This window comes from Eublepharis macularius, chromosome 14 (genome assembly GCF_028583425.1).
Source record: "Eublepharis macularius isolate TG4126 chromosome 14, MPM_Emac_v1.0, whole genome shotgun sequence".
In the NCBI taxonomy this organism is placed as follows: domain Eukaryota; kingdom Metazoa; phylum Chordata; class Lepidosauria; order Squamata; family Eublepharidae; genus Eublepharis; species Eublepharis macularius.
Window position 1 is genome coordinate 9,771,315 of NC_072803.1, and position 71,720 is coordinate 9,843,034.

The 71,720-nt window shown below is 43.6% G+C and overlaps 2 protein-coding genes across 2 annotated transcripts; one reads left to right on the forward strand and one right to left on the reverse strand.

Annotated features, from left to right (window-relative positions):
* Positions 1-329: 329 nt before the first annotated feature.
* On the forward strand, positions 330-35,703 carry ATP12A (ATPase H+/K+ transporting non-gastric alpha2 subunit). Its single transcript, XM_054997365.1, has 23 exons — positions 330-604; positions 3,208-3,354; positions 7,281-7,340; positions 9,048-9,251; positions 9,807-9,920; positions 10,646-10,780; positions 12,080-12,197; positions 12,998-13,266; positions 14,875-15,073; positions 15,400-15,509; positions 16,364-16,498; positions 17,841-18,033; positions 18,686-18,861; positions 19,449-19,585; positions 20,339-20,489; positions 24,477-24,645; positions 27,441-27,595; positions 28,334-28,457; positions 28,941-29,086; positions 30,611-30,744; positions 32,162-32,263; positions 33,746-33,837; positions 35,224-35,703. Exons 1-23 carry the CDS (start codon positions 596-598, stop codon positions 35,250-35,252), a joined length of 3,108 nt encoding a protein of 1,035 aa, XP_054853340.1. The 5' UTR covers positions 330-595; the 3' UTR covers positions 35,253-35,703.
* An 18,279-nt stretch (positions 35,704-53,982) lies between these two features.
* LOC129342738 (uncharacterized protein CXorf65 homolog) lies at positions 53,983-65,024 on the reverse strand. Its single transcript, XM_054998649.1, has 7 exons — positions 64,937-65,024; positions 64,656-64,693; positions 61,075-61,161; positions 59,882-59,998; positions 57,922-57,996; positions 55,053-55,154; positions 53,983-54,368 (listed from the first exon to the last, which is right to left on the reverse strand). The coding sequence occupies exons 2-7, from the start codon at positions 64,678-64,680 to the stop codon at positions 54,292-54,294; spliced, it is 483 nt and encodes a 160-aa protein (XP_054854624.1). The 5' UTR covers positions 64,681-64,693; positions 64,937-65,024; the 3' UTR covers positions 53,983-54,291.
* Positions 65,025-71,720: the final 6,696 nt, after the last annotated feature.

The following is a 71,720-nucleotide window of genomic DNA, read 5'->3' on the forward strand; positions in this document are numbered from 1 at the left end:
GATATCAGCACTTTTGGAAAAGAAACTGCTGAGGCGTGCGGAATTCCCTTTAAAAAAAGGGGGAGGGGGGCTAAAATGAAGACTTGATGGAAGTTCCTGTCTTGATCAAGACATACCTAAAAGCCAGGTTCTCTAGTGGTGGGTTTAAACATTGCAAAGCATAATTAGAAGCTATCTGACCTGGAACTTATATGCCCATTACTGTGGTATTTTTCCACCTACTGTTTAGTGAAGAGGAAGATGGGTTGGCCTCAGAGTGCAGGAGGTGTGGCCATGCAACATTCATAAGGGCCAGCAAGAGGCAGATTCTTCCCACAGGCTCTGGAAGGTGAACCAGTCCTACCTGAAGGATGCCTAGGTGTGGAGAAGATTCCAGCTAACATTGACTCTCCTGTTTGGAGAAGGCTGCAGCCTTTGCGAGCTCCTGTAGTCCTCCATCATTATTTTTGCTCATCATTATTTTTGCTCATAACTCCTTGGGTCTTGCTGATTGTATATTCTGTTTTACTTTTTTGGCCGAAGCATCCTTGGTACCTATTTATTTGCTTGCAAGAGATTTCTTCTTCCACCTGGCCAAAGGGGCAAGGAGTTTAGAATGGGAAAGGTGAGTGATCCTACATATACATTCCTACATAGGATTCCAGTAGTTTTGGCATAACTTTGATAGGGCTTACCTACGAGAAAATATGCATAGGATTAGAGTTGATATTGACGATTACCCAATCATCTGGGTTGTGTGATTTGAACAGCCTTTTCACAAAGATGCAGTAAGATAATAAATTCTTCCTCTCTTCATTTTTACTGATGATTTAAATTGTCATAAATGTATCAGAAGAGAGGAATATTTAACATGAAATAATTCATCCATTACAAAAACAAGAGTCCAAGATTAATTCATTTATTTTCAACATTCATACCCTGCCTTTCTGCCTCATCAAGGGCTACCAAGGTGGCTAATGATCTTTTCCGACAACTATAAAAATCATACAATCTAAGCTGAAATTTCAAACTAAAGGAACTACTATGATTTACGCAGTGACTAAATTACAAACTTTAGGTAATCAAGATAATTCAATAGCCTCAATTTAACCTCCAAGAATCTTCTAATAATGGGATATTTCTGACAGTCCACAAAACTGTTTATTGTCTATTGCTTTTCATCACCGAAACAGCATCAACAGTGTGCTGTGAGCTGTACCACATAAAACTGACTCAAGGCAAGCTCGGAGTGTTTGCATTTTTCCTTCAAGAGATGAGACCGTCAAAGTGAAAAGAGTTGGCAATTTACAATGGAATAAATTTAATAAACAGTCAAATAGTTGCCAAGGAATATCATTTGGAAATTAATTTCAAATGGCAGAAATAGGATGGCACTTCAGGTGCAAATAAGGATATTTAGCTGTTTTTTAGGGGGTTTTTTGAGGTGACAAAATGTTTTACTAGCAAAACTTAAACTGAATACTTGCAAACATTTTATTTTCATTTTGGTAGAAACTGTCATGTGTTAGCTCAGAACTGAGGGAGGTGGGCTGGAGCAAATGACATTTAGGGCTTGGTTGAAAAGAACTGATCTGACGAAAAACAATTGAATCCACAATTATTGTAATTTAAAGTGCCAAAGTATAGTTATTTAAGGACACACGTGCTCAGAGCTCAGCTCCTGTGTCAATAAGCCAGTTGCAACCAAGTGTGTCTCTTTTTGAAAACTGATTAGTAGAAGCCTCAAAGAATCTGGTAAGAAATTGGGTCAGCCAATAGCTGTCATTCTACAGAATGGCATGCAATTTATAGGACAATTATGAACTGCGAAGTTATGTATATAAAAGCTGACAAGCTCATGCCAAACAGGAAGTCTATCTTTGGAGCATAACCTAGTGATGAGATGGTGAGACAGAAAACAGCAGCTGGTCTAGGCATCCAAATGAAGGGGAATGGGTAGGGCAACCTCCATTATGAAGGGCAGCTTCCATTATGAAATACAGTCATCTGTATATCACCTTCAACAGTGAGAAAAGTTAATCGACCAGCGTCTGCTCTGAAAAAAAGAATTGGCTGACTGGGCAGCAGGCAGCCATGGATTGTGTTGATGTCACGTTTACATGGAAATAATATATATAGTGCTCGCTGCAGACATTTTCTTATTTAATGCAGAAAGACTGATTCCGCACATGTTGGATAATGCACTTTCAATGCACTTTATCAATCATTTGACGTGGAATTTTTGTTCCACACATGAAAAAATCCGTTCCACATGATCTATAAAGAGGATTGGAAGTGCATTATCCAATGTGTGCAGAATCACTTGTGATACATGATATTCAGAAAAGGATGGAAGGCAGACTCTGATTCGCTGAATTTTTCACCAGATTGGAGATCTGCCAAACTATCTTTATGCAACCGCAGTGTGTACTTGTGATGTGCATCTGACATGCCATTGACATCTTTGAATGGGGACTGAGGTTTCAGATGTGTTTGAATAAACTTACTGTTTACACAGAGCATGGATATCTGAAATTTTCACAGTGGCAACTGCTTTCAGTCACTGAGTCCCCCATTCTGAGATATGCTCAAGCATGCATGCTATACCGCTGACTGTGGGCCAAGCTACACATGACGAATGACACTTGAACAGTAAGTGTATTTCTCTCTGTTCACTTGCCCTCCACTCAATCCACTTGCCATTCAAGTGTCATTCGTCATGTGTAGCTTGGCCCTGAGTGTGTACTTAAGATTTTAGCATAGTATAGGAATCTTACATTTTGTCCATCTGTACTTCTTCCAGGTTTTGAAGTTCAAATTAGTTTGTTGGCAAAGTGGAATAGATGATTTAGCAATCCACCATTCTATCATTTTTGATTCAGAACACAAAAAAGGAAGCTTATGTGATCATAACATCCCTTCAAGGTTTCTTCTTTACAGCCTTTTTATCTATGTGCATACATACTTGTAGCTTGTAAAACATTAGCTTTAGCTCTCTGTAGGATTTTTATAAGGGGTGTGTGCATATATATGTGTGTGTGTGTGTGAGAGAGAGACAGACAGACAGAGATGACACAAGGCCAGTTAGGAACCCGTTTCAAATCTTTAGGGAATCCACAGAATAATTTCTCTATCCACCCCTTCTTATCCCTCCCCCCATATTTCTCCGTGCAAGAGGGCAAAGGAGTTTAGCTTTACAAAACTAAGCCAACCTAATTTCCATTTCAGAAAAAGCCTGACATTTACTCAGTTGAGATCGATGGAATAAAAGATCTGGAAAAAGAAGGAAAAGGAAATGAAAAAGAAAATTATAAGGATTTAAACGAGAAAAAGAAAAAAGGCAAGCCTGAAGACCTCAAGAAAGAGCTGGACCTTGTAAGTGCTTTCAGAAAACTGGAAACTGCTCCAAATACTTTCTTGTTTATTTATTTTCAATACAGTGTTAAGTAGAGAAGCTGAAACCAAAGTCCTCCCCTGCAGTTTTCTGGGAAAATTTGGGCCAGATAACAATGCCGAATTTTCAGTCTCGAGCAGAGATGATTTATCTATCATTAAATGATTTGTTTCCAACAACCAATAACACTTCTATTTTAGATGGTACAGCAGTCATACTGTTGTAGCGATTTTTCAGTCTTCAAAATACTTTATAAATACTAGCTAATTACATTTTAATTAAGTAAAAAATATTAGATGCATTTTATTAGGCTGCCTACCCACCACAGGTTCCTATACCATTAAGATTTTCAGCTGAGAGAAGATCCATTCAGGTATCATTTTACTCAGGGCTTTTTTTCTGGGAAAAGAGGTGGTGGAACCTAGTGGGTTGTCCTAGGAGAAAATGGTCACATGGCTGTTGGCCCCGCCCCCTGATCTCCAGACAGAGTGGAGTTTAGATTGCCCTTGCGGAGGGCAATCTAAACTCCCCTCTGTCTAGAGATCAGGGGGCGGGGCCAACAGCCATGTGACCATTTTCAAGAGGTTCTGGAACTCCGTTCCACCACGTTCCCGCTGAAAAAAAGCCCTGATTTTACTTCCTATGAAGTTGCATTGGACAACTGAAGAAAACTGGCCCACAGAATTAAGAATAAACCTTTGGGACATAGACCTGGAACAGGTGCAGTTCCTCTTCCTACCCAATCTGAAACTTTGTGGACTTTTGGACTGCAGGATACAGCAGAAAAGATTCGCTTGTCTTCTGACAATTGTCTACTCTGCACCGTGGCACTATGCAAGTTAACACAGAAAAATGACTATCAGTGCAATCCTATGAAGATTTACTCCCATCCTAGCCTATTGATCGAAATTGATTGATTGAAAATCAATCGATTGATTTGATTGAAATTGATTGATTGACATCAATAGGTTTAGACAGGAGTAACTCCTCATAGGGTTGCATTGATAGTCAAGGAATCATCTATTTTGGAACCAGTTTGATGTAGTGGTTAAGAGCAGCAGGACTCTAATCTGGAGAACCGGGTTTGATTCCCCACTCCTACACTTGAAGCCAGCTGAGTGACCTTGGGTCAGTCACAGCTCTCTCAGAGCTCTCTCAACCCCCCTTTCTTACAGGGTGATTGTCGTGAGGATAATAACACCACACTTTGTAAACCTCTTTGAGTGGGTATTGAGTTGTCCTGAAGGGCGGTATATAAATCGAATGTTGTTGTTGTTTATTTGTCTTTGAAAAAGCTTTGCAGCTTCCCCACTCGCTTTTTGCTACAAAGGTATTATTTATTGGTATGATTGTGGCATTTCATTCCAAATCCCAACAGCAAAGATTGAATCCAGAGAACAGTATGGAGCTGAAGGGAAAACTCAGAGATACGTCAAGTCCCTATTTCAACTCATGCAGCCTAGTGGCTGTAACTTGCAACCTCTTTCTTTTTTGGTATCAAGTTACATATAACATGTATATTTTGTTTTGCATTGTGACAGATTGTTCCTGCCATGTGACAGGTTGCAAGACAATGCAAATGCGGTCCCAGTATAATTGCAAGTGTAGACATGTGAGAATTTACATAGTTTCTGCTAGTACAAATTGATCGTGCCTTCAGAGCCACATCACAGTGTCAGTTCGGGTAGTTCTATTTTCAGCGGATTGCTCCTTCGGATTCAGTTGGAGGCATGTCTCGCTTACCTTAAAGTCCTCTTTAAACAGAGAAGGGGATTTTTCTCCTCACAGTAAAAAAAGGATAGTGGTGGAGAAATGTGGAGAGACACACCTAAAGATATACATTCTCCGAGTTCAAAGATTTTCCTATGCCTTTAAACTTCGAGGAGACTTTCCTCATGCCCTGCTTGGATGCGGGTAGTAGAAGACTGGACCGGTTCTTTGTTTTGACCCCTTGCTCCAGAAATCTGAGCACTCATACCTGCTCACTACTTTCAGCTACCTGGTTTCCACGGCAACAGGACGGCACACATGCACAGCCCTCGTGTACTGACAAGGATCTCTTTGGGAAGGCAGGTGTACTTTGAGGGTTTAGAGGATTTCCTACAGCATGTGCATTTTCAAGGGCCCACTTGTGTCTTCCTTCTTGCTTATTGTTGAGTCAGTTGTGTGTGTATAAAAACTACCCCCACACCTTGCACTGACCTGGATAGCCCAGCAAGCCAGATCTTGTCGGATCGTGGAAGCTAAGGTTTGCAGGGTCGGCCTTGGTTAGTAAGTGGATAGGAGACCTCCTAGGAACACCAGGGTTGCTATGCAGAGGCAGGCAATGGCAAACTACCTTTGACACACTCTTGCCTTGGAAACCCCAGCAAGGGGAGGGGTCACCATAAGTCAACGATGACTTGATGGCACTTTCCACCCCCCCCCCCCCTAATTTTAGTGACTGCTGAAAGGGTGATTTCATTTATATATATGAAATATAAAATAATGGGTATAACCCCCATTATTTTAATTCAAGCTTTTGGCCATGATTCTGCATCATTAAACACTACGAGCTCTAAGACAATAGTGAGTTACAAATGCTATCAGAATGGATTAACTGAGGGCCAAGCTACACATGACGAATGACACTTGAATGGCAAGTTATTTCTCCCTGTTCACTTGCCCTCCGCTCAATCCACTTGCCGTTCAAGTGTCATTCATCATGTGTAACTTGGCCCTAACACTTGTGATATTCCACAAGGAGTAGAACCCATCAGCTATATATCATGGCTAGCCAGGATCGGCTTCTGTTTTTGAAGTTCCAGGAAGTCAGCAAAAACAGGCAGTTTGGCTTGAGGATTACAGGCATGCTCTAATGTATATTAGAGGGGTATATGAAACATACGAGAAACTGCCTTTTACTGATCCGGAGGAGTTAGCCGTGTTAGTTTGTAGTAGCAAAATCGAAAAGAGTCCAGTAGCACCTTTAAGACTAACCAACTTTACTGTAGTATAAGCTTTCAAGAATCACAGTTCACACATCTGACGAAGAGAACTGTGATTCTCGAAACCTTATGCTACAGTAAAGTTGGTTAGTCTTAAAGGTGCTACTGGACTCTTTTCAGTTTTGCCTTTTACTGAGTATCACATCCATTCTGGGTGGCAGCAGTTTCTCAGGATTTCAGGCACAGGCCTTTTACAACTCTTCTCCCTGAGATGCAAAGCATGTGCTGAAGCACAGAGCAATGGTTCCTGCTCCCAGGAAAATCACAATTCGGATAAGTAAGATACCTCTTTTAACACCTGTGACAGATTGGGTTGTGTAAAAACACTAGAGGAAGATCAAGCTAGTTGCCTAGGAGCATGGTGCTTTCCAAGAAGAGATTGTACAAACATATGCTTTCGGCTGTACAGATAACAGAATATCTTCTCTGTCTGGTTAATCTGCTGGGTTCCTCCCAGCTCTGCAATTCCACAACCAGAGGTTTGAGGACCTCAAACTTCAGAAATGTAAACATATCCTTCAACACACACCAATTTCAAAGGGCCACCCGTTATTTTTATGCTCTTGGCGCAGCGCAGCTGGATAAGTATAGAAGGAGTTGCAAGTTCTTTCTTTCTTTATTATTTATTTATTTAATTCAATTTATATTCACCTCCCCCCCCCCCCCGCATCAGCAGGCTCATCCCATACTGAGCAAGTTTCTCAGTTTCACCTAAATTAAAATCTCGGTTGAATCTGGGCGAAAACACTGAGGAATTTTGAGGCATGCGGAAAAGTTTTGATCTGGGAAGTTTTCTCAGATAGGTTTCACGCATCTCTAAGTGGAACAGGAACCATCACCAAGATATTATAATATGCAAACACAGAACCAAGAGCAATTTGTCTGTTTTTCTTAAAATCTCTTTTTTCTTATTATTTTAGGATGACCACAAACTTAACGGTGAAGAGTTAGAAGAAAAATATGGTTCCAGCATTATCAAAGTAAGTTAAAAGACTACAGCAAACGTAGGTTTTTCTTTGCTTTGCATATGGGAATGCAAATAGTAGTTTGTGCTGCCACACCCGAAGCATAATCCTGATGATAAGCCTGGGAAATGGGTCAGTGGTTATCACCAGTCACCTGATGCTTAGTTCCTCGATATTAGAAACAATCAGGCCACACACCTGGTTGCACCAGATTTTCCGTATCGCTGGAGCCTTGAACCTGCCAATTCCATACAAGTGCATGGTGCTGATGTATTCTGGAAGGCTGAAGATTGAAACATTTAACTGACAGCTGCTACTGACTTCCTGCTCTGACATTGGTCTGAAGTAGAGCAGCAAGATTTGCGTCTAGTGGTACCTTAGAGACCAACAGTATTGGTCTCAAATTCTTAGAGACCAACAAGACAATTTTGTTGACCTCTGAGGTGCTGCTAGAATCAAATCTTGCTGTCCAGACACCGGAATTGTTGCTTCTAATCACAGCTCTATGTACCCAAAAGCAGTTCATAAGTGCAGGGAGGCAGAGTTTGCTACATACCAATAGGATTATCCTGACTCTTTAAAAAAACTAAAACGTTTTGATAGATACCTGCCATACAAGTCAGTCAAGGCTGGAAACAGAACAGAAAAAGTTCACTTTGATAGAATAGCCTTGGGTACGAGGCTATATCTTAGAAAACCAGGCAACAATTTATGAAGAAGGAATCCATGTACAAGCTAGTGTCAATATTTGCACAAACAGGAGAAATGATTGCCTGTCTACAGGGCTTTTTTCTGGGAAAAGAGGTGGTGGAACTCAGTGGTGGAACTCAGGACTGCACAATGATGTCACTTTGGGTCAGCTGGAACAAGGGGGGAGTTTTTTAAAGTTTAAATTGCCCTTGGTGAAAATGGTCACATGGTCAGTGACCCCACCCCCTGATCTCAGCGGTGCGGAGGGCAATCTAAACTCCCCTCTGTCTGGAGATCGGGGGCCGGGGCCACCAACCATGTGCCTATTTTCAAGAGGTGCTGGAACTCCATTCCACCGCGTTCCAGCTGAAAAAAAGCCCTGCCTGTCTACAGTCTGAAAAACCCAAAGGTGTGTGTATAGTAATAAGAGTTGCAAGAATGTTGCTGTTAACAGAGCTGTGGGCAAATGAAAAGTCAAAGCAGATTATTTGCAGCGAGCAATGGCTGATCCCCTTTCTCTTCCTTGGCCAATATATATATAGTATTCCTTAGGAGTTGGAAATGGGCAACAAGTTTCCCGAAATAAGACTGGATGTCAAAACTAAAGCATAAAGAACAAGTCTAATGCAAGTCAGCCGCTATGCCCAATCTTTAAAATGCTCTTTCAGACTGTGCCCTAATGATGTAAGTAAGGCTTGCCTTGATGTAGTACTTTCTGAGACTGAGATGAGGACCATAGTATAGTTCAGGGATTGCACAAATTTGAATTTTGGTTCTGGTTAATTAAATTCAAGCTCTATTGACACAGTGCTTCTGCAGTGAGAAACACACATACAACAGACCCTTTGATCAGTTGTTCCGGCTGAATTTAAATCTGCGGTTAACTGCTGCGAGTCTTCAGGATGGGGCGGGCCATCCATTTAAAATAAATAAAAAAGTCAACCCCACCGTCAGCATCCAAAATTCACTTTTGAACCTAACGCGGCTTGGTGAGGATTTTTCACTCGAGTAACCCTCTTCGTCTCCTTGTAGGGCCTTACAAGTGCAAGAGCTGCAGAGATTCTGGCCCGAGATGGCCCCAACGCACTCACACCACCCAAATCGACGCCTGAAATCATCAAGTTTCTCAAGCAGATGATTGGAGGGTTTTCCATCCTGTTGTGGATCGGAGCTATTCTCTGCTGGATCGCCTTCGGAATTCTATTTGCTCAGCAAAAACCTGGAGCCTTTAACCAGGTCAGCAGCATCACGTTTTATGGTTTCTGCGTTTTTCACGGGTAGATCTAGCATGGGGGGGGATTAAAAAGGCAAACCCATGCTTTGGTGTTTCTGCTCCAGAGTGTCTATTTTAAAGTCTCACTTGAACGCCAATAGAAAAAGGGCAAGTGTCCAGTAGCACCTATAAGACTAACAAAATTTGTGGTAGGGTATGAGCTTTCGTGAGTCCCAGTTCACCTTTTCAGACCAGAGTGGTTTTACATCTTTTTCAAAACCACAAAATCACGAGGATTGAAGCATCTCATGACGCCAGACAGAGCCCAAGCCTCATGTTCTTCTAGTAGTTCCATCACCTTTGTGTCCCATATTTCCCTTGGTCTGGTTAGAAGACATAACATTCTTGCCTATAACTTTTAGCTCATTTATGGCTATGCTGCAAGCACAGCCTCTCTCCTCCTTGCTATCTAATCAAACTCATTCTTTCTTGAGTCAGTTGTGTAACTATTGTACTCCAGGTGAGAAATTATAAGTGTTGGATTTTTAACTAACTTTGATCATCTTCTTGCCCTTTAGCTCTACCTGGGTGTGGTCCTTGCATTGGTTGTTATCCTTACTGGAATGTTCGCTTATTACCAAGAAGCTAAAAGCACTAACATAATGGCCAGTTTCAGTAAAATGATACCACAGGTTAGTAACCAATATTTCAGTGGGAGTAAGAATCAGGTGATTATTTTAAAGGGCATTGGAGATTATGTCCTGTAGTGAAGGAGGGGAAATGGGTTTACTCAACACTGTGTTTATTTTATCAGATTTTATCAGACTCCTGTTGCTTTCAGAGACACCTGAAGGCAATGGTGGGCTGTGGGTAAAATATAATGTGGTGGACCCATTGCTTTTGAGCAGGAGCATCAATTGCCTCTGCTGCTCTTATTTATGTACTGTATTTATCCCCAATGGAGACCCAAGGTAGGTCTCCACCATTTTATCCCCACAAGAACCCTGTGAGGTAGTGTGTGGCTGGCCCAAGGTCACCGGAAAACTTCATGGCTGAGTGTGGATTTGAACCTGATTCTCCTGGACCCTAGTCCAACTCTGTCTGAAAACTGGAGCCAGCCTAGCTCAGCAGCAGGTGATATAATTACAAGACTGACAATGGGTCCTGGACAGTGCTGGGTCAGGGGTAATTTACTGTTCTCCCTATTGGATAAAACTATGTTGTTGATTGCTTAATGCAGCCCTGTCCCCAACTAGTGAATAGCAATACAAAGTGCCACCACACTAATGAACATGTCATTTGGCCAACAAAATTATACAACTCCAAACAGATCACCTGGAATTATCTTTGTTGCAAATGCGCCATAAATCAGACCAAGGTTTCAGCCAGGCTTTCTCTCTTTTGACTTTCTCTCTAGCAAGCGTTAGTCCTCCGAGATTCAGAGAAAAAAGAAATTTCAGCAGACCAGCTTGTGGTGGGTGATATCGTGGAAATCAAAGGCGGCGACAGGATACCGGCTGACATCCGGATAATCACCAGTCAGGGTTGCAAGGTAAAAAAAAAAAAAGCCGGATATGAACCATGAGAGAATTAAGTCACTTGAAAATACATCTCTCTGCACACTAGAGAGACAGTCATGTGCTGAAAGAGAGGGCTGCTCTGGAGCCAAGTGAAACTGTATCTAAAAATAGTCACAACAACTCCTTCTGAAGTTTTACAAGGAAAAATCTTCCCACAGCTAGGTGCCTTAGATCATTAAGTCATAGCAAAAGTCATGTGGGTGGCTGTCGCTCTCTCTCTGGGGTTGTTGCATAATCAGATACCCTGAGATTGAGGCAACGTCAAAGTAGTCGGCTTGAAGTGTGCAATTGTTTACATACGTCTGCCTCTAGGAAATGCTCCGAAATAGCCACCATGAGGCTTCTAGGTTAAGAACTGGTTCTAGATGCTCAGAGATCCAGAGGAGTTAGCCATGTTAGTCTGTAGTAGCAAAATTGAAAAGAGTCCAGTAGCACTTTTAAGTCTAGATGCATCTGACAAAGAGAGCTGTGGTTGGTTGTTGTGGGTTTTCCGGGCTGTATCGCTGTGGTCTTGGCATTGTAGTTCCTGACGTTTCGCCAGCAGCTGTGGCTGGCATCTTCAGAGGTGTAGCACCAAAAGATAGAGATCTCTCAGTGTCACAGTGTGGAAAAGATGTTGGCAGGTCATTTATATCTACTCAGGAGGGGTGGGGTTGAGCTGAGTCATCCTGTAAGAGTTTCCCAGGGTGTGGAATGCTAATGGCGGGAGGCTTCACTGTATCCTGAGGAGGTTCTTTTGCATATGGATTGGTGCTTGATGTGCTAATTTTCTCTGCAGGGCTATTGTCGGGTATAGAGTGTTTTGTTAGCCTGGTGTTTTTCAGAACTGGAAACCATGCTCTGTTCATTCTTAAGATAGGAGGGCTGTATTGTAGGGAGAGGATCTCAAATGATCCACGAATGAGTTAGGAACCATAGACCTTACCACTATGTTGTATTGGATTCCTGCTAATGCTCTGTCTTTGAACTTGTGTTTATTTACTCTGTGGCATTGTTTATGGAAATGTTCCTGATACTGACTGTACTAATCTCACATTGTGTAATCTGCTTTGTGTAATCTGCCTCAGTGAGAAAAGTGGAGTATAAATGACATAAATAAAAAAATATCAGTGATAAGTTTAAACCTGTGAATGGCATCCCTATCGTGGCAGAATATTACTTGGTTAACTCCGGCTACCACCGCAATGACTGAAGTTCTTCATAAAATATAATGATAATGAGTAAACACAATGAAAGGTCATCCAATTGTGTGTGTTGTCTTTGATCAACAGGTAGATAATTCTTCACTCACAGGGGAGTCAGAGCCACAGTCCCGCTCCTGTGAATTCACTCATGACAACCCCCTGGAGACCAAAAATATTGCTTTCTACTCCACAACTTGCTTGGAAGGTATGGGTATATAAAAGTATGTGCATGTAATTAAACACATTTTGACAAATGTTGGGCCTGTGTAAAGATATGGCAATGTCAGGGCATCTCCATATCTTTAGATATCTTAAGCATTTACGTGGGGGGTACAGCAAGTCTGGGGATCAGCCTTTAAAGTTTCCCCTCCATTTTATTCCTATACGATTACACGATCTCTTCAATGCAATTCTGGTGAACTGTCATAAGCCTTGAAACTAAAACACTGATTAAAGAATCCATACCTTCTTGTATAGTTGGAAAAGTTAAAAATAAGAGGTAGAAATTTAACCTCAAGGATCCCTCGAAGACACATCTCTTTTTGCTCCAAATTGCATGAGTTTTAGGGTGAACAGAAGGATTGCCAAGAACAGCCACAAGTGGAATATATTGATAAACTTTGGGAGAAAACTAGATCGATGTCTTTCTCTGATGGAGCTCATTTGTTTTTCAGCGCATTGCTATGCTCAGGGCTTTTTTTCGAGGAAAAGAAGTGGTGGAACTCAGTGGGTTGCCCTAGGAGAAAATGGTCACATGGCTGGTGGCCCCGCCCCCTGATCTCCAGACAGAGGGGAGTTGAGATTGCCCTCCATGCTGCTGGACCATTTTCAATTGGTTCTGGAACTCCGTTCCACCGCAGTCCCACTGAAAAAAAGCCCTGGCTATGCTAAAGAGTATGCATAGAAGTGCAACTGAAAAAACCAACCCTGCCCGCCCTCGTGACATTATTACCCACATATGCAAAGAAGATAACTCTTTGCTAAAGATCACCTCTTTCTCTTTAGGAACTGCTATGGGCATGGTAATCAACACAGGTGACCGGACCATCATTGGACGGATTGCTTCACTGGCCTCCGGAGTCGGGAATGAGAAGACGCCGATTGCTCTCGAAATAGAGCACTTTGTTCACATTGTTGCAGGAGTAGCTATTTCCATAGGGGTGATTTTCTTCATCATTGCCGTCTCTATGGGTTATGACGTCTTGAATTCCATCATCTTCCTCATTGGCATTATTGTAGCCAATGTGCCTGAAGGACTGCTAGCCACAGTTACTGTAAGTATGATTGGCCTGATAGCCATCTTTATAGTGCTGTGCCTGCATACGTTTCTGTTAGTGAATATGAAGCCATCTCTGTTGTTTGAAAGTCTAAAACAGACAACTCCCTTTTCTGTCATTGCAACAGGCTGCTTTTGAGCAGAAGAATGTTCCTTTTACTATCCGTACCTGCATGCCTTTTACAAGTTCAAAAATGCCTTATTCTCTGTTCCCGCTACTAATGCATCTTAGGGCCAAGCTACACATGACGAATGACACTTGAACGGCAAGTGGATTGAGTGGAGGGCAAGTGAACAGGGAGAAATACACTTGCTGTTCAAGTGTCATTCGTCATGTGTAGCTTGGCCCTTAGTTCTTTGTATTGTATTTCACGAAGAATACTATATGAGGAAATTTCTCTAGCAGTAGCATTTACACCAACAAGAGCACGTCTGACATACTTTTTTTACAATCACACGATCATCACAGCATTTCGGAAGGGCATTTTTATAAAGAGAATAGGGCTGTGGTTAAAATGGGAATTGTTCAGAAGCGTGCTTTAATAAAAGGAGCAGGGATGCTATTTACGGCACTGTTTGTTTTATGCATTTCTTGTTATTACTGCATCGTCTTATCATTTCCATCATCTAGTTTTTCCATTTCCTTTGTCAAATTATACTGTTTCTATTGCATTGTTTTCTAATGTTTATAGAGTTCCCACTGCATTGCTGTAGTTTCTATCTGCCTTGAGTCTCAACAGGAAAGGTGGACTATAAATAAACAAATAACATCAGGCCAGCTATGGTGGTGGTGGAGAGTGCTATCAAGTCATAGCTAACTTATGGTGACCCCTGGTGGGGTTTTTATGGCAAGAGACTAACAGAGGTGGTTTGCAATTGAAAATAATTTTGCTTATGTCAGTTATGCTGCACATGGATATAAATAAGGTTAGAATCGAGGCACATAGCAATTGCAGGAATAGAAACAGGATATAACTACAGATGGGCACAAACCGGAAAAAACCAAACCATGTGGTTCGTGGTTTGTCAAATTTTACAAACCACAAACCACGAACTTTCATGAACCTGCCCCTGGTTCGCAAACTGGTTCGTGAAAATGTCACATCCAGGTCAGAAAATCATCATTCCGGGTCAGCAGAAGGTCACTTCCGGGCCAGAAGAAAGTCACTTCTGGGTCAGCAGAAGTTCTGCAGGAAGTCCATCCCCTGTTGCCTAGGAAACTGATTGATTGGCACCAGGCTGTCTGCAGCCACGAACCAAAAAATGAACCAAATGAACCAGCCTAAAGTTCATGGTGGTTCATCAGAAATGGGATCTGATGAACTGTGGTTCGCAAAACACGAACTGGCCTGGTTCGTGCTTAATTTTGGTTCATATCTTAGGGCCAAGCTACACATGACGAATGACACTTGAACGGCAAGTGTATTTCTCCCTGTCCACTTGCCCTCCACTCAATCCACTTGCCGTTCAAGTGTCATTCGTCATGTGTAGCTTGGCCCTCAGTTTGTGCCCATCTCTAGTTATAACTTGAATGAGGCGACATGATATACCTGACTTCTTTACAGCCTGATTAATATGGGTTGTGTGATTTTCTTCACATTATTAGGTCAGTTTATCTTTGACTGCCAAGAGAATGGCCAAGAAGAATTGCCTGGTGAAGAACTTGGAAGCTGTGGAAACTCTGGGCTCAACCTCCATCATTTGCTCTGACAAGACAGGAACCCTTACCCAAAACAGGATGACAGTAGCTCATCTTTGGTTTGACCAACAGATCTACTCAGCTGACACCAGTGAAAACCAATCAAGTAAGTAAGAAAGAGACTGAGGAGTGTAGGGGGAGGAAAGGAAGAACCTGGGCCTGTTAACTTCTGAAATTAGAGTTGCCAGTGACTGCTTGGAAAATTCATGTAGATTTGGGGGTGTTGTGTAGGGAGGGCAAAGTTTGGGGAGGAGATGGAACTAACCAGAGATATGATGCCATAAAGTCTGCCCTCTGATATTGCTGTTTCCTTGAGGGGGTCAAAGATTTGTAGTCTGGAGACCACGTGTAATTCTGGGAGAACTCTAGGTTCTATCTTGAGGTTGGTAACCTTTTCTGAAATGCTATACGGTTTTGCCACTTTCTTTTCAGTCCAGACTTTTGATCAAACATCTGGCACGTGGACAGCTTTGTCGAAGATTGTAAGCCTTTGTAATCGGGCAGAATTCAGACCAGGACAGGAAGATGTACCCATCATGAAGGTATCAATTACTCTGTCAAGTGTCCATTTTTTTTATTAAGAACTGAGGGGTGATGTGGATTGGGGTTTTCATTGTTGTTTAGAAACAGCACTCTCCTTTTAAAACACCTGCCTATACTTTCTGTCTCTGCCTCTCAAATGACTGCAAAATGAGTGCAGCAATAACTTTATTGGTCCAAAATATGTTAGTGAAAGAACCTGCATGCTTCCATGCTACGCACATTCATTTTTTAGGCAATTGCTTGTAAACTTTCCCAAACATAGTTTGGTTCAAGTAAATATGTCACACTGCCTTTTTGGTCCCTTGCAACATTTTTTACATGCAATCTCAAGAATGTTTGCAGTTGAAGGAGAAGAATTTTAAATAGCCTGCTAATTAAAAGTGTGGGGTAAGAGTTCTCATTCGTGCCCGTTATATGGAGAAATATAATAGATAAAGCTTGGTAGGCTAAGCTTTTATATTATTTTATTTTACTATTGGCTTCCTGTGTTACTTCTGTGGAAATCATTGCATAGTCCAATTTAATTAAGTTAAATGTTTAAAGAAAATAGAAATTTTATTTTAACAACAGAGACAATTTGGAGGTCATTACAGCCACAGATCTCTCACCGCTTAAAGTCACTCCCTTATGGGTAGGTTCTGTAGAACCTTATCTTTATTAAATGAATGTCCCCCAAGAAAAGAACAACAAAGGCAGCTATTTGATCCTCATCTTCTGTAATTGTGATAATACTTTGGTGCAATGCAGTAGGATATAGTTAGAGGAATAAGTTATATAATGCAATATAACGTATGTTGGCACGTCAGATGATACCATCTGGTCACTAAAATCCAATTTTTAAAAATGTCCTCAGAGAATCGTAGTGGGAGACGCCTCGGAAACAGCTCTGCTGAAGTTCTCTGAAGTTGTTTTGGGTGATGTACTGGACATCCGAAAAAGAAATAAAAAAGTTGCTGAGATTCCCTTTAATTCCACTAACAAGTTTCAGGTGAGCTTTATTACTTAGGGAGATTGGCGTACAGAATAAGTAAAATGAGATAGCACGACAGGTGGGAATATAAGGGCAGAAATTGTAAATTTATTTGCAATTGAAGCAATTGAGATTTACCACTCAAGGGGCAGTGTTAGAGATTATTTGATACTTGCATTCTCTTTCTCTCTCTTTATGTTAGGGGTGCCAGGTAACCCATGGACCATAGCGGGGGCAGAGGTTGGAGGGGGCAGTGGGTACTTACCTATGTGCACACGCTTTGAGCATGTGCACTCCCTCACTCATCCATCACACCAGATAATGTCATTTTCTGGAGTGGCATGGATTTGTGCCTCCCCGCTTGTGCCCTTCTCCTCTGCTAGCCAGGAGTGTATTGTATTATATGGTTTGACAAATACCAGATGCTGTGATGTCCTTAAGTCTCAGTGTGGTACCTAATATTTCCAGCAATTATTTTATTATGAAATTTTTATTATGATGACAACCAGGGTTATCCCTGTATATATTTATATACTGCAATGCTTTTATCATATCATACCTTGAATAAAATTACAGGAAATTGTGAAATGCCTAGTAGTAGATTTTGTGATAGCCATAGTTAGAAAATATGGTCATTAAAATACAAAACCCTGAAGGATGAAAAATGAGTCTGGCACCTATATTTTTGGGCTGTATCCTAGAGTAAAGGGAAGTTTGTCAAGATTGCAGAGGAGTTAGCCATGTTAGTCTGTAGTAGCAAAATCAAAAAGAGTCCAGTAGCACCTTTAAGACTAACCAACTTTATTGTAGCATAAGCTTTCGAGAATCACAGTTCTCTTCGTCAGATGCATGGAGGGCAAGAAGAAACTGGTCAGATATATAGGTGGAGAGGGGAGGGAATTCATATGTAAATTTGACTCAGTCAAGATGGGATTGAATAGAGACTATGAATGGTTATCTCATTATAAGAAGTAACTGACTTCCTTAACAGAAGCAAACTGATCTCCATATCAGAATCTACTGTTTGCATCTACTCCGCCCTCCCCTCTCCACCTATATATCTGACCAGTTTCTTCTTGCCCTCCATACATCTGACAAAGAGAACTGTGATTCTCGAAAGCTTATGCTACAATAAAGTTGGTTAGTCTTAAAGGTGCTACTGGACTCTTTTTGATTTTGTCAAGATTGTCATTTATTAGAGTTACGTCTGGAAACCAAGTCTGGATGTTAGATCCGCCTGGCCCCATATTTTTTCCTTTTTTCCTTTTGAAACACCCAGTGTATACTAAAAGCCAGGATATAAGTGTGTGTGATACTAAACGGCAATGCATTTCAACTCTTGCATCTTTATGGCATTCAGCTTTCTATCCATGAGACGGATGACCCCAATGACAAACGTTTTCTGCTGGTGATGAAGGGAGCCCCTGAACGGATTTTGGAGAGGTGCAGCACCATCATGATCGACGGAAAAGAGGAGCCGTTAGATCAGGAGAAAGCAGAGGCTTTCCAAACAGCTTACATGGAATTGGGGGGCATGGGCGAAAGAGTACTCGGTGAGCAGATCTGGTGCAAAGGAGCGTGCATGAAGAGCAATGCAATGTTCAAGAAATTAAAACCTTATTCTTTTTGAGAAAAAAAACAGTGACCAAGAGCAAATGGTCCCTCTCCAATGAATGTTTGCAACTCTCAACAATCTTAAAAGGCTGCAGGGGAATTGGGCCATGATATTTATTTCTCAAGAAATGTGAGCTTACCAAAGTTATAATATGTGTATTGGTGTTTCTTTTCCCATTCCCATTTCACTGCTTTCTAAGTTCTACATGCTGAGCTTCCTTCTACAAATTCTAATTAGTAGTTTTGAAGATATAGTCTCTCTAAGCTGGTTTCTGGGTGAAGTGTGCTTTGCTGTGTTAGTTACATCACAGATAGTCACATCACAGAATAAACCACAGTTAAATTGTTAAAGACAGGTTACATTTAAGTTAAATTTAGGTATTAATTAAGGTATTAATTGACCTTTGTCTACTACTTTTTTGACACTCTGATAGTAGACATTCCGCTATTTATATCATATTGTAAGTTTTGTTCTAGATGGCAGTGATAACTAATATATTTCAATGGAATATTTGACCATCAATATGAAATGTCTCTCTCTCTCTGTCCTCATTACTACTTTTACTCAGTTATCTTATGTTTTAAATCTAGGTTTCTGTCATTTGTACCTCCCGGAGCAAGAGTTTCCGGACACCTACCCATTTGACACAGACTCCATGAACTTTCCTACCTCCAGTCTTTGTTTTGTTGGACTCATGTCAATGATCGATCCACCGAGATCAACTGTGCCAGATGCTGTCATCAAGTGTCGGAGTGCTGGGATCAAGGTAAACCTTCAAGAAGTAACTTTTAACTGTTGGACTTCAAAGTGACAATGGCAATATACCTCACTCTGCACTGCTGTTGCCAGAATTCCTCCTGTATTTGGGTGACTAGTATTTCATCTGTATTGTCTTAGGAACTATCTACTCGTTCTGATCATTATTACAACTTCAAATCCGGAACTCGAAACTTAAGCATTAAAAATAGACCTGTAATAAGGAACAAAAACAAAAAATATCCAAACTTAAATGAATCCAGCTCCAATCAAACTATTTGACCATTTTTAGCTGGCAAGAATTGTACTGAATTTTTTAAATTTTAAAATAAATGGAAGAATTTAGGATATTTCAGCATACACTGGCAATTTTTAAAAAATCGAATACCTTTATATACAGATAACCATCCTACTTCATTCAAAAATTTTCTAATGATGTCATACCAAAAAGGCCAGTGTGGACTAAGAAGAGGTCCTGTAAATATAAATGCTTTGAGAGCATGTCAAGTAGTCAGAAGAAATGGAAAACCCCAAACTGTATCTTTAATTTGGATCATTTCGTTACTTATGTTGTATGCATGTCTGTCATCTCTCTAGGTGATCATGGTCACTGGTGATCATCCAATCACAGCTAAAGCCATAGCCAAAAGTGTAGGCATCATTTCAGCCACCAGCGAAACAGTGGAAGACATTGCTAAGCGCCTTAACCTTCCTGTCGAGCAGGTGAACAAACGGTAAGAACAGTGCAAGATTGCAAGAACCAAAACTGCTCTTTCTGTTGATTCTGTCGTTTGGCACAACCAGGGCTTTTTTTCAGCTGGAACGCAGTGGAACGGAGTTCCGGAACCTCTTGAAAATGGTCACAAGGCTGGTGGCCCCGCCCCCTGATCTCCAGACAGAGGGGAGTTTAGAGTGCCCTCTGCGCCGCTGGAGCGGTGCGGAGGGCAATCTAAACTCCCCTCTATCTGGAGATCAGGGGGCGGGGCCACCAGCCATGTGACCATTTTCTCCAAGGGCAACCCACTGAGTTCCACCACCTCTTTCCCCAGAAAAAAAGCCCTGGGCACAACCATGCTTTAAAATTATTAATTAGATTTCTTGTCCCCATTGAAGTTGTTTCCTATGTAGATAATTTTCTCTGAATTATGGCCTTCCTTATGGCATTACATTCAGTTTGTGGGTTACTAAAATGAAACAATTATTTAAATGTCGCAGCTAGAATCTGGAAGTTAGGAATCCAACATGTTCATTCTACTCATTCTGTCTCATCACCAGCCAAAGTATCTTTCATAGACTGATATTGTATTCTGTTTTTAAGAATGCAAGTACTGAGATGTCCTAGCTGTTTTGTTGTACTTCAGTAGTATCTTTCATGCACATTCTCAAACATAGTATATTAGATTTAATAAGATATATGAATTTGTTTGTATCTGATTTTCATAGCTAGTGCTACATATTTTAATTTTAATCACCTATGGTTATTACAGAGAAGCCAGAGCTGCAGTAATTAATGGAATGGAGCTGAAGGATATGACTTCAGAACAGCTGGATGAGATCCTGCTCAACCACTCAGAAATTGTCTTTGCTCGCACTTCACCCCAGCAAAAACTGATCATAGTGGAGGGCTGCCAAAGACAGGTTAGTGATAAGTGAGATAGAAACATGTACATTTGATTAAAGCATGATAGTCTTTCTGCACTGCGTGGAAAACATCTACGACAACCAGGGCTTTTTTTCTGGGAAGAGAGGTGGTGGAACTCAGGGGGTTGCCTTCGGTGAAAATGGCCACATGGCTGGTGGCCCCGCCCCCTGATCTCCAGACAGAGGGGAGTTTAGATGGCCCTCCGTGCCGCTCATGGCGCGGAGGGCCATCTCAACTCCCCTCTGTCTGGAGATCAGGGGGCGGGGCCACCAGCCATGTGACCATTTTCAAGAGGTTCCGGAACTCCGTTCCCCCACGTTCCCCCTGAAAAAAAGCCCTGATGACAATGAAGAATATCAGTTGCAAGCAAAAGGGAAGAAATCTGTTACTTTCTCAGCTTGCATGCATATGTGCCATCAAGTTTCAACCGACTTATGGTAACCCCTGCAAATGGCTTTCAAGGAAAGTGAGAAGCAGAAGTGGTTTGCCATCGCCTTCCTCTGCAGAGTTTTCTGTGGAGGTTGCCCAAACAAGCACCGACCCTGCTTTGCTTCTGAGTCCTGACGAGATCAGGTTATACCATGCCCCCTCCCATTTTCTCAGCAGGTTTTGTCAAATTTTCTGTTTTTACTTCTGCACGGAAAGAAAATAATTTCCATGGCAGCTTCCCCAAGTCTGAAATATATTTTACAACCTAATATTTATACCAAGAGTAATATTTAGCTCTTAAACAGATGAAAAGAGGGAAAAGTAGGGTATGTACGCCCTCTGTATTTAGTAACGAGAGCCAATAAGCTCTTTGGCACAGTATTATTTATAATCACCCATTATATTAAGTCCCCGTGGACAAGATAGCCAGCATCTGCCTTAATCAGGTTTTCCCTCTAACTGGTTCAACTCACAATGTGCTCGTGATACACTAGGCCTGTTGATGTTGCCTAACAAGGATGGTTGTATGACTTTGCTACTTGGGACCTTTCACTTCCTGCTTAAATCTAATCAACGTGAACAAGGAACGAAAGTCACTATGACAATTTAAGAGTTTATAGGAAGAGTCTTCGTTGGTATCAGAGCATCTCCACTTTCCGATTCTTGGTTGTTGGAAATTTGCAACTTTGCAAAATTTTATCCATTTGGTCAATGTGATCCTCTGCAGTTAGTACTTGATTATCCGAATATGTTGAAGATTCCCAAGACTATTTAGACAAATGAGGTTTTGCCCTGTAACAAATAGCAAAGCACAGCAGGAAACAATTTTTTTTATTACTGTAGTAATGACAGACCCAGAGTGGAATTCTGTTTGCATTCCAGAAAGTGACATGGGTGATTTCCCCTCAGGCAAAAATAAGAGATAATTGCCAGGCCTGACATGGGAAGATTTATATTGCTAGCACTGAAATTCTCACGGTGCTGATGAAATGTTTACGCCTTCCAGGATGCCCACCTTCTACCATAATTAAGAACATAATTACTGTCCAGAATAGTCTGGAGCTCTGCATAAAAGAGCTTTAACTAGGGGTGTGCAAGCCAAAAATTTTCGGCTATAGCCGAAAGTAGAAAGCCGAAAGAAGATTCTCTATCGTTAAAGCCGAAACAAGAATCTCTTTCGGCTTTCGGCTTTCGGCTTTCGGGATTCTTTCGGCATTATTTCGGCATTCTTTCAGCTTTTTTCTATGGGAAAATGCCTCCGTCTTCCAGGACGCCTGGAGGAGGCATTTTCCCACCGAATAAGCCCAAAATTGGTGGGGACCTTCCTCTAACCCTTCTCTAACAACCACCCAAGTTTCAGACAGATTGAACTTTGGGGGGCCATGTTATGGCCCCCCAAAGCAGGTCCCCCATCCTCCCATAAGAAAGCGAAGGAGCAGCATATTGTTAGCATGCTGCTGCTCATCTTTCTTCATTATTTCCTATGGGGGAAAAATGAAGAGGCAGGCTTCCTTTGCCAGGGGTGGCATTTTGCATGCAAAATGCCCCCTTACCCTCAGGGGCCCTTCTCCCACCCCTCCTCCCACCCCCCACCAAGGCTTAGCCTGCTCCCACTTGGGGGGGGCATTTCATGGCCTCCCCAAGTAGGTGCTCTAATCTCTACCACTGACAGCTGGGGGAGGCTTGTGTTGCCAGGGGTGGCATTTTGCATGCAAAATGCCCCCCAACCCTCTGGGGCCCTTCTCCCACCCCTCCTCCCACCCCCCACCAAGGCTCAGCCTGCTCCCACTTGGGGGGGCCATTTCATGGCCTCCCCAAGTAGGTGCTCTGCTCTCATCTCTACCACTGACAGCTGGGGGAGGCTTGTCTTGCCAGGGGTGGCATTTTGCATGCAAAATGCCCCCAGCCCTCTGGGGCCCTTCTCCCACCCTTCCTCCCACCCCCCACCAAGGCTCAGACTGCTCCCACTTGGGGGGGCATTTCATGGCCTCCCCAAGTAGGTCCTCTCAGCCCCTAAAGTCCACCCCTTACAGCCCCACACAAACCCAATTCCCCCCAGCTGCCACACACAGACCCAAATCCCCACATTAGCCCCTCACAGACCCAAATCCACCCCCACCTGCCCCACACCCATAACCCCAGGAACAGGCTGGCAAAGGCCAGCCCTCTCCCTTTGTTCCCTATGCTGGGAACTTCTAAACTCTCTTTCCCTGGGCAATTCTGCACAGCCCAGGGGTGCCACAATGGTGGGCACACTTCTGAGTGCCAGCTGGTCCCTGTGAAAGAGCACCTGAACCACAGACACCCTCCCTCAAATTCCCCCACCACCTACAGAGATGGCTGGCCAGCCAGCCCCATTGTTCCCTATGGCCAGCCAGCCCCATTGTTCCAGCCATCTCTGTAGGTGGTGGGGGAATTTGAGGGAGGGTGTCTGTGGTTCAGGTGCTCTTTCACAGGGACCAGCTGGCACTCAGAAGTGTGCCCACCATTGTGGCACCCCTGGGCTGTGCAGAATTGCCCAGGGAAAGAAAGTTTAGAAGTTCCCAGCATAGGGAACAAAGGGAGAGGGCTGGCCTTTGCCAGCCTGTTCCTGGGGTTATGGGTGTGGGGCAGGTGGGGGTGGATTTGGGTTTGTGAGGGGCTAATGTGGGGATTTGGGTCTGTGTGTGGCAGCTGGGGGGGAATTGGGTTTGTGTGGGGCTGTAAGGGGTGGACTTTAGGGGCTGAGAGGACCTACTTGGGGAGGCCATGAAATGCCCCCCCCCAAGTGGGAGCAGGCTGAGCCTTGGTGGGGGGTGGGAGGAAGGGTGGGAGAAGGGCCCCAGAGGGCTGGGGGGCATTTTGCATGCAAAATGCCACCCCTGGCAAGACAAGCCTCCCCCAGCTGTCAGTGGTAGAGATTAGAGCACCTACTTGGGGAGGCCATGAAATGCCCCCCCAAGTGGGAGCAGGCTGAGCCTTGGTGGGGGATGGGAGGAGGGGTGGGAGAAGGGCCCCTGAGGGTAAGGGGGCATTTTGCATGCAAAATGCCACCCCTGGCAAAGGAAGCCTGCCTCTTCATTTTTCCCCCATAGGAAATAATGAAGAAAGATAAGCAGCAGCATGCTAACAATATGCTGCTCCTTCGCTTTCTTATGGGAGGATGGGGGGACCTGCTTTGGGGGGCCATAACATGGCCCCCCAAAGTTCAATCTGTCTGAAACTTGGGTGGTTGTTAGAGAAGGGTTAGAGGAAGGTCCCCACCAATTTTGGGCTTATTCGGTGGGAAAATGCCTCCCCCAGACGTCCGGGAAGACGGAGGCATTTTCCCATTGAAAAGCAGAAAGAAAGCTGAAAGAATCCCGAAACGTTTCGGCTTTTTTCTTTCGGCTAACCGAAACGTTTCGGCATTCCCCGAAACGTTTCGGCATTCCCCGAAAGAAGCCGAAACACTTTTGTTTCGGCATTCTTTCGGCATTCTGAATGCCGAAACGCACATCCCTAGCTTTAACTAAAACAAGGGAAGGGTTGTGCGAATGGTGTTTATAATAGCACTTTACCCTTGTATCCTCCAGGATGCTGTAGTTGCAGTGACGGGAGATGGCGTCAATGATTCCCCCGCTTTGAAGAAAGCCGATATAGGAATTGCTATGGGCATTGCGGGCTCTGACGCAGCTAAGAATGCAGCTGACATGGTCTTGTTGGATGACAATTTTGCTTCTATTGTTACTGGGGTGGAAGAAGGTAAGATGACATATTGACCCTTAGCTGTAAAGTGTTAAGTAATGTATATAGGTGGGAGTGATGTCTGAGAACACATCACAATTGACACAATTTGGACACACTTCGAGGAAGTTTTTGTTCACCTTGCAAAGATTGTATTTCCAGACTTTGGATAAGTAAACAGACCATGTGGTTTCATGCCACACCATGTACATACGAGTGTTCAGATACAACATTCCCCGTAGCATCTCCTCCTATCTCCTATGGTCTTCTTTGGGTCTTGCACACTCAAAGTGAGCCTCAACTCACCACATCTGTCTTTTGATTGGCTGGTTGGAAAATTACTTGCAATCTTATGAAAAGCCCTTCTCTCTGGTGTCCTTTTCTCATGCAGAAGAATGGAGTGGGGGTAGGGTGGTCGAATGGATAGCAACATAGACTACAGATGGAGAGGATTGTGGAAGTTCATATTTTGGAACATTCTCATGTAAACAGATCCCTAAAGATAAATCAGTAAACAGTACAGCTTGCGCAGGAAGTAGAAAGAAAGGGTAGAAGATTTCCCCCTGTGGTGCAGCTCGATTTCTGCTGGAACATTCCTTCATATATTCGAACATTCCTTCCACTTGAACATTCCTCACCTCTCAGTCTTCATGGCCTGGGGCCCTCATATCTGAAAAACCATCTCCTCCCGTATGTTCCCAGCTACGCTAGTCAGGATGCTGTCTGCTGACTGCCCCCCCGCTTAGAGTGGCTTGCCTGGTATTATTGAGCAGAGCCTGGGCCTTTTCCATCATGGCTCCCACTTGGGTTGCCAGCTGCAAGTTGGGAAATTTATGGAGATCTGGGGAGTGAAACCTGGAGAAACCTGGAGAAAGTGGGGTTTGGGGAGGGAAAGGACCTTGGCATGGCATAATTCCATAGAGTCCACCTGCCAAAGTAGCCATTTTCTCCAGGTGAACTCATCTCTGTGGCCTGGAGACTAGTTGTAATTCTGGGAGATCTCCAGCCACTATCTGGAGGCTGGCAACCCTAGCTCCTATGCTGTGGAATGGGCTCCCTGAATAGGTGCTAGGCTTCTTAGGGCCAAGCTACACATGACGAATGACACTTGAACGGCAAGTGGATTAAGTGGTGGGCAAGTGAACAGGGAGAAATACAGTTGCCGTTCAAGTGTCATTCGTCATGTGTAGCTTGGCCCTTAGTTTACCAAGGCCTTTGATGGGCTATGATGAACAGCAGGCCTCTTGGTGAGGAAAGCTGTGTTGTTACTGCTACTTGGGCTTTTAAAATTTTATCTGGTTTTAATCTGTAATGTTTTAACTATTACCTGTAAGCCACCTTAAGACAAGATGAAATGCGAGGTACAAATATTTTATAAATAAGAGACCCAGGTATAAATACTTTATAAATAGAGACACAGTGTTGTGTAGTGGCTAGAGCGATGGACTAGGATCTGGGGGATTGGGGTTCGAATCCCCACTCTGCCACGGAAGCTTGCTGGGTGACCTTGGGCCAGTCATATACTCTCAGTCTAACCTACCTCACAGGGGAAAATGGGGAGGAGGGCAATGATACAAGCCCCTTCGTGAGGGGAAAATGGAGGAGAGGAGAATGGTATAAGCCACTTTGTGAGGGGAAAATGAAGGAGAAGAGAATGCTATAAGCCACTTTGTGAGGGGAAAATGGAGGAGAGGAGAATGATATAAGCCCCTTGGTGAGGGGAAAATGGAGGAGAGGAGAATGATATCAGCCCCTTCGTGAGGGGAAAATGGAGGAGAGGAGAATGATATAAGCTACTTTGTGAGGGGAAAATGGAGGAGAGGAGAATGATATCAGTCACTTCGTGAGGGGGAAATGGAGGACAGGAGAATGATATAAGCCACTTCGTGAGGGGAAAATGGAGGAGAGGAGAATGGTATAAGCCACTTTGTGAGGGGAAAATGAAGGAGAAGAGAATGATATAAGCCACTTTGTGAGGGGAAAATGAAGGAGAAGAGAATGATATAAGCCACTGTGTGAGGGGAAAATGGAGGAGAGGAGAATGATATAAGCCACTTCGTGAGGGGGAAATGGAGGAGAGGAGAATGATATCAGCCCCTTCGTGAGGGGAAAATGGAGGAGAGGAGAATGATATAAGCCCCTTCGTGAGGGGAAAATGGAGGAGAGGAGAATGATATAAGCTACTTTGTGAGGGGAAAATGGAGGAGAGGAGAATGATATAAGCCACTTCGTGAGGGGAAAATGGAGGAGAGGAGAATGATATAAGCTACTTTGTGAGGGGAAAATGGAGGAGAGGAGAATGATATAAGCCCCTTCATGAGGGGAAAATGGAGGAGAGGAGAATGATATAAGCCCCATTGTGAGGGGAAAATGGAGGAGAGGAGAATGATATAAGCCACTTTGTGAGGGGAAAATGGAGGAGAGGAGAATGATATAAGCCCCTTTGTGAGGGGAAAATGGAGGAGAGGAGAATGATATAAGCCACTTCGTGAGGGGAAAATGGAGGAGAGGAGAATGATATAAGCTACTTTGTGAGGGGAAAATGGAGGAGAGGAGAATGATATAAGCCACTTCGTGAGGGGAAAATGGAGGAGAGGAGAATGATATCAGCCGCTTTGAGTCCCCATTGGAGAAAAAGGTGGGGTATAAATGAAATTGGATAGGGAAACTTTTTCCTGTCAGAAGCTCTCCTTTTGCCCATACTATAATCAGCAGTCACCTACCTACTAAAACTCTAGGCAGTGGTCACAGAAACATGGCAAACTTGCATCATCTCACAGGCAATTTGACAATTAGTCATTTCTCTCCTACAGGTCGCTTGATCTTTGACAATCTGAAGAAAACCATTGCCTATACCTTGACCAAAAACATTGCTGAACTCTGTCCCTTCCTGATCTATATCATGGCCAGCGTTCCTCTGCCCATTGGCACCATCACCATCCTTTTTATTGACCTGGGCACAGACATTGTGAGTTCTTATCTTCCAGAAGATAAAGCTTTCTCTTCACTGAACTGCAGCTTTATGTATATTTTGCATAACAGGAGGGTGGGGCAACAGAATTCTCATGCATCTCAGGGCCAAGCTACAAGTGACGAATGACACCTGAACGGCAAGTGGATTGAGTGGAGGGCAAGTGAACAGGGAGAAATACACTTGCCGTTCAAGTGTCATTCGTCACTTGTAGCTTGGCCCTCAGAGCATGAAATAATCAGATAAAATATGAGCTGATCCAGGAGGACTAGATGTTTTTCTTCTCTCTGTACAAAGTGTTGGGGGAACTTTTTCGTGACATGTGCAGCCTTACATCATAGTTGGAATGGCACAGGAAACCTCACTACAGAGTTCCTTATTTAATTCACTTTCGAAAGGCAGCCTTGATTTCTGTTTTGCTATTGGAGAAAGAGAGAAACAAACTGTAGGTATCCTACAGAGAAATTGAATGTTATTATTATTATTATTTATTCCCCACTCCTCTGCTTGAAGCCAGCTGGGTGACCTTGGGTCAGTCACAGGTTCTAGGAGCTCTCTCAGCTCCACCCACTTCACAGGGTGATTGTCGTGAGAATAACAATAACACACTTTGTAAACCACTCTGAGTGGTTGTTAAGTTGTCCTGAAAGGTGGTATATAAACTGAATGTTATTGTTGTGATTACAGTCTAACAGCAGACTCATGGGGCGTTTTTGTAATTGACTTTATTCACAGATCCCTTCTGTTGCACTTGCCTATGAGAAAGCTGAAAGTGATATCATGAAAAGGAAGCCACGGCATAAGAAAAAGGACCGGTTGGTCAACCAGGAGCTCGCAGTGTATTCCTACTTACAGATAGGTATGAGGGATAGCTTTATACAACTGGGCAACGGTTCAGATTCGTTCCGCAATGAGCTCTGATCTGACCTTAAGGCTTCACTAAGCCTTCCAGTTCCCTGTCAAGTTGGATGGGGAAAGTCTTCAATAAAACGAGGGCTTTTTTTTCAGCGGGAATGCAGTGGAATGGAGTTCCGGCTCTTCTTAAAAATGGTCACATGGCTGGTGGCTCCGCCCCCTGATCTCCAGACAGAGGGGAGTTGAGATTGTCCTTCGCGCCACCAAGCAGGAGGACAATTTAAACTTTAAAAAACTCCCCCCTTGTTCCAGCTGATCCAAAGTTACGTCATTGTGTGGTCTTGAGTTCCACCACTGAGTTCCGCCACCTCTTTTCCCAGAAAAAAAGCCTTGAATAAAACAAGCATAAAAACCATTCCAACCAGCATTTTGTCATCCCTTTCCACTGAATAAATACATGCCAACCTTTCCGTCTTTTCTGTTGCAGGCATCTTGCAGTCTATTGGGGCCTTTCTGACCTACTTTACTGTGTACGCTGAGCAAGGCTGGTTACCTTCCACTCTGCTCAATATCCGTGTCAACTGGGAAACTCCATATTATAATGATTTGGAAGACAGCTATGGACAAGAATGGGTACGACACAATATTGTTCAGTTAAATCACTGATTGTGAATAGTTTGGGGCAGTCGTCATGTCCCAATAGAACAGAAATGTTTACACTGAATTATTGCTGGCCGCTAAATCGACATGTGTGCATGGTAAGGGAGGATCGCTTTTGAGTCCCGGGGAGCTAAAGGAAGTAGCTAGCGCTCTCTTTCCTGTCACTGTATCGCTGTAGCAGCTCAGAGTAGCTTGTAGTGATATAACTCCATCATGTCACCTGTCAGATGCATAAAATTGGTCACTACAATATGTGGCCATGTATATTTGCGTCCATAGTGCTGCCAATGAAATGACTTTAGGACGACTTTGATTCTATTTCCACTCTGCCCTTCATAGAGCCAAGCTACAAGTGATGCCTTACACGGGTTGGACACTTGTCAGCTTTCCTCACGTTTTGATGGGAAATGTAGGTGACCTGGTTTTACAGCTTGGCTCTCCATTACAGCTGCAAGACCAGGATGCCTACATTTCCCATCAAAACTTGAGAGAAGCTGACAAGTGTCCAACCTGTGTCAGGCGTCACTTGTAGCTTGGCTCTTAGGCTCACCACCTTTCTTTAATATCTTTGTGCACCACAGTTAGACCATAGCCAGCAGACCCCTGGTATGCCAGCAAAACAGCCTTGGTCAACTAGTGTCATCCACACAGTGTCCCAAGTCGACAGACCAATTTTTGTGCCCAGTTGTGCACACTTATTTCCTGGTATACCAGATCATGATGACTAATTAAATAGGTTATGTTTAATATAATCGGCATAATGCTGCTTGAGGATCACACTCTTATAAAGTCAGTGCATTCCATTCTGCAAATCAATATACAATTCTGCAATGCACGACCCTTGCAAAAAAGATTTTCCTCAAGTCTAGAATTCATTATATTGAAAATTCAGAACTGAGGCTAGGACAATAGTACACCTTGCAAAAATCTACATCTTCAAGGAACGTAAGTGCAGTGTACTATTGCCTTGACAAACATCTTAGGTTACCCAGAAGCAGACAGGAGGCTTCTAGCATGTTTAGAAAGGCCTATTCTTTGGAAAAGTTACCAGATATTAATAAGTTCCATTAAAAAGCTCTCATATGTGGCAACAAACTGCAGCTCTATGAATCATACAGAACAAGGAATCTTGTTTCAGCCCTAGAAAAGACTCCAATCTTTGTTGCACTAGCAGAAATACAAACAGCTTCTCATGCCCATGAATAGCTTTAGCGTTAAGGAAAAGTTTCAGTTTGCTTTGAAATGGTTTCTATATTGTACTGCAGCCCGCAGATTTTAACGCAGGCCCGAACGACTTATCCATCAACCCAAGTACTCCCCCACCTACGTCTTGATAAAACATTTTATTCCTGTCTGAAGTTATGAAAACAGTGTGTTGGGCACCTAGCAAGCTAAACCCCTTCAAGGTTGTGGTCAGCTTGATGGGTCACAAGTTGTGCAAGTTCACATTTGTCAGCTGTTTAACATAAACACACTGCATTTACTATTCATTTCTAGACTTACTACCAGAGGCAGTACCTGGAGTGGACTGGCTACACGGCCTTTTTTGTTAGCATCACCATAGAGCAAGTGGCGGACTTGATAATCAGGAAGACACGACGGAATTCCATTTTCCAGCAAGGCCTTTTCAGGTAAATGTCTGTGCCTTATTTTCTGATCTAACCGGAATCTCAAACATTAGGATGGCTTTTTATTTATTATTTAATATTCATATCCAGGGCTTTTTTCCAGCTGGAACGTGGGGGAACAGAGTTCCGGAACCTCTTGAAAATGGTCACATGGCTGGTGGCCCCGCCCCCTGATCTCCAGGCAGAGGGGAGTTGAGATGGCTCTCCATGCCACGGCGCAGAGGGTGCTCTAAACTCCCCTCTGTCTGGAGATCAGGGGGCGGGGCCACCAGCCATGTGACCGTTTTCTCCGGGGGCAACCCACTGAGTTCCACCACCTCTTTTCACAGAAAAAAAGCCCCGTTCATATCCCACCCTCCCTGCAAGCGGGCTCAGGGAGGCTAACAACATTTAAAAACCATTTAAAACATTTTAAAACAATTTAAAACAAATTAAAACATTTTGTATTGTGCGGCGGTAGTATCAGGAAGACTTATAATATTTTGCATGCATACTGTGGTGGACAGTTTTTCATGGTTAAATTTCCTTCCCCTTCCACACTGACCGAGGCCCAACCTTAGCCATGAGCCTAGCGGAACAACTCTGTCTTGCAGGCCCGGTGGAAAGACAATAAATCCCGCCAGGCTCTGGTCTCAGTAGACAGAGCGTTCCACCACGTAGGAGCCAGGACTGAGAAAGCCCTGGATTTTGTCGTGGCTAGGTGGGCCTCCTTGGGACCAGGGACCACTAATAGCTGTTTTTCTCCCAATTGGAGAGTCCTCCGGGGAATATATGGGGAGAGAGAAAAAAAAAGCACATCCCTCCAGTTTCTTTGGTGACTTTAACCTACCGCCTCACTCCCACTCTTGACCTGATACCATAGCATTGGCTGTGACAAATGCAACGAACAGAAACTTTCTTTCAACCTCCTGTTATTGAAAGCAACTTGTAACGAGGAAGACAAAAATACAAGTCTCTCTGTTCATGCCCCGTGAAGGGACTGGCAATATTCTTTCCTGGCACTGTAAACCGGCAACCAATTGAAGTTCACAGCAAAGAAACCCATATTAAGAAAACAAGTTGAAGGATGGGGAAAAGGAGAAAGTGAGGACGTATTGGTCCCTTCCTTGGATATTTAACAACCAGCTGCAGGCCATGAAGTATAGCTTCTACCAGGATCTATACCTAATTGTCCTGCCTTCCAGCTAGCCACTCTTTAGGCCAGCGAATTAGATGATAGGGCATTCTATGCAGATGGCACCATTCACAGGCAGAGCTCAGTATTTGGGCTGCCATAGCTCGAGCCACTTGCCATTTCTCTTGTCCCATTCTCTCCATGTCAAATATAAACATGTGCTCCTACTGTAAGAAAATAACTTCGACTATGAACTGAAGGGAGAATGCTTCAACCAATCATATATTTTATTTTATTTTCTCATAGGAACAAAGTCATTTGGCTGGGCATATTCTCCCAGATAGCAATAGCTTTAATACTTTGTTACGGACTTGGATACGTTGCTGCCTTAAACTTCACACCACTCCGGTGAGTCCAGATTCTTTCTTACGAGGTTCAGGTATTCGTTTATGTGCCATAACAGATGTAGACAGAGAAGAAGGAAATATTTATGAATGAGACCAATGATATAGCTCAAGATATGGGTATGGAACAGTTTTTAATCTGAAAAGACTCTTCTGTTAAGGTTTCATCTCAGTTATAAGCTTTTATGGAGAAAACATGTAAGATAAGAAAAGTTTACTAAATTTATTAATTTCTGTTGCAAAATTATTTCCCCTCTAAACATCTTTGAATCATCTTTTAGAATCTACCAGATAAAGTCCCAAACTAGTGTTCAAACCTCCACACTATTTGAGGGAGGATCTTTAAATGGTCTATATGTTGGGTGGGCTGGGTATGTCGACATTGTAATTTTTCCTTAAGACATCATGGCACATAAAAATCAGCCCGTAAACAGATATCTCTTAACTGGCTGCAGCTATGCAAGTGAAATTGATTATCATTTAAGGACTGAAAAAAGAGTGCAGAATCTTTTAGCCACACCAGATGCGAAACTGGAGATCTCAGTCATTAAAACTGAAACTTAATCCTGACAAAATGGAAGTGCTACTGGTAGGGGGAAGGTTCGGGATGGGGTTGCGCTCCCCCTAAATGAGCATGTTCGTAGTTTGGGGATGCTCCTGAACTTGAAACCCCAGTTAGATAAACAGGTGGCAGCAGTGACTAGAGGCGCCTTTCATCAGCTTTGCGGAGCCAGCTGCTCCCCTTTCAGGGCAGGAAAGATCTTGCTGTTGTGACGCATGTCCTGGTAACATCTAGACTAGATTACTGCAATATGCTCTATGTGGGGCTGCCCTTGAAGACTGCCTGGAAGCTATAGTTGCTATGGGATGATGAAGTCAGGATGTTAACTGGAGGGAGTCATAGGGACCACTTCACTCCAGTCTTGTTCCACCTAGACTGGCTGCCAATTTGTTTCTGGGCCCAATTCAAGGTGCTGCTATTGATTTTCAAAGTCCTAGAGGGCTCGTGGCCAACATACTTTAAGGACTCCCATATGAGTCCATCCATTTACTCTGGTCCTCTTTGGAGGCCCTACTTCAGGTGCCCCTGCCATGTGAGGCTAGAGGAGTCGCAAGCAACCCAAGAAAGTGCCTTCTTGGCATCTCTCCCCAGGAAGATTAATCTGTCTTTCTCTATTATTGTCTTCCACCAGCGGGTGAGGACTTTTTGTTCGGCATCCCCCCCACCCCACCCCAGTAATTGTTATTAGCCGCCTTCCTGCTTTTTGGTGCTATGTGTGTTTATGTGCTTTATTGAATTATTGTATATATACTTTATTTTAAGTATTTTTAGTGTTGAAATGTTTTAATGTTTGATGTTTGCTGCTTTGGGGACCCTCTTTGGGTGGAAAGGCAGCACAGAAATTCTTTTAAATAAAATAAACAATGTAACCAACTAGATAGCAAGTTTCATATGAGCTCTAATACCTAATGTTCTGTTTCCCAGGGTTCAGTATTGGTTTGTTGCGATGCCTTATGCCATCTTGATATGGGTATATGATGAAATCCGCAAGCTGTTTATCAGGCGGTACCCAGGAAGTAAGTAGCATACATATTATTAAAATTTTCATATCCATTTAAGCCCTGGTTATTTTTATCCTATGGACAGTTTCAAATGAGTGTCCATTATTGCAGGTAGCAGCTGAAGCAATATAGTTTGATCCGCAGTACTATTGCAGAAACTATTATAGTACAGTCTTTTATGAGCTGAGGATTACTCTAACTTCCATTCAAAGTGAATGACTCAATTGCGTATCTCAATTTGGTGGTTTTTATTTATTTATAGATTTCCGGCGGCATGTAAAGGGATGGGAACACAATGGTAGTCCCTACATTCAGGCCTATGAGTCAGAGTTACTTTTAAGAGAGCTGTCAACTTCTAATCCAGTTGGTGAACTTGTACCTTTAACACACACACACACACTACATACTGTGTTCAATGTGGAAGGCTTCTTTCATCACAGCTCTGCAGTGACAGAAGTGGTGACACTTGCCAAAGATGTATTAAAGGTACAGGAGAGGAGATCCCTCAGGATTTCTGCATGGCAGCTTCGTTAGGCCCCAGCTGCAGTTCTGCATTCACATTTTAAGCAGTGTGCAGCAATTTGGAAATAATTCAAAGAAGAGTGACAAAAATGATGTTAGAAAATCCTGTCATTTTAGCACCTCAGATTGTAATGTTTCTAGCTGCACTCAAAGTTTCTCTACATGAGACGCCTTGGTGCATGTGGGTCAAGTGTAGAGAGATGTAATGTTAGCCAGAAAGCATAGTTTTAAAAGACAGAGCCGGCAGAGATTGCTCCTCAGAAGGTTTGTTAATTTCATCTTCGCCTCCCCAAAGACTCTGTCAATTTCACCTCTTCAGTATAAAACTGTGTGGGATCGTAACCAGAGGGCAGCGAGGAATGGAAATGGACTGGAACTGCCTTCCAGAGCCAGGACTGGACCTGGAGAGGTTATAGTGGACTGAAGTTTCCCTTCTGGTAGTTCACAGCCCCTTCACACAGCTCCAGCGTATAGCAAAGCCGTTGCCAGGCTGCCAGCTCTGTCTTTTTAAACTACCCTTCCTGCTAACATTGTATCTCCTGACACATGTTCTTCACCTACCACTCTGAGTTTGTATCCCTCATGAGAAGAGTCTAGGCCTGGGTGTATAAACTCCAGTACTCCATGCCTAGATCCCCTCATCCCACATCTCCTGATCTCTATTGCATTGAGAGATTTGAGCAGGAAAGAAGCTCATACGTAAGCTGTTTGAAGCCTTGGAGGCAGGTGTATGCAGAAGAGCTAGCCCTGTAGTCACGTACTTACGGGATTCAGGTACTGGCAGGAGCAGATTGCTGATTCTCCTACAGACAAAATGTGCCAGCTAGCACTTGCCACTTAAAACATGCTTAATTCTTTTCTCTCTCTCTTCCCTTTCAGGCTGGTGGGATAAAAATATGTATTATTGAGTGGCTTTATCACTCCTCTCGTTTCTCCATGCTGGAGAGTGTTTTAGTTGCCTCCTTGAAGGTCCTGTCTGTGCAATACTGGCCAACAAGAAACTCGCATCAGAAGGAAGAAAAAAGGAGAAAAGGATAAGAAATTGGAGCTAAACAGTACTGTAAAAACTGACCCTCTGGTTATCGACTTGAATGTTTTCTTTTTACAATGCCTGATTGTTGAAAAGTGTATCAAGTTCAAAGGGAAGAATATCCTCCTGTATATCTCATTAAAGAAACCATATGTTTGTATGGAATACTAGGAAGGTAAGGGCACTGACTTGCACTAGGTTTCTTGAAGTTGTATTTTTGTTGTTGTTCATTAACATTCCATGTCTTACATGGCAGTCCAGCTAGTATATGTTGTTGTAGACCAGATACATGGCTGCTAAGGACTGCACTGTATGAGCACACTTTGATAATAAAAGAACTCTTTTTACAAAAAAGGACCAGTTTGTCACTTTTCTCAAGCAGTTGGGGGAAGGGCAAAGTGAAGGCAATGCAAACCAAAGGCTAAAGAGCAGATGGTTTAGCACAGGGAGAAATAAAGCAAATCTGGCCTGGGACGTGGTACCACAAGACTGGCTACAACCTGGTGCCAGTAAGAGGTTTCTTAGCTGATAGGGAAGGGTATACTGTCGACTATCCTGCAGTTCTCTTTTGGGGCCATAGAGCTGGAAGGTACTCCAAGGGTCATCTAGTCCAGCCCCCTGCACAATGCAGGAAATTCACAGCGATCTCCTCACCCCCTCACCTCTTTCAGTGATCCCTGCTCTAAGCCCAGAGGAAAGCAAAAAACCTCCAGGATCCCTGGCCAATCTGGCCTGGAGAAAAATTTCTTCCTGACTCAAAAGAGGCAACCGACATTACCCTGGGCATGTAAGAGAGGGCCATGAGAGCCTGGCAGTAGCTCATCCCTTCTTGCCTTCCCTCTCCTGATTTTTGTACATTCATGTTAAGTCTGAGAGCGGAACTACAAGTGACAAAAGGCACAGGTTGGACACTTGTCAGCTTCCCTCAAGTTTTGGTGGGAAATGTCGGCATCCTGGTCTTGCAGCTTGGCTCTCCGACTGCTGTCCAATGGACTTTTCAACTGTCACTTGTCCAACATTCCGCCAAGCTGCCTACATTTCCCGCCAAAACTTGAGAGAAGCAGACAAGTGTCCAACTTGTGTCAGGCGTCACTTGTAGTTCTGCTCTGAGACTCATCATAGCTGTCAGGTGACCATTTAGCCTCTTCTTAAAATACCTCCGAGGCAGGAGAGCCCCCCACCTCCCAAGGAAGCCTGTTCCTCTGAAGAACCACTCTGTCAAGAGGTGCTTCCTAATTCAGCCAAAAACTCTTTTGCTTTTATTTTATGAGCTGAATTGCATGTACCGCCTGCTTCATATCTCAGGGTCCAAAGTCAAAACTGTAACACAATTTGCTAGTGTTGTTAAGAGATACTCAGTTGTTAAGAGAAATTCTCTGAATTCCTCTTTACCCGGTTTGTCCCTGGAACCCAAAGATCTCAGCAAAGTGGGGGGGAACACAGAAGCAGAATAGAGAATGATGTCATGTGGGTGTCCCCCACCCCCCGCCGCCCCAGACAATGCTCCTGTGAGGAAGCCAAGTGAAAATAGCTTGCTGTTCACTCCCAACAAGTCTCTCTGAAGTAGAAATAACCAGAGGCTGTAGAACGATTTTAATTAGATTAGCGTGTGCGTGTAGTTTTTTAATGACAGTATTCACTGGCAAGGAACATAAAATAATCCGAAGCCCTATAAACAGTAGAGGGGGCTTTCTTACCTCCTAAAACACAATATTTATTGTTTGCTCAAGAGTGTCTCTGAGAGGAACCCTTACAGATATGACTTCAGTGGGTTTAGTAGAGTGCAACTGCTTAGCATTGCGCTACTATTCTCTGTTTTAACACTGGTGCTTAAACTCCGTACTAAGACAACTCACTAGAGAAATGCCAATTTCAACCTATTACTGCAAGAAGTCTGCAGCCTGGTACATAATGTTATCTGAGCCAATTGTCTATGGTTGAAAAAGCTAGTCCTTGTTACTGAACCCCAAATATTAAGATATTTTACACGTGGATGCATAGAATTTTCTTATCACCCATACTGCATTGCAGAAAACTGTGCTGTCCAATTAAACACAGCAGAAGAAAGATTAGGGTCAAAGGATATTTGAATGTTGCCATCCTGTTTCACTTCTAAGGGCTTATGTCCTCATGTTTGTATGGAAGAAGTTATTTCACTCCCTTTCCCATGATTTCCTAGTAAATAATGCTGGTGGTAAAAATCTGTGGCCTTCCACATTAGATTTCAAACATCTATTCATTAAATTATCAGTCTCCACCCTCCACAAGATAAAAGGCAACTAAAGGAAAATCAGGTGGATTGAAGGGAATTCCCAAGGGAGTAGCTATACAGGGCTAGCAAAGAGAGGACACACCAGTTTCTGTGTGTGGCTTATGGTGCAAGAGGAACTAAAGAGGCTGGCATGTACAAGTAGTTACTTTTTTCGTAACTCCAAAATATCAAGTCAAGGCTAAAAATAAAATTGGTACAGTACTGAGGTCTTCGGTGACAGGCACGGGAATTGCCATGAGCAACTACTAACTGCACACCACAGCCACAAAACTCAGTGTTTCGAGGAAGAGACCCATATTTCTCAACACAATGGCATCATGTGGCAATATGGGTAAGGCTCACTAAATTGCTTCTTGTAACTGGCTTGTGCGCTTGCATTGTTCAGTGTCTTAAGAGGTCCTCATTTGCAGCTGTTCAGATTGGAGGCAGCATTGCAATCTGAAATGAAGTGGAACCTGATCCCCCCCATCTTCTAAAATGTATTCAAGAGCTACATTTTACACAACAAATAAGTCACACAATGCCTACAAGGATACCAAGAGTTAAACTCTGAACTTGAGTGTTCAAGTGTGTTTAATACCAATCTGTAGCACATTGTTCTCCTTGTCGCCAAACTAGTTCAACTAGTTTTGCTTATTTTATTGTTCATGTTTGAAGTCTTTGACTTTCCATCCCCCCTGCTCCCATCACAAATTATGTTTCATTTTTTAAAGGCAGCTTGTACTGGCATGAACTAAAACTCCTCTCCTGACTTCCTCTTGCTCCTTCTCGCAAACCTGATAGGAATCCATTCCTATATTTCATATCAATCCCAGTAAGTCCCCTCGAGCTGAAGGATTGTGGAATACTGCGTAAATACATTTCGTGGTGGAAAGACAGCAACAGATCTTCAATTCCTTCATAAAATCCCACCTTTAAAAAGTCTGCTATCAAAATAACGTTGCTACTCTGTACAATTTGTAACGCACCTGAATACAAACATTAAAGAGGAATGTAACGAGCTAGGATTTAGGGAGGCCACCTCTGCGCATGCATGCATGCACACAATGAATGGATTAGGTTGTTGCAGGAGCCCCGGAGCAAACTGGGCCAAGCAAACCCTGTGGTTCTGGCTGTGGTGCAGGGGTTCCTTGACAAACCTCTGCTATGGCCGGGTTCAAGATGAGCAGCTCCGCAGTGTGGGCAATGCTGCATGCCCTACCAGGCCCAGGTCGCTGTGGCGGCCAAAGACTCTTAAGATCAAGCATCTCTCCCCCGAAACTTTATTTCAAAAAAAATAAATTCTTTATTTCAAAATGATGTATTTGTTTATATGTCCCATTTCCATATATCAGCTTTCTTCTGTTTTCTTTTCTGGTTCCCACTTTTTGAGTAGTCACAGATGTTGGGTAAATTACAAAAAAATGTAAAAGCCAATTTTTACAAGTGTAAAAGCCAATATTTACAAATATTGGATCAGGTCCAGACTAAATGACAATTTCCACCAGTTTTCTCTTCCCGCTGCATGTTATTCTGCTGTGTCGCCTATCCCCTAGGATCAAGCATTTCCTAGAGATTAGCAGGTGGGAGGAGGCAAGAAAGTTCTGTTCCACTGACGGGAAATTTAGTTTGGACCCAACCCCCTTTCTTCTTTACTACACCGTTTGGCACATTATACAACAAGAAGAACAAACTGCATGGTTGTTGTGGGTTTTCTGGACTGTATTGCCGTGGTCTTGGCATTGTAGCCAAGACCACGGCAATACAGCCCGGAAAACCCACAACAACCATCGTTCTCCGGCCGTGAAAGCCTTCGACAATACATAGAACAAACTGCGGTTTATAAAATATACTCATAGACTTTGGATACCATGCACAAAATGGAACAAAATCTCTTGCCTCTTCTAGTAGGCGGTGATGTCTCTGTAGAAGTCTAGGGGAGTTCTTGGTAGGGTCTTGGATAGATTATCAATTGACTGAACGCACCAGGACAAGCTGGAAATCCGAGAACTCAGCATCCTTAGCGATGGGGAAGAGCCAGTCCAGCTGCTACTAACTGTCCGATCAGCATGTTAACTAATAATAAACCTAGTATACCAAAAGCCTGCAGCAGAAATCTCATTTGAACCAAGTCCGCGAGGTACAGTACACTTTGCCTGCAAGTGCTACACTGTCGAAAGACCTGTAGATTTCTGATCTCAGCACTTTGATAGCAACCACTTAAAGAAATCCCTGCTTTCTTCTCCCATTTAAATCAGCTGCAGCATTTTCAGTCTCCACTGAGTGAAAGTATAGCAATGTTTTCCATACATTAGATAACCAGGATTAATGGCAGGATATAAATGTTTAAAATAAATTAAAATAAATAAATAATGGGATGGGATGAACCTCCTTTAAAGTACTTTGTTATAAGCGATTTGCCCGCTGAAAGTCAATAATGCATTATCCCTGTTCATAAATGCTTATCAACATTACAGAGATAGGCTAGCAAAACAGAACCCCACCCGGCCGGTTCTATAATCTCTGTTATTTCCTTAATAGGCTGAAGGATTTCCTTCCAGACCTTTAGCTTTAAGACAAGGTCACTGTATTTACATAAGCTCTTCCTTTCCACAATGGCATCTTCATGTAGCTTATTTATTTATTTGCAAGATTTTTACCCTACCTTTCTGCCCTAAGGGCCGCCAAAGCTGCTGACAAATTTAAAATATACAAATTAAAATATCATCCTAACAGCCATTAAAAGCAATACGTAGGATGCGTCATTAGAACTATTTAAAACCAAAATTTAAAATAAATGCAAAAAATCAAAATAGTTAAAAAAAATTGGGGAGGGATTGCTGAGCTGATACATTATCAGTTTCAGAGATGGAACCGCCATAAGCTCAAAACTGTATGCCCGTATTAAAAGGCTTGGTTGGACAGAATAACAGCCCAGGAGACAATAAATCTCTGAGATATGGCCGTTCCTTTAAGCAGGGAACTGATGGAAGGCAAATTCTATTGAAGCAAAGGTTGTCGTCCTCTGTCACTAGGCAGTATGCGTTCAATTATGTCACATTACACGTGTTTTATTTTAAAGATTCATATCCCACTAATTCATTATTTAGGATTTGTCAGTGACCTACAAACATTTATTATTTAAAATAGTTATACCCTGGGCTTTTTTTCTGGGAAGAGAGGTGGTGGAACTCAGTGTGTTGCCCTCGGAGAACATGATCACATGGCTGGTGGCCCCGCCCCCTGATCTCCAGACAGAGGGGAGTTGAGATTGCCCTCTGTGCCGCTGAGGATGTATGGAAAGGGCCTTAGACAGTCCTAATAGGAGTTTCCCACAAATCTTGTGTCTTGCCATTGATTATTGGTCCAATCTGATTGGTTCAGATGTCCCAGGAGGACTGCTTACTTGTCCAAACCTGCTCATATCTGTTGAGGCCCTTTTCAGGTATCCCTGTTTCCTGGGACATAAAACCACACCCAAAAAGAAGGTAGAGCAATGGAGCTGATATTATAGCTTCTCCTTTAAACTGTGTTTGATTAGCCCTTCATTTCCCTTAGCAGATACAGCTGGTACATCTTGGGTCCCAGGTTATGACTGAAAGTTGCATAAACCAGCAATGCTACTAAAATTAAGCACTGCTTAGTGGTTGAATGAAAGAGGTGCTGGAAATTCTCCATAAGCTGCCTTGAGCCTCGTGTCCAAAGAACAGTGGAATAAAAATGTCATAAATAATCATACCTTGTAAGTTTGGGTGACATGAAGACATGGGGTCAAAAAACAAGTCTTCTAATAACCCATGTGTTGATAGTCTAGTTTATCGATTCTGCCTTTTAAAATTTGCATATTTTTATGACATCTTATTCAAATGAACCCTGTTCTCTGTCAAGTATGCCAAGACCATCCAGGAACATGATTGTCAATAGCACATTTCCTGTTTTATCTGTCCATTTTAAGATAACAGCTATCAAGGAATGTCCTGAACTGAAGCCCATCTTGATCATGAAAATGCCAAGAATGATCAAGTTGTTTGTTTTTCCAGTCTGTAAACTTAGAGGTCACCGAGATAGCATTTGTCCCCCACTCTAAGCCTGAAGAGTAACATACTCTAAGCCTTGTAAAACTACTATATTAAACAAAAAAACCTGAACATGTATTTTCTGTGTCTGTCTTTAGATCCCAGCCCTCAAATTACTGACTCCCAAAAATGATCTTGGGAATCAATGACAATATTCTGAAATAAGAGATTCGAGGACTTTAGCTCTGGATGTGTAGCTGAGGAGCTACAAGGAAAAACAAGACGTTCTGTTTACACCCAGCATACCACACAGAAATGAAAAGGCAAGGTGTACAGTGAGCGATTCCGCACACGTTGGATAATGCACTTCCAATCCTCTTTTTAGATCATTTGGAATGGATTTTTTTGTGTGCAGAACAAATAATCCACCTCAAACGATTGGTAAAGTGCATTGAAAGTGCATTATCCAACGTGTGCGGAATTAACCAGTGTTCCTTAGAACCAGGGCTTTTTTTCTGGGCAAAGAGGTGGTGGAACTCAGTGGGTTGCCAGTGGTACGGAGGGCAATCTAAACTCCCCTCTGTCTGGAGATCAGGGGGCGGGGCCAACAGCCATGTGACCATTTTCAAGAGGTTCCGGAACTCCATTCCCCCGTGTTCCAGCTGAAAAAAAGCCCTGCTTAGAACTAAATCGTGTGTTTCCCAGAAATAAGCTTTTACGAATACCTCTTACTCAAAACTGCAGGTAATTTATGTGTCCAAATGTTAGTAGCCCATGGCATCCCAAGAAAGTTAGCTTTCACATTTAAAACAGCATGTTTTTAGTCCTCACTGGTGCAGAGAAGAAATGTGGCAATGCACGTACAAGCACATGATTTAGAAAGCAGATTTAGAAAGCAGAGACCATGGCAGACACTGCAGTAGATATCAAGGTGGGGCATTGCTGCACTGCTCCCATCACAATGCCTTTCTACCTCTGTTTTCTAATCATACTGTTCCTTATTCCTCTTATCCTTTACCTAGCATTAAAACTGTAAAAGTCTTTCTACTCTACAACAAGTAACTCTTCTAGATAGGGCATTATTATTCTCATTTTACAGAAATGTTTACAGAAGATGTAGAGAGGTCTTGAATAAAGGTATAGAACCACTGGGCTAGCACTGGACTCTATCCACTGACTTGCATGTAAATAACTTGTAATGGGTAGCTTAAAGACCTTTGGTTTGTAATAGTGCCACTTTGATGCATTCTGAAGTCTAGTACACAGCCTGGATTCTGTAGCTAATCTCCACTAAATCCTAGAATTCAGAGTTGTGCATTCAGGGCAAACTCTGCTAAACCCATTTTGGTTACTGGTAAGTCATTAGAAAGTAAACAAGTCCTAGAGAGGTTGCCCTTGGATTAATCTGAGAAAAGATTATCATAGACTTCTGCAGGGCTGAACCTGTTACACTGATAAATCAAAAACTTTAGTCTCCAGGGCTGAAAATGACTGAACAATTTGCTCTTACCAGATCGACACCACAGGAGCCTGTGCTGGTACCAGCAGAAAAAGGTAGCATTCTTGTTTGTGAATGTACTTCCTATTTGTTCTCTGCTGGTACCAGCACAGAGTTCTTTTTCTAGCACTGCATGTCCTTGTTTTTCCACCCTCTCAGTCAAGGCAGTGCTTCTCGGATGAAAGGAGCCAGGGTCATTCAGTTGTCACTTATATGCTTGAGGTACCTCTTCATGCACAAAAGGAGTTCTACTAGACTCTGAAATTAAGGGCCTTGTTTTATTCTGCGGAAATAGGTCACCAGAAAAATTCCAAGCAATGCACTCTTAAAGAGAGGTATCCCTTCCTAAGCCCACTGAATAGAGATGGGCACAAACACGAAAAAAAACCCAAACATGATGTTCATTGTTTGTTGCCATCCACAAACAGGGACCCTGTTCATGAACATGTTCATAGTTGGCTGTTCGTAGGGGCCAGTAGACTCTCCTCCAGCCATCATCCAAGTTTGTCAAAATACCTACTGCACCACTCCCAGAAACCCTACCTGAGCAGGCAGCAGGAAAGGTACCAATAATAAATAATAGCTTGGCCCCAGAGCCTGGCAGCAGCCCTGGAACCTGAGGGTAGGTAGATCCCTACCGCACCACTCCCAGAAACCCTACCTGAGCAGGTAGCAGGAAAGGTACCAATAATAAATAATAGCTTGGCCCCAGAGCCTGGCAGCAACCCTGGAACCTGAGGGTAGGTAGATCCCTACCGCACCACTCCCGGAAACCCTACCTGAGCAGGCAGCAGGAAAGGTACCAATAATAAATAATAGCTTGGCCCCAGAGCCTGGCATCAGCCCTAGAACCTGAGGGTAGGTAGATCCCTACCGCACCACTCCCAGAAACCCTACCTGAGCAGGTAGCAGGAAAGGTACCAATAATAAATAATAGCTTGGCCCCAGAGCCTGGCAGCAACCCTGGAACCTGAGGGTAGGTAGATCCCTACCGCACCACTCCCGGAAACCCTACCTGAGCAGGTAGCAGGAAAGGTACCAATAATAAATAATAGCTTGGCCCCAGAGCCTGGCAGCAGCCTTGGAACCTGAGGGTAGGTAGATCCCTACCGCACCACTCCTGGAAACCCTACCTGAGCAGGCAGCAGGAAAGGTACCAATAATAAATAACAGCTTGGCCCCAGAGCCTGGCAGCAGCCCTGGAACCTGAAGGGGTAGGTCCATATCCCACCACAAACAAAGAAAATTCAAGCTCCAATGCACTCTCCCTGTCTCTCTATCAAAATGCCAACAGCAACTCTCTCTCTCTCATCGTCTGCAAAACCAGAGCTGGGAGCCCCCCTCCCCCCTGCTCTTTGCTTCCTTGTAACAAATTTGGAGCTCCACATTTGGAAGGAAGACCTGCCTATCAAGCTAAATTGGGCTCAGATTGGGGTTTCCAGGGCAACAGCAGGAGTTCAGACAATCCCTGTTTACAAGGGAATTGATTGCAGGTGCCAGACTGTCTGGCTTGACGAACAGCAAGGAACCTGTTCGTTTAGAATGGGGCCTCACTAACAGCTTGTTCTTGATCAGCTGATTGGGCTGTTCGTGGCTTTTTTTTGTTCATATTGCTGTTCGCGCCCATCTCTACCACTGAATTCAGTAGACTTAGAAGGATGCAACTGTTCAGGATTTCACTGAAAACTACCCTGTTATACATCCTCAACCAGAGAACTTCCAGTTCTAAGGGAATTCAGTTTCATTTTGATGAGAGAGAGTAATGGAGGGTTATAGAGTCCTTGTAGTATTTTCTTTATAAATAAATGTGCTAGTAGATCATGTCATACTTGCTTATTAGGTGGTAGCCCAGCAACTGACCCTGCTCCAGAATTCTCAGACAGCAACTTGTGAAGTCCCTCGTAACACTTCAGTTCCTAGCAACAAGTAGTGGTGGTGATACCAGTCTGGTTCAGTTCAAACATCTATTCCAATTTTGTTTTTTACTTGGGAGAAATAAATCACTGAGACTTTGTTTTTTACACCAGTGACTCTTCTCTTACTCTAAATTTATCTTGTTAAAAATAGCACATTTTTTTCAACTTTAGTTTTTCATGGTATATAAATGTTGCACAAATGGTGCTTGTGTATAAAGGGCATAAAAGACATTAAAGACTCATCAGTGATAGCAGGAGAACAAAAACCACTGTCAGTGACAACATTTATTTGTTTATTTATTTATAATCCATCTTTCTCACGGATACTCAAGGCAGATTACACAGTGTGAGATTAGTACAGTCATTATCAAGGACATTTCCATAAACAATGCCATAGGGTAAATAAACGCAAGTTTACAAAGACATAGCATTAGCAAGACTCCAATACAGAGTTGAAGAGATGCTGAAATACAACATAAGAAATTCTAGGGCTGACATTAGACAACATGAACCACAAGTAGCTCATAGGAGCACATTTTTAAAACAACAGATAATACGTAAAGCAACATAGCGGTGAAGCTATGGTCCTTAAAGCATCTGAGACCTCCTCCATCTGATATTAAAAAGATGTGAGATCCATAGGTAGCATTTCAGCCTTAGAAACTCACTCCTTTCCAAATTCAAAACTGATTGCAAACTGTTGTTCCTCTGCCCTTCTGTCTCTGAGGCGCATCACTTTTTAAAACTCTGGTAGATATTACATTCCAAATGGTGATAAAAGTTGTTTGCAGCAACGTTGGTCCAATGCAAAATCCAAAACCAAGAACCCAACCGGGTTCTTGGTTTTAGAGGGCCATCCAAAATGACAAGTTTTCGAGTTCACCAGGGCTGATTCCAGACGACTAACCTGAAGGCGCTGCATGCCGCCATGTTCCGGATCGTGACGGGGAAAACGTGAAATATTGCGTTTTCTCACATGAGTTTGGCACGACCTCGCGCCAAACTTGCGCGAGAAAACATGATATTTCACGTTTTCCCCGTCGCAATCCGGAACATGGCGGCATGCAGCGCCTTCAGGTTAGTCGTCTGGAATCGGCCCAGTACTCTTTGTCAGGTTGGATGTTACAAAAGTAAAAATGAGTTTGCAGAGGAGGGGAAGGAGAAAATGTCTCAGGCAATGATTTTAAGACCTCTTCACCCTGCACTTAATGCTGAGGCAGGCATGCAGATTTAAAATAGCCCTGGAGTCAGGTTGCTCCCTGATTTCTGTGAGCAATAAACAACAGATTTCTGTATCTCTCCACTGAAATCACAAAGGACAGCAGATTTCCTTGTATCCCTCAGACACCAGGTGAGATTCACAGATCTCTTGTAGGCTGAGAGCAAAGGAATCTTTTGGTAGTCATTGTATTAACAATTCTGAAAATTGGTGATGCGCAAGGTATAGAGTCCACTGAAACCAAACTGGGTGGTTTTACTTTAAATTGTGGGCAAATTCTCGAATAGTCCCATTCTCTTCCAGTTGATATATGCCTCTGTATATTAGCTGAATTCAAGCATTTCCATAGTAAGCAAAATTGTTTGCAGCCACGTTTATCCAAAGACAAAATCCAAAAACAAGAATACAATCCAATTTAAACAGGACCAGCCAATAAACTTGTGCAATCTCCTGTTATTCAGAAAACATTTGCTCCTATTGATGTAACATCAGCCAACCATCCTGGACTACAAGCGAGCCATTAGATTAACAGAAGATAGTCTCCCAGCATCCACGGCTATAGTTGTATTTTGCAAGAGTTAAAAGAGCAACAATAACTCTGCTTGGAAAAGTCCTATGTGTTTCTTCCAAATACCAAAGGAGATATTAAAAAGAACAGGCTCTTCGCAGCAAGTTGCAAGAATTTCTCCCAGAAATTCAGGGCAGAAAGAAACTGGTCAAATATAGAGGAGGAGAGGGGAGGGGAGGAGGAGAGGAGGGATGTAAACAACTCCTTTGATATGGAGATTGTTTTACATCCCTCCTCTCCTCCTCCCCTCCCCTCTCCTCCTCTATATTTGACCAGTTTCTTTCTGCCCTCCATGCATCTGACGAAGAGAACTGTGATTATTGAAAGCTTATGCTACAATAAAATTGGTTAGTCTTAAAGGTGCTGCTGGACTCTTTTTGATTTTGCTACTACAGACTAACATGGCTAACTCCTCTGGATCTATGTCCCTGGAACAAGTAGCACGTGACCTGACATCCTACCTGGAATGGCACCATGGCACTCACTTCTGGGGTCAGGGCTATATCATCTTGCTGGCAGCTGGTGGCCATGCCACTTTGTAGTGAGCATGCTAAGAGCACTGTGCAAAGGGAATGCCCTTTGCACATCACTGGGTGGTCTGGATGGTACTGTGAGTATACTTGCCTTCCAGGCAAAATGCTGAGCATTGTTCTGATTGGAAGTATTTGACCGACTGCCATAAATGGGATTCTGTAGAAGTTTTTGACTGAACATACCTGACTCCAATTGAAAGACAATTGTGCAATTTGGACTGTTTCTTCAGAACATTTTGAACTTTATTGAGGACTGCTACGTGAATCTCATCATTAAATCCAGAATTAAGGCTACCATAATCACCTGAAACATTTGGTTTCCTGCCGAAAGATATTAGTGCACTATGAACTACCTTGCTAGACATCCATGAATCTGGCAGCCCAACGGCAGTTTATATTTACTGGATGCTGCTATTAATTTTATATTCTTTAACTGGAAATACTTGAAAGTTATGTGTTACTAGAGGAAAACTTTTAGACACTCTCATTCTACTAGTTGACTGCTGTTGGAACGTAAGTTAACTTGAAGTACTTCTGAGGAAAAGCATTGGCCACTTTAGAATTTAATTGTAAATACTTGAATTCTTTTGGCTGCTATGAAACTGACTGGAAATATTTGAACTCTTGTGGTTGCTATAGAAAGCACTTTGGACTACATATTGTTATCCCCAGATTGAAAGATATTGGTGGATTGAGATTGTCTTGACACATTCTAATTATAAGTGTTGCTATAAGGAGGGGGAAATGGATTATATAATTTAGACACTAATCTACTAGTTAACTCTTGTTAGAACATATGTGAATGTGAAGTGCTTCTGTGGAAGAGCATCCGCCCCTATAGAATTTAACTGGAAATACTTGAATTCTTTTGGCCTCTATGGAACTGATTGGAAATTCTTGGGTTCTTGTGGTTGCTGGAGAAAGCACTTAAGACTACATATGTAAAGGTAGTCCCCTGTGCAAGCACCAAGTCATTACTGACCCATGGGGGGACGTTGCACCATGACGTTTTCTTGGCAGACTTTTTATGGGGCGGTTTGCCATTGCCTTCCCCAGTCATCTACACTTTACCCCCAGGAAACTGGGCACTCATTTTACCAACCTTGGAAGGATGGAAGGCTGAGTCAACCTTGAGTTGGCAACCAGAACCTGGCTTCCACCAGGATCGAACTCAGGTTGTGAGCAGAGCTTGGGCTGCAGTACTGCAGCTTACCACTCTGCGCCACGGGGCTCATGTAAGACTACATACCCAGATTGAAAAACAATGGTGGACAAAAGATCTTCTTGATATATTCTAATTATAAGTGTTGCTAAAAGGAGGAGAAAGTGGATTAGGTAATTTGATTTATAATTAGAGATGGGCACGAACTGAAATATGAACCAAAATTAAACACAAACCAGGCCAGTTCAATACATCCCATTTCTGACGAACCGCCACAAACTTTAGGCTGGTTTGTTTGGTTCATTTTTTGGTTCGTGACTGCAGACAGCCTGGTGCCAATCAATCAGTTTCCTAGGAAACAGGGGATGGACTTTCTGCAGACCTTCTGCTGATCCAGAAGTAACCTTCTTCTGGCCCAGAAGTGACCTTCTGCTGACCTGGAAGTGATGATTTTCTGACCCAGATGTGATGTTTTCACGAACCAAATGAACCGGTTCGCAAACCAGGGGCAGGTTCATGAAAGTTTGTGGTTCGTGGTTTGTGAAATTTAACGAACCGTGCATGGTTTGGGTTTTTTCCGGTTTGTGCCCATTTCTATTTATAATTTGCAAAGTAGTTGATGATTATATTAAAATTAATACAGCAGAATTCTATGATTTACCCTAACCAAAGTGTATCCACCTCCATTGTTTTTTGAACAAAATAATCTTATGCAGAAACAGTTGGATGAGTATATAAATTCTCCTTGCAATTTGATTAGTGGATTATCATTCCCTATATTAGAAGAAAAATAAGCTATAATTATCTGTAGTTAATTGAGATTGTAAACAGATAAAAGTGTATTAAAATTACATGTCCAGAGGATATCACATCCTTTCTTTTTCCAGTTAGAAGGACCACAAGATACACCAAAAAGAAAAAGGAAAACATGGTCACTTTAGGAAAAAATCCAGAAACTATTTCAAACTGCATCTAATAATGCTGATAAAATGGTCAAAGAGGGGTTTTTTTAAAAAAAAGATAATAATAAAGGAGAAGAAGTGGAAAAGAAACTAGACCAAAAATTTCAAGACTTGGACACTAACTGCACTCCTAAAGAGTGTTACTCCAGTCTAAGCCCATTGAAAACAATGCTCTCAGACTGGAGCTTCTCTGCTTAGGATTGCAGACAAGTTACAGAAAACATCTCTTCAGAAGGACCATAATCTTTGTGCCTTCATGGAGCACCCATTCAGAGCTAGCTACCTCCATCATGAGAGGGTGCTTGGCTTACAATCTCCCAACCTTTTGTGACTGGCCCCAGTAGACTGTGGAAACCATTTGGTTGGGGAGCCAGTTTGGTGTAGTGGTTAGGAGCGCAGGACTCTAATTGGGAGAACCGGGTTCGATTCCCCACTCCTCCGCTTGAAGCCAGATGGGTGACCTTGGGTCAGTCACAGAGATCTGGAGCTCTCTCAGCCCCACCCACCTTCACAGGGTGCTTGTTGTGGGGATAATAATGACATAGTTTGTAAACTGCTCTGAGTGGGCATTAAGTTGTCCTGAAGGGCAGAATATAAATCGAATGTTGTTGTTGTTATTATTATTACGTGATTGCCCCCCATGGCAGCCCATTTTGTGATGGTGCCTGCTCCCCATTTCAAAAATCCCAAAAGTATCCACAGGGTCAACAAGACTGGGAATCCTGTCCTAATTTGTAAGCTCTTTATGGTAAGAGGTGGCCTCTGACATGACAATCATTTGTCGGGATTTTTGCTTATGGGGCGAAATATTTGGAAGGGCCGCTATTGTCAGAATGTCTCCTGTCATATGTTGCAAGGCCTGGTTGGTTCTGTGTAACTCTATGTAACTTTGTAAGGATTGTTTGATTCTAGGTGGCCCTGATGCTCAAAGTTGTTCTTTACTTGGAATGTAGCTGTCTGCTGTTACCTCTTTCTCAGCCTGCAGTTTATTTTTCATCCAGGAAGCTGGGAAGCTCTCACTGAGCCAAGCTACAAGTGACTTTTTTCATGTGGAGAATACTTGATTGTTTTCGCAAGTTTTCCTGGGAACTGAAGTCCGAGTGTCCTTCCCCTCTCTGTTAGAATAGCTGCCTGCAGCAGCAGCTTTTGCAAATCGTTCCTCCAGTCACAAGCCTGCTTGACAAGAGGGCTCTCAATGATCTTTGGGGGTGGGCAGCTGCTACTTTCTCCCTGGGTGTCTTGCTCCCGGGGAGCTGCTCTTGAGAAAGCCGCTGTGTCGGTGAAGCTCCAGCCGCAGCGGCAGCGGAAGAATCTGCTGCTGCTCTAACATGCCCTTCCCATGCTCCTGAGCTCTGGGAGAAAAACTGGAATGTTCTCCACGTGAAAAACGTCACTTGTAGCTTGGCTCACATTCTCTCTGCTGTGTTTTGCTGTGTTTAGCTAACTGTTTCCTGAAGGGGGGTGAGAAATTTGGAGCTGGGCTTATAATCCAATATACATTATGTGCTAGTAGAAAAGTGCCATTCCAGGCAAAGAATGGAACACTGAATGAACTAACAGCTTATCAAATAAAATACTTTAACTCATGCAGTTCCTGGACTTATGCAGTGAAGTTTCGGAAAGTTACTTGGCAGAACCTTACAGCTATAGACGCAAGCAGACAAAAAGGGCAGAGAAGCTTGTTTCACCATGCACATTGCTTTAATGGAATTAGTAGATCTGTCAACAGAAAAGAGAAGTATATTTTTATGCAGTGTAGTTACCCTCTAGACATTATTGATACAGCAAGATGTTAAATAGTATTACAGAATTATTTTTAAAAAAATATACAGCCATCACATTTCATCGGTGAGATAAAAGGTTAGGGATGGACCTGGGTGGATTGAATACACTGAAGCTTTTTTGTATCCATTTGCAAGTTGGTAGCCCTTTTCCAGACATTATTTCAACATGCCGGGGAGTGGGGGGAGCATTGTGTAGGTTGTCACTACACCTGATCTCTGTAGATTCTCATGTTGTGAATAAAAGTTTTGTGAACACAAATAGATGTGGATAGAGGAGATCGCTGTGTGACTGGTTGGAGCTGGGACAGCATGTGTGAAGATCTGGATTCTCTCCAGGAAAATATGCTAGACAGGAATTTAGCAATCCCTCCCCCATGCTTTGAAATAACATTTTCCAGAAAGCAACATGCCTCAGTGAGTTTGTAGAGATGAAATAACAAGGTCTGTTGATGAACGAACCAGCTATGACAGCTATTGAGCAAGATTCTGGTCCAGTAACACCTTAAAGATCAACTATATTTCCAGGGTGCTGCTGGACCCAAATCTTGCCCTTCTACAACAGAACAACATGGCTACCCACCTGAAACCATGACAGCTCTTATATTTTATTGTGAAAATTCTCTAGAAAGAATTAAAAGTGTCATGTATACAAGGAGGCACAGCTGAAGCTATCAAAATAGTTATGTCATCCAACACCAGTCAAAAAAAGAAAGAAATTGCTTTTCTGATGATAAACAGCCAGATTGCCCTAGCTTGCCCCTGAGGTGGAATGCAGGGCTGTTTGATGTAGCTTCTGCCAAGGAAATGTTCTCCCAAACATTGTATTCTCTATCTAGTACAGCTCGTATAGGAGGCTACAGGGTGAAATTATATATGGCCATGGAATATGCTGCCAGTGACAGACAGGCTTCTGTTAGTTTTTCATCTGTAATCCACTTTGAATGCAATGGCAAAAATACAGCAGGTAATACATGTAGGTAAAGGTAAAGGTAGTCCCCTGTGCAAGCACCAAGTCATTACTGACCCATGGGGGGACGTCACATCACGACGTGATGTTTTCTTGGCAGACTTTTTGTTACGGGGTGGTTTGCCATTGCCTTCCCTAGTCATCTACACTTTACCCCCAGGAAACTGGGTACTCATTTTAATGACCTTGGAAGGATGGAAGGCTGAGTCAACCTTGAGCCGGCTACCTGAACCTGGCTTCTGCCGGGATCGAACTCAGGTCGTGAGCAGAGCTTGGGCTGCAGTACTGCAGCTTACCACTCTGTGCCATGGGGCTCTTCTAGGCAATACATATATTAAAAAAAAAATATGCAGGCATGTAGACAAGCTGAATGCAGACAAGACTAAAAGAATGATTTGCAAGCAAGAAAAAAAGCCTACAATGTGAACAATCCTAAATAGATTATCTCAGAAGTAAGTCATATTACGTTCTATGATGCCTACTCCCAGGAAAGTGTTCTTAGGTTCACAGCAATGTCTTGTCCTTTCCTCCAGTTTAGACATCATGACAAGTTGTAGTTTGTTAAGAAGCAGGAACTCTTTGGCCTGCAAGGCACGTGAAAGGGAAGGAGAGAATGTGCAAGCCCATAGACTTCCGAGGCTTGCTCTTAGACCAAGGAAACCATCGTTCGGTTGTCGAAGTGTGACCCATTAAGGCACGTGTAGGCTCTCCATTTGTATTTAGCCTAGAAAATGAAACAGGTACGGCCCATTTTGTTGCAACCCCCCAGACTCGAAACTAATCCGGGCCCCTTGAGGGCCACAGAGCTGCCAATGCAATTTGATAGATTCACATTTACAATGGAAGATGCACCACCAAATCCTCCTCTACACTGGCAAGCCTAAAAAAGAGCAAATCACATCTCCTGAGACTATGGGAGGTTGCAGGGCTTTTTTTCATCTGGAACGTGGTGGAACGGAGTTCCGGAACCTCTAGAAAATGGTCACATGGCTGGTGGCCCCGCCCCCTGATCTCTAGACAGAGGGGAGTTGAGATTGCCCTCCGCGCAGCTCCCCTCCGTCTGGAGATCAGGGGGCGGGGCCACCAGCCATGTGACCATTTTCTCTGAGGGCAACCCACTGAGTTCCACCACCTCTTTTCCCAGAAAAAAAGCTCTGGGAGGCTGGAAGAAATAGTAACTGGGGAGCCAGGTCACACAACCTTCTGTCATCCTGAAGGTTGCCAACAATGGCAACAACCTGATTTTTTCTTTTCGAAAGAGAACCCTCTGTAGACACATTCAGATTGTTTAACCTGGATATGATTTCCTTCATGCTCACTCACCCTATGTTAAGTGAGCAGTTTTCCTGATAGTGTGCAAAATGCTACACTGAATATTTTTTCATCATCTTTTTAGGGCTAGTAAATAGCATTGAACATACATCTCCGACGATATGTCTTGATAAGCCTTGGTGCAAATTGAGCTTTACGTGCATACTTATGATGCAACCTGGGCCGTTTCCACATGGCTTACTTGAAGCCGCGCCATGCCGCAACGTTGTGGATAGTGCCGGGGAAAACGCGAAATATCACGTTTTCTCGCACGAGAAAACGCAATATTTCGCGTTTTCCCCGGCATGATCTGCAACGTTGCGGCATGGCGCGGCTTCAGGTAAGCCATGTGGAAACGGCCCTGGTTCCACATAATTGTTGCCACGAGGACCCAAGCAAGGAAAGAGACCCCCCCCCCCGAGCTGCTGTCTTGTATTGTGCTGAATACTGTGCCTTGGATATTGGTTCAGTAAAGCACAACCAAGGGACCACTTCAGTTTTCATACCAGGAAGTGTTAATTTGGGCTCTTTTAAAAATGTTTGGGGAAAAACTGGAAATGGGAGATCGAAAGCTTTCTAGGAGAGATACAAAACACGAAAAGGCTTCAGTCATCTCTAGGATAAACTAATCTATTGAGTGGTGAATGAGCTAGGCAATATCTGCACAAAACAGCAGAAAAGAAGTTTCTCAAGGTATGAGCCCTGGTTACGTCATAGAAGCCACCACTAATTAGAATTTCCCGCTTTGTTTGGGGGATACATTTGGTGTCCTAGTCCTGCCGCCATGGGGAGAATGATTCCGTAATCCTGCAGTAGAAAGATACAGTAATTAAGCAGAACTGTACATGGAATGAATCCCCAGACATGTTTTTCACCCATGTAACTACAGAGATCTCAGAAGTTCAGTCCAGTCCGTAAGTTCTGTTTTGATAGGTTTGACTTTCACATATAAGACACAGAACTTCCAGGAATGGCAACTACAAGGCAGCCAACTAAAAGATATGTTTTTATAAACTGATTTAATACTGATTGATTTTTTATATATATACAAAATTTATACCCTGCACTGCTGCCCTCACGAGAGGCCACAAGTCAGCGAACGGGTTAAGTACATAGTAAAAACACATCTTTAAAAGCAATAAAATCAAACAAAATTAAAACCAAAGCGAAAATTACCACTATTAAGCGGTCTGTGATCATTTGTCATTGGATATTTTTGTACTGTTAATGCATATATAAGCAGAACTCTACATCTACGATGTGTCCTTCAAACATATGCTTTCTGGGTTTGGTTGGTTTTTGGAATACAAGAGCTCATTTAAAGATGCATGCTACTGTCATTTTGTTCAACAGAAACGACAGAAAACTGATTAAAATATAAAATGTTTTATTCCACCTGTCCATAAGCAAGGCAACCTACCCATGGAAAGGCTCACAAAGTAAATTCTTCACTGGGCCATTTGTTTTATGGTTATGAACTTACGAGCTTACCATCCACAGCTGGAATATCCAAGGATGCTTTCTTGTGGTGGTTCCTTCTGGATTTCACTCTGGGAGACGGAGCCTTGGGGTCTTGCCAGCTCTGCAGTTTAGCTTCATATAGAAGAAAGATACAATAAACAAATGACCATCTTTAGGGGTTAAGCTATCATCGATGCAATGAACATGCTAAAACCAAGTTTTTTTAAAAAATGAACTTTTTTATTATACAAACCTATTTACAAAAAAGTACAAAATAGATATGGCATGCCCATATAAATTAGCTAGAAAATATCAATAAAAGAAGCCATGTCCTCCAGTTTGCAAGATCTGAGCAAGGCCATTTTCACACACGCGCACGTAACCCTCTGGATGCAATGACGTCAGAAAACGTGCCATTAAACAGGATCATGCCGGGAAATCACGCTAGGAAGACGCTTCATGTTGCGAGTTTTGCATGATTTTCCAGAGGGTCAGGGCATGTGAAAACAGCTCAAGTCTGTTAATGATATGAAGTTCTGGAGATCTTTCATTAAGAAGGTCGCTGTAGGTTGAAGGTAACATGACAGCACATAACACATCAAATGTCTATACCAAATCAGCCATTGATTTATGAAATTATATCTGACCTCCCTCCCCAGCCCCCCATTGGAGAAATTATATTACTAAAATGTGACAAGATTTCAGGCTCATTACCTAGACTTTCCCCCTAACTTGGGTGAATTCTTCTAGTAAAAAACCCCCACAAAAGTTAGGATGTGCATAAATTATAATTTTGCCATGAAAACAATTGTTTTCATTTATTTAAAATTTCTATATGCTCCTTCCCCCTAAAAACAGACTCAAGGCCATTTCCACACGCGTTGAATAATGCACTTTCAATGCACTTTCACAATCCTTTTGAAGTGGATTTTTTGTTCCACACATGGAAAATCAGTTTCAAATGTTCACTAAAGAGTATTGAAAGTGGATTATCTAGCGTGTGTGGAAGCAGCCTCAAGACAGCTTACAACGGAAACGAGCCTCTGACTTTGGTGTACCCTCCTTCCCCACACTGCGACTTCTCCCCCTGCTACTTCCTCCTGAAGTGCAGCAAGCTTTTACCCAAAGAAGCAAATGTAGAGCGAGGCTGTGGCTCAGTGGTGGAGTGTTTGCTTTGTGTGCAGAAGGTCACAGGTTCAATCCTCAGCATCTCCAGTCAAAAAGGAACAGGTAGTAGGTAACATGGGAGGCCTCTACTTCAGACCATGGACAGCTGCTGCCAGTCAGAGTAGACAGCACAGACTTTAGCAGGATCAGAGTCTCTGTACACAAAACATCTTACACAGGGATGCTCAAATGTAAGGAGATGCAATGTTAGCCATGTTAGTTGGGAAGCATAGTTTAAAAATTGATACATCAATTTCACCTTTCTACACAAGGTGGAGATGGCTAGTCAGAGGGTTTGTTAATTTCATCTTCACCTCCCTGAAGGCTCCATTAATTTCACCTCTCTTTTGGGGAAGCGAAGATGAAATTAATAAACCCTCTGAGGAGCGATCTCTGCCGGCTCTCTCTTTTAAAACTACGCTTCCTGGCTAATATTGCATCTTCCTACACTTGAGCTTCCCCGTGTAAGATGTCTTGTGTACAGCTTCATATGTTTGTGTGAGTGTGTGTGTTCAACTATGGCTTCCACTAGGCTTGCAATTCCAAATTCCAAATCATTTATATGGCCCTGAGGATTGTTCCAGGTTTATGGGGGGGGGGGGGCAATGAACCAAACTGTTGGCTAGTTATGCACTCTCTGGATATGAGATGGAGATTTCCTCTTGGAGGTAGAGGTATTTTGAATGAGGGTGGTGGTTTTTAACAACCCAATTTATACATGATAGCTGCAGATTAGCTGCAGTACATGATCTCCTTTCCAAGGGGATTCTGGGTACTAGAAATCTTACTACATAATTGGTAAGTGTGTTTGAGACACCTCACCAGTTTATCCTGGTGCAGGCACATTCAGGGTGAGCCTCTGCGTTCTCAGAAGGGCCCACAGGTTGGTTCTGCCCTCCCCAGCCCCGATTGGGCCAGGACTGGTGAGAGGCATGCCCAGATGGTCTGCTCTGACTCCCAAGCCTTGCCCAAACTTTGATCTGCTGTGGGTGGGTGGGGGACCTCCCAGGACACAGGGGGGAGGGCAGTGTGATGGGCCTGCCGAGGCCAGGTCTACTAACTATGTCTTTAAAAGGTGAATAGACCTGGCTTCTGGAGCTGCAGAGGCCAGATCTACTGGTCATTTCTTAGCAAGGTGACTAGACCCATAGAGGCCAGGTCTACTTGGCATGGCTTTGCAAAGTGAGTAAACCTGGCCTTCTGACCAATGGACCAATGGAGGCCAGGTCTGCTCCAGGGCACTTTCTACCCCCTCTGGCAGCGCTCCTGGGCTCCGCAGCTGACTGATTCAGCCCGAACGGGGGCCAAATCAAGCAGCTGTGGGATACAGGAGCACTCCAGGGCCTCTTCTGCCCCCTTGGCAGCACTCCTGGCCTCCACAGCTGCTCGATTTGGCTTGAGGACATGGCAAGACAGATGAGACCACCTTCCACCCCTTCTCCACTGCAATCTGCTGGCACTGCTGCCCTTCCCCAGCCTAGATTGGGGCACTGGGGAGGGGGCAATGCCAGGACTGGCTGCCCTGCCCTCCCTCTGCCCAGATCAGGGTGTAGTGGAGGGGGCAATGTCAGGCCCGGCCACCCTGCCCTCCCTTTGACTGGATCAGGGCATGGTAGAGGCAGCAATGCCTGGCCCGCCTGCCCTGCCCTTTCTAGAGCCGGTTGTATTTTTCCCCCAACAATGTACTTTGTTACTAGTCCATGCACAAATGGAAATAAATGCCTTTACCCACCTAGGAACTTAGGGTTAACAACATTGTCATCTTGCAACAGAGGAATAAACTCTACCTCTGAAGAGTTTTCACCCTCTGTAAAGGGAAAGGAAAAGAACAATTAGACTTGTCCATTTCTTAGCATAAAGTGAGAGTCTTGAAGTAGCCGTGACTCTCTCATTAACTGGATATTATTTCCCCAAGGTGGTTTTTCAGCTGGTGAAATGAAATCTCTTTAAGAAGTTTCCAGTTGCAGATGCCAAGCATGCGATGTTTTCCATTGGGTTTCTCAAATCCCCAAGGTTGTGTCTGAAGCAAAAAGAACCTCTGAGTCTACATCACGTTAGGAACTACCTTGCTGGATCAAACTGATGATCCATCTAATCTAACACCATGTTTTCCTACAGGGGCCAGTCAGCTGGAAAGCCTTCAAGCAGACACAGAAGCCCAAATGTCTCACCAGCAACTTATATTCAGAACAAGAAGTTTCCATTTAACCCATCATGGACCAGTCCTCCATGCATTTTTCGTACTCTCTTTAAAGTTATCAGAGGTACCAAACATCACTACATGTGGTTGTGAATTATACATTGTATGAAGAACTAACTTTTGTTTGTCCTCAGTCTATTGCCCACCTCTGACTGAGGTCAGAAAAAGAGTACAGGTTGGGAAAGGAAGAAGAGCCCTGCTGGGAAAAGACCAGTATCTGTCCCTCTGGTCTATTTTCTTGTTTCACAGTGGCTAACCAGTTACCCTGGAGGGCCACCAAACAGGACATAAAAGCCAAGACCTTCTCCTGAGGTTGCTTCTTCCTGCTTTTGAATGTAGAAGATTCCTTTAGTTACTATGGCTAGCAGCCATAGAATCATAGAATCATACGGTTGGAAGGGACCTCAAGGGTCATCTAGTCCAACTCCCTGCACAATGCAGGACATTCACAACTACCCACCCCAACTGCCCCATTGACCCCTGCTCCATTCCCAGAAGATGGCAAAACACTTCCAGGATCCCTAGCCAAACTGGCCTGTGGAAAATTGCTACCTGATCCCAGGTGGCGATTGGCATTACCCTGGGCATGTAAGAAGGGCCACGAGAACTAGGCACTGATGTAACCCATTCTGCCCTCCCCATCATGATCTGCCCAGGTTCACAGAATGAGCATTGCTGTCAGATGGCCATCTAGCCTCTGCTTAAAAACCTCCAAAGAAGGAGAGCCCACCACCATTAATGGAACTATTCTCTATGACTCCGTCCAATCCCTTTTTAAAGTCATCTATGACTGTAGCCATATTAAGCTAAATGGACCAATAAGACAGCTTCATTTGTTAATTCTGCATCATGACTCAGATTTTAATCCAGTGGTTGCTATTGCTACACACACACACACACAAAATCTTTTGATATCTGTTTGTGAATCATCAGGTGCCATATCTAGTAAGCCTCTTAGAGAGCAGGTTTCAGGAAAACTTCTGATAAGGACATTGGAGAACAACTGCCAAACAGAGCAGAGGCTTCAATCCTATGCCTATCTACTAGGAGTAAGTCTTTTTTACTACCGTACCATTCATTTCTGGGCAGTGCATTACGTTAATTCTAAACCCATAAAATGTTCACATCTCTTTTCCAATGAGTAGGATCGTAAGTTGTATATTATCAGTCAAGTTCTTGTGAACTATATGATGTGGCTTCAGACTCTGGGGCAGAAATGTAAGCAGAACTCTGTATCTGAATGCATGTTCTATTTTTCTGTGTGCATGGGGAGAGTTGGAAGAACACATGTTTGCATGTAGAAGGTCTCAAGTTTAGTCCACGGCATCTCTGGTAGGAGATGTGTCTGGGACCCTGGATGGCGGATGCCATTCAGAGTAATAATGCTGGCCACATGGTACAATAAAGGCAGCTTCAAATATTCATATACTGAAATAAATTTGCATAAATTATTCTGACTAGTGAATTTGGGCTTCTTGATTATAGAGCATACTTGTTACACTAAGGAGCACGTAGGTCTCTCGTTCACCCAGGAGATCAGCGGCACAGCGGTGCCGGTTCAGGAGTAAATTCTTTACTTGGCCAGTCTCGTCTGCTAACTCTATTTCACCTGAAACACACAATGCAGGTGCTCATCAACATTAGCGACGATCACGAAGCGGCGATAGGGCAGCTGATTATGCCAGACACACACACCCCACCCAAGAAGTGAAAACGATGCATTTAGATTTCAAAAAAGGCAGTTTATATATTACTAAGTTAGTTGGTATAACTAAACTAGCATTTCCCCAGATCAGAAGCTCCAAGATCTATCTATCGGGTACATTTTTCTTACCCCTCCTCAAGGAATGCAAGGTTGTATACATCCTCATTAACCATGTGAGGCAGGTTAATCTGAAGGCATGTGACTAGACTTAGGTCACTCAGCAGGTTTCATGACAGAGACGGGTCTTGAATGCAGGCACCCCAGATTCTAGTCCAACTCTCTGTCTACTTCACCACACTGGGTTCCCACCCCCACCCCCAATTTCAATCAGGCAACACTAAGGAAATTGCAAACTCCATTTGGCCTCCTTCCCGCTACGATACTTGCCAAATGCAACTGTTACAGGGCTCTAGTTATCTCTCATTCATGGTCTCACCTGGAAAGGCATATGAGTCACCAAAAGACAACTGGAGTCATTATTAGAATGATAACAGGGTTTGGCAGTTAAGCCCTCTAGGGCTGAGCATCTATTTCACAAGAAGAACTTCCTTTTGTCTTCATAATCTGAAACTGAACTCTCTCCGCCTCCCTCCCATACCCAGATCCTGAAGAATCATGTACTTTAAACAACATAAAGGGCCTAAATAACTGCAAAGGGTTTTTTTTTTCCTTCCTTCATTTACCATAGAGCCCCGTGGCGCAGAGTGGTAAGCTGCAGTACTGCAGTCCAAGCTCTGCTCATGACCTGAGTTCGATCCTGGCGGAAGTTGGGTTCAGGTAGCTGGCTCAAGGTTGACTCAGCCTTCCATCCTTCTGAGGTTGGTAAAATTAGTACCCAGTTTCCTGGGGGTAAAGTGTAGATGATTGGGGAAGGCAATGGCACACCACCGTGTAAAAAGTCTGCCAAGAAAATGTCATAATGCAACATCCCCCCATGGGTCAGTAATGACTCGGTGCTTGCACCTTTACCTTTACCATACCTTCTTCCTCGCAGCCACAGTAGCTCTTGATGAAATCCAGGAGAAGCTGGACTTTACAGTGAATGTTAAAAATGTCGGCCTTGTTTTCTATGAAGGAAACATATTTTATCATTTTATTACTGGGGAGCATGTTACATCTTTTGCTAGCTTATCTGGCCCTACTGCCTATTTGCTATGAGCCCTAGTTTAAAGGACTGGTTATGATTTGCTAAAAGCCCCAGATGGCCTGGCATGTATATCTGAGGGCCAAAATACACAATACAATATCCGTGTGTCAGGACGCGGGTTCTCCGCTTGACTCATGGTTAAACATTCCAGCTGGGGTGCAATCTTTAAAAGCTCTATGTTTCCCCATATGGATGCAGAAAGTATGTGGTGGAAGCAGAAGCTGGGATGGACATGTGGTGCCAGATAAGAGGGCAAACAGATCCCCCCCCCCACAGTACCATTTCCAGTGGCAAAAGTTCCACAGGAAGGAAGCTGAAACTCTCCCTCCCCTACAACCTGTTTACAGCCAAAGATGAGTCTGTGCCAGAATGTATAACTAAGAGCCAAGCTACAAGTGATGCCTGACACAGGTTGGACACTTGTCAGCTTCCCTCAAGTTTTGATGGGAAATGTAGGCATCCTGGTCATGCAGCTTGGCTCTCTGACTGTTGTCCAATGGACTTTTCGACTGTCACTTGTCCAACATTCTGCCAAGCTGCCTACATTTCCCATCAAAACTTGAGGGAAGCTGACAAGTGTCCAACCTGTGTCAGGCGTCACTTGTAGCTCAGCTCTGTGAGTCAGGTCAGGAACCTGTGTCCTCCTGATACATGGATTCCTTAGCATGTATTTTGGCCCTGAGTTTCTTTCTAAGTGACTTTCTCCGTATTTTAAGGAGAGGCTGGCTAAAGACATTTGCATGCCCGAGGAGGCCCATCCAACTGAAATGCCCCCAAATAGCCCGACATGTGACACAACCTATAACAGAGTTCTCCTGCATAATATATGAACCCTATGCAAGGGTACAACAATTCTCTCTTGCACAATCTGTTCATTGCAGTGAGATTTGTGAAAGACAGCAGTCTGATGCATTGAGCCCTGGGTGTGGTCACATAACAACAACAACATCTGTGCATATATATCACTTTGCTAGATAGATTAGTGCCTGCATTAGAGTGGTGAGCAAAGTCAATGTTATTATTATCTCCACAATACAGTTGGGGCTGAGAGGAGTGGCTGACTCAAGACCACCTGCTGAGATCATGGCAGTAGTGGGATTCGAACTAGCAGAATGTTGATTCACAGCCCAACCATTTAAACACTATGCTACAGCTATTTCATAATAACTGTGTTCACATACCGCTCTTCTAGACAGATTAGTGCCCAAATAGAGCAGTTAAAGCCAGTGTTATTATGATCCCCACAATACAGTTGGGGAGTGGGCTGAGAGGAGCGGCTTAGCCAAGGCCACCTGCTGAGCTCATGGCAGTAGTGGGGGTGAAACTAGCAGTGTTATTTTGTAGTAGCCCAACCACTTAATCACTATGCTACAGCAGCACTATCTATCTGTCTTTCTCTCTGTCTTCCACTCTGCAACCCTTAACAATGTCCAAAATTTGCTATCAAAGTCATCTGTCTAACTTGGTCGCAAGGCAGGGCATCTCTATCCATGGCCTCTTTTGCATGGGCCATTTTTGCCGCTTTTGACCCCATACCTCTTCAGGTTTTCTTCTAAGTCCCTGATGCTTAACTCCCCCTTCAGATTTCAATGTGGCATTTCAAGGGTTCTCTTCCGAGTTTTCTGCCTGAGCTTGCATTGAAATCTGAAAGGGGAGTTAAGTGTCCAGAATTTGGGAAAAAAACCCCAAAGAGGTACGGGGCCAAAAGTGGCAAAAATTACGTGTGCAAAAAAGGCCCATCTGAAGGAGGTAACTAGTGAAAAAAATCCCTGCATTCCCCTTACTGTTCAAGAGCCTTCATGGCGTCTCACACCAAGTATTATTCTCATTTCACAGACAGAAACCAGAAGCTGAGCAGTAGCAAATTGTCCAAGACAACATGGATTAAGCAGGGTTTTGACACTGCCCTTTGTTTCTTGATTTTGCAATCCTAAACTAAATCCGGTAGGCATGAATTGCTCACTTAATATTCTTCTGTGCTGCATCTGTTGACCATATTTCCATACCTTACACAGTACAGCAGTGTTAGCTCTGCAAAGAGTGTGGCCCGAAGCCCACACTCTCACGTCTCCCCATTGTTGCCAATGCCACTGCCCTCCCTGCCAGATTGGCCCAGGGACTAAAGAAGAGAACACTCCTTCTTTTCATGTTGCCCAGGCATCTTGCAAGAGTTCAGGAAGCCTATTTGGCATGTTTAGCTTGTGTTTAAATAAGGAATGAGCAGGGAAGGAGGGCTAGATGTTCTGACTCCTAACTGGGGTGGGAGGGGATAGTGGTAAGGGGAAAGACAGTGGTGGAGTCTGCCACACCCCAAAACCTACAACCCAAGGCTATGGCCCTCACCTGTAGAGCCAGTCCTGTAGTGGGGCCAGTGAAGAAGAGACTAAGAGCCAAGCTACAAGTGACGCCTGACACAGGTTGGACACTAGTCGGCTTCCCTCAAGTTTTGATGGGAAATGTAGGCATCCTGGTCTTGCAGCTGTAATGGAGAGCCAAGCTGTAAAACCAGGACACCCACATTTCCCATCAAAACTTGAGGTAAACTGACAAGTGTCCAACCTGTGTAAGGCATCACTTGTAGCTTGGCTCTAAGAGTCAAAACAGACGAGACACCTGACACGTGGAGGACACTTGTCAGTTTCCCACAAGTTTCCACAGGAAATGTAGTGAGAAAGAACCTCTGCTAGGAAGGAGAGAATTCCCTGTCTCCCCGGCAAAGGTTCTTTCTCTAGGTGTCTCATCTAGTCTGCTCAGTTTTCTTTAGCTGCTGCCAGCGTGCTCCCCTGGCCCCCCTAAATGCACTTGGGAGCCGAGTGCACTGTCAGCAGCGAGAGGGAGAGGGAGCTGCTGGCGAGTTTGGCTCCTTGTGCCTCTCACTGCCACCAGCGCACTTTGCTCCCGAGTGCAAGGGAGCAAGGAGAACGTGCTTCTTCTCACCGCTGCCAGCGCACTTTGCTCCCGAGTGCAAGGGAGCAAGGAGAACGCGCTTCTTCTCACCGCTGCCAGTGCGCTCCCCTTGCTCCCCTAAATGCACTCAGGAGCCGAGCGCACTGGTAGCGGCGAGAAGGAGATGAGCAGAATGGATGAGATGCCTAGAGAAAGAACCTCTGCCAGGGAGAGGGGGGAATTCTCCCTCTTCTCCCCGACAGAGATTCTTTCTCACTACATTTCCCGTGGAAACTGATGAGTGTCCTCCAAGCATCATCAAAAAGAGTCCAGTAGCACCTTTAAGACTAACCAATTTTATTGTAGCATAAGCTTTCGAGAATCAAGTTCTCTTCGTCAGATGCATGTTACAGAAACTGGTCTCCTCCTCTCTCCAAGCATCCGGCATCTTGTCTGTTTTGACTCTAACTAGTTCATATTTTATTATTGACAAAGCCAATAGAAGACCCATGTGAGAAAACGACTTACCTCCGTGAAGCACAGTTATAAACATGTCTTCTGATAATCTGCAGGGGGGGAAAAGAGATCAGAAAATGTGCCGTTAAAACTTAATATAAAATTCTTCTATTATATACTAATGAGGGAAAGAACCAGAAAATACCCAGGAAGTTGGTATGGGGAGACTGTTGTAATTCACATTAACTTCCCCTGAATTCTCCCCTCTTCCCTCTGTTACATAGCAATTTAAAAATATTATTCAAGGCGGGTTCTAATTATTTAAATTTTATAAAGCGAAAATACAACATCACCAAGCCAACCGAGTCATCATTGATCATGCACTTTGAAGAGGATGGCAAAATGTCCGGGATCAGTATGAGAATACAAGTAAAGCAAAAATCACTGTATTTCAGAGGTGCTCAGGAAAGCAAGAAATGTTTTGATACAAACACCTTGTCCCCTAAATTCTGTGCAGGCCTTAAAAACAGCATGCGGAAGGACAGAGCTCTCTTACTGGAAACCGAATTGAGTACGTAAGCCGTGGTGGTTGCTGAGGGCTGCTGTGCTTTGTTTCCCTCTCCAAGGGTGATCCATTGTATTGACAAAGGACCATGCAAACATTCTTAGCGTCAGGCAACTGCAGGCCCCAAAAAGCCTCGGACTTTGGTGGTGCCAGTTGTATAAATATTACCTCATTATTCATGAGGGAAATAAAGAACAGAAGCCTTTGCACAATGCTAAATGGGCTCTCAGCCAGAGATTTTTTCCTTCTTGTAACTTCACCTGAAAAAAAACTGTTTTAGCGGAAGTGTTTGCTGATCTACATAGATACGCAGTGGCAGTATTAAGGGGAAAAAAACCCAGTTCTGTTTCAGTAATCATTCTTCCTACGCATCACCTGTGGACCAAATCTTTTAATCCTTAAAGAATCATTGTCAGTTGTAGAAGTTTGGAGAGATAAGCTCTCAGTATTTGCCTGGTAGAAACGTGAAATATGCCCTGATTCCTTGAATACACAATTATTTACATGACATTTTTCAAACTCGCTACCTTCCAAATCTTTGATGGGTTGTGAAATAAAGCAATTGTGGATTGATTACATTTTTGAGTAGATATTGTTTTAAACTGGCCTATGTTTGTAACATCACTCACTCCACTCAGGCGCTGGGGTGCCGGAGGGGGCATTGGGGGCGGAGGCACGTGCCATGGAGCTGGCGTGGCTGGGCTGCAGCTGCTGCAGCCGGCCAGCCCTGTGCTGCCGCCACTGCCGCCACACGCCCCGGCCGGGCACAGCAGCTGCAGGCCGCAGCCAGGGCGACGTGTGTAGCATGGGCAACCTCCGCACACCGCTCCAGCCACCCTCCAGCCAATGGGCCCAGCATTTGCTGCATGATGACATCATCATGTGGTGACGTCATGACGCAGTCTGGGACGCACGCATGCGCTGCGCGCACACACACATCAGGGTAGCCACAGGCGCCAGAAACCCTGGTGCCAGCGGTGGCTGGGTTTGATTCCCCACTCCTCCACTTGAGGCCAGCTGGCTATCACAGCTCTCTGGAGCTCTCTCAGCCCCACCCACCTCACAGGGTGTTTTGTTGTGGGGATAATAATAACATACTTTCTAAAACCGCTCTGAGTGGTCATTAAGTTGTCCTGAAGGGCGGTATACAAATCAAATATTATTATTATTAAAAATGGAAGGATTTCTTTGACTACTTAGGTCAAAATTAAGATTAATTTAAGGTAACTCAGTGCAAAGATAAGAAGATAAAAGACAGGGAAATGACTAATTGGAATAGTTGAAATCAATCAAAGTCTGGATATAAGTAACCAAGGAGAGGGAAAGAGAGTTATAATAAAATTAAGTCCAGTTGTTATATATTCTGATTGCTTTTTTCTATCAGTTTAATCTAATTATAAATTTAGTGCTTGTATAAGTTTTTTATGCACCTTTGACTGTTATATCTTTTCAAATAAAATTTCTATATACAAAAAAAAAGAGTGGCAAGACTCTAATCTGGAGATCCGGGTTCGTTTCCCGACTCCTCCACTTGAAGCCAGCTGGGTGACCTTGGGCTAGTCACAGCTTCTCAGAGCTCTCTCAGCCCCACCCACCTCACAGGGTGATTGTGATGAGATTAATAACACACTTTGTAAACTGCTCTGAGTGGGTGTTAAGTTGTCCTGAAGGGCGGTATATAAATCAAACAATATTATTATTATTATCCTATGAATTTTCAGGCGTCCGCACCAATGAATCCAGAGTGTGCTGGATTAAATGCAAACGGCGGTTTCATCCTCTTGCAAAGAGAATCCTTCAAGTTCTCAAACATTTGTGTATGCGTGTGTACACCAGTTCCCCATAGATTCCCTGACACGAAATCTCACCCTGAGCCAAAACAGCCTGCCTGTTTTGCCAACTACAATAATCAAACCTCATTTCAACTTTTCTCCCCTCCCCCAATGCTTCAGAGTTGAAATCATACAGCATCAGAGGACAACTGTGTGATCACACAGTAATTGTGTGTGTGTGTTCTCTGATTCACTATCTTGACCCATGAGACTTTGTTCATCCCATATCAGCAATACAATTGTGCCATGTATCAGCACATAACATCACTCTCAGAAACCGTATTGGTTTCAACATGTCACATGGCATCACTTGCCCAAGAACATGAAATGCTATTGTGCTGACGAGATACTTGGATTACAATGGGAAACCGTAGTATCAAAATAAAGGATCACCTGCCATTCAAACCCAAACCAACCACTTTTAAAGCAAATGCTCAATTGGAACGTTTATTTATTTATTTTATTCCATTTGTATTCTGCCCTTCCCACAGCCTGCAGGCTCAGGGCGGATCACATACATCTAAAACACACAATAATAATTTACATGAGATACATTTAAAATCACTTAAAACAATAATACAATATTTAAGTATTTCAAAAATCGATATAAGGCAGCACCAAAACAATCAATCGCTGTTACCCATCAATCAATAGTTCACATTCAGCAGAGCAGCTGTTAGGTGGTGGATGGTTCTATACAGGGAGGGACTCAATGTCCCTCGATTCGGCTGATGGAGGCCCGACTCAGCCCTGACCATACGCCTGGCAGAACTGCTCCATCTTACAGGCCTGGTGGAAGGATAGCAGATCCTGCCAGGCCCTGGTCTCATTTGACAGAGCGTTCCACCAGGTTGGAGCCAGGACCAAAAAAGCCCTGGCTCTGGTTGAGGCCAGGCGGGCCTCCCTGGGACCAGGGACCACTAGTAGTTGCTTATCTTCTGATTGGAGCATCCTCTGGGGCACATATGGGGGGAGGCAGTCCCGCATTTAAAGGGAACAGGGGACATGAATATAAAAAATAATGTGACTGAGTTTTCCATACAAAATTAGCACTGAAAAATGGTATTTATTAAAATATTTATATCCTGCTTTTTTCCTTCTACAACATGGCTTACTAAGGACCATCAATTTAAAATACACTATAAGCTTTAAAAAAAAGACACAACATACAACATTCTGAAAATGTTAGAAAGTTAAAATATATTGAAAGCCAATGGAATAAAACCAAGCAAAGCTGCACGCACAACAAAATTAAAACAGGGAGTCCATCTGATTACATTAAAGCAATCTTCACAAGCTTATGGAATTTTAACAATGATGGTGCCATGCCAAATGAGCTTTTTGAGGGGCAGAATTACATAATCTTGGGTGCTGCTACCAAAGGATCCAGAGGAGTTAGTCTGTAGTAGCAAAATAGTAAAGAGTCCAGTAGCATCTTTAAGACTAACCAACGTTATTGTAGCTTTTGAGAGTCACAGCTCTGTTCGTCAGATGCATCTGGTAGGGGTGCCAACTTCAGGTTGAGAAATTCCTGGAGATTCGGGGATGGAGCTTGGATGCATCTGACGAAGAGAGCTGTGGCTCTCAAAAGCTTATGCTACAAAAAAGTTGGTTAGTCTTAAAGGTGCTACTGGACTCTACTATTTTGCCACCAAAGGAGTTGTTATGTGTCATCACCTGCTGAACCCCTGAATGCAGTGGGAAAACTGAGAAGGCACTAGCAGATGACCTCAGTGTTTGGTAGGGGTGCCAACTCCGGGTTGGGAAATTCCTGGAGATTTGGGGGTGGAGCCTGGAGAGGGCAGGGCTTGGGGAAGAGAGGGACCTCGGCAGGGTATAATGCCCTAGAATCCAGCCTCCAAAGCAGCATTTCTTCCTGGCAAACTGATCTCTGTAGCCTGGAGATCATCTGTGAGTGGAACTACAAGTGACAAAAGGCACAGGTTGGACACTTGTCAGCTTCCCTCAAGTTTTGATGGGAAATGTAGGCATCCTGGTCTTGCAGCTTGGCTCTCCGATGGCTGTCCAATGGACTTTTCAACTGTCACTTGTCCAACATTCCGCCAAGCTGCCTACATTTCCCGCCAAAACTTGAGGGAAGCTGACAAGTGTCCAACCTGTGCCTTTTGTCACTTGTAGTTCCGCTCTGTGATTCCAAGAGATTTCCATGCCCCATCTGGAGGTTGGCAACCGTAGTGTATGGGCTGGCTCATGCTGGAAAAGGCAGCCCTTGAGGTATCTTGGTTCCTAAACACTGACATTACGAAATGGGCCTGAAAACAAACTAGGAGCCAAAAAAGATGTAACAGAGAGAGTTAATGAGTGTAATCATCTAGCTCTGAATAAAAACTGAGCAAGCTCATTTTGGAACAGTTTCACATTTCCAAGAACTTTTCAAAGGCAGCCTCATGTAGAGTTTGGTACAGATGTTCAGTCTGGAAGTCAACAGCACACGTGTTACTTGCTAGATAAGACTTCTCTAGGAAAGGCGGCAGCTGGTTTATTAGCCGAGGTCCCAGAAGGCATTCCTGGCCACAGATGTCACCTGAGCCTCCAGGAACAAAGCCAGACCCAGGAGGACATCCCGACGACATACCTGGAAATTCATGGAGAATACAAACCTACCATACATAGGAAGAAACTCATCTCCAGGGTTATCTACATCACCAGACAACAATACCTCCATTTGTCAGCTCTATGGTCAGTCAGGGCTTTTTTTCTGGGAAAAGAGGTGGTGGAACTCAAGACCGCACAATGACGTCACTTTGGGACAGCTGGAACAAGGGGGGAGTTTTCTAAAGTTTAAATCACCCTTGGTGAAAATGGTCACATGGCTGGTGGCCCCACCCCCTGATCTCCAGACAGAAGGGAGTTTAGATTGCCCTTTGCGCTAAGTGGCGCGGAGGGCAATCTAAACTGTCTGGAGATCAGGGGGTGGGGCCATCAGCCATGTGACCATTTTTCAGAGGTGCCGGAACTCTGTTCCACCATGTTCTGGCTGAAAAAGACCCCTGGGTTCAGTTTTTCACACTTCTCCTGCCTGTCCTTACTTCCAGACACTGATTCAGGACCTTAATCACCTTTGTAGGATCTATTGACAGGGCAAGGTAAAGCTTGGGGGGGGGGTGTCACCTGACAACACTGCACTTGAAACTTTTGGATGACTTCGCACAGTAGCTTCCTGTAGACCTTAAACAGCACAGGAGATAAGAAGGAGCCTTGCTGGATCTCACAGACCAAAGGCTAGAGGAAAGAGTAGCAATCTCCTTCTAGATTCTACCTTGGAATGCAGCCACTGCAAAACAGTATTACTCAGAGCGGGACCACAAGTGACGCCTGACACAGGTTGGACACTTGCCAGCTTCCCTCAAGTTTTGATGGGAAATGTAGGCAGCTTGGCGGAATGTTGGACAAGTGACAGTTGAAAAGTCCATTGGACAGCAGTCAGAGAGTCAAGCTGCAAGACCAGGATGCCTACATTTCCCATCAAAACTTGAGGGAAGCTGACAAGTGTCCAACCTGTGTCATTCATCACTTGTGGTCCTGCTCTCAGTCCGACCATTGCTAGGTGGTCTAGAAGGATGGTATCATGGCAAAAGCCGCATATAATATATGTGTGTGCGTGTGTTGGCAGCTTATAAGATTCATGATACACTCTGCAACTGGATTGCTGCCCCCTACCATGGAGACAACTTAATATACCTATTACTGAGGAATACCATCAAGTGAAATTTTATCTGAATACTGACCCACTGATGTTGAAGTATCTAGTCCCTGCCTATTTCCGTAATAAGAGATTTATGGCACTTTGCAATAACTGCTGGCTTTAAACAAAAATGACAGTATATCTGTGTTTCTATACATGTATACATGATTGGCCTATAAAGAAGAGTTGATTGCTCTAGCAAGATTTAAATGCAGCCAACTGGACACTTTTATCAGGTGCATAGTTCACATCAGTCTCCCCTCAAGTGCTGAGCCGGTGCGCATTACGGATCTTCAGAAGACAAGCCAGTTCCGATTCAACATCTCTGATCCGCTGCATAACGAAACTCCTCTCAATTTCCAGCAATAGCGCTCGGTCTCTCACAGCAGCCCAGGTCTCCAATTGCTCTGAGAAGTCCTGCATCTTCTCTCCATGAAGGTCACATGAAGACTGTAACACAGATTGGTGGGGAAGGAGAGAAACAAGCAGAATCAAACCACGGAGTGTGGTGCGCACTGTGGAAATGGCATTCCTGATTGGGTGGAAGAGACAGTATACGGGGAACTGGGAGGTCTGGGTTCTAACTGTGATTTGCTAATTTAATTAATTTAATTTAATTTAATTTATTATATTTATATTCCGCCCTCCCTGCTTTCGCAGGCTCAGGGCGGATAACAAATACAAACATGTTTAAAAACATTTAAAAACATTAAATAATACATTTAAAAACATTTAAAAACATTAAATATAACAATTCATGCTGCCCAGTGGTTCATACATGCCTCTGTGTTTGCATAGGGGTGATGGTTTAACCCCCCCTTCACGGGGGGGGGGGGGGCGGGCACTGCCCGGCGTTAGCCATATGCCTGGCGGAATAGCTCTGTCTTACAGGCCCGGCGAAATGCAAGCAAATCTTGCCGGGCCCTTGTCTCGCAAGACAGAGCATTCCACCAGGTCGGGGCCAGGACTGAAAAGGCCCTGGCCCTGGTCGACGCCAGGCGGGCCTCCCTAGGGCCAGGGACACTTAAAAGATG

What these genes read in the sequence shown, in the direction of transcription:
- ATP12A (XM_054997365.1), top strand. An exon ending in AAGATGTACCCATCATGAAG is followed by an intron (nt 15,510 to 16,363) that starts GTATCAATTACT and finishes AAATGTCCTCAG; the next exon opens with AGAATCGTAGTGGGAGACGC. An exon ending in TTGACCTGGGCACAGACATT is followed by an intron (nt 27,596 to 28,333) that starts GTGAGTTCTTAT and finishes CTTTATTCACAG; the next exon opens with ATCCCTTCTGTTGCACTTGC.
- LOC129342738 (XM_054998649.1), bottom strand. Translation starts at nt 64,680, where the DNA reads ATGTTTATAACTGTGCTTCACGGAG. An exon ending in TGTTAACCCTAAGTTCCTAG is followed by an intron (nt 55,155 to 57,921) that starts GTGGGTAAAGGC and finishes TTCTATATGAAG; the next exon opens with CTAAACTGCAGAGCTGGCAA. An exon ending in GGATATTCCAGCTGTGGATG is followed by an intron (nt 54,369 to 55,052) that starts GTAAGCTCGTAA and finishes TTTCTACTGCAG; the next exon opens with GATTACGGAATCATTCTCCC.